The sequence below is a fragment of the Copadichromis virginalis genome, linkage group LG14 (genome assembly GCF_057382275.1).
Source record: "Copadichromis virginalis isolate Kocher_CV1m ecotype Utaka linkage group LG14, C_Virginalis_male_GT1.1, whole genome shotgun sequence".
NCBI lineage: Eukaryota > Metazoa > Chordata > Actinopteri > Cichliformes > Cichlidae > Copadichromis > Copadichromis virginalis.
The window spans coordinates 42,498,367-42,570,455 of record NC_140631.1 but is presented as its reverse complement, the minus strand read 5'-3'; the positions used below and the strand labels follow the sequence as shown (position 1 = coordinate 42,570,455).

Here is a 72,089-nt window from a genome sequence, read left to right as displayed (position 1 = left end):
GAACAGGAGCCATCTCCGTGCGTCCCAGAGGCCTCTGGGTAATGTAGTTTCCAGTTCCCTGATGTGCTCGTAGGCGCTCGTCTACCTTCACACAGTGTAATCACATCAGAGAGAGTCTTAAGTACATCCCTCATCATTAGTTCATTTTTCAGTTCATCGCAAACATTATTCAACAGGGTAATCATCAGTGCCGACTGCCCCCACCCGGTTTCTTCAGCCAACGTCCAAAACTCGACCGAGTACTCCGCCATACTCGACTTCCCCTGCTTTATGTTCAACAATCGGTGAGCGGCTGTCTCCGCCCTGGTGCCTTTTTCAAAAACACTTTTAAATTTAACAAGTAAGTCTTGGTACGTGATCTCAGGGTAAGTTCTTAAAACGGCTTGCACCCAGTTTAATGCCTGCCCACGTAGCAGCTGAACAGGCAATTTTGGCTCCATCAGTTTCATAGGTCCTCCGTAACTGTCTGGATTCCATTGTCACCTGGGTCAAAAATCCCGCACACCTGTGAAACTCACCCGAGAAAGACTCTGCCGCGGGTAATGATCGGTCCGCGGAGGAGATAGCTGGTGCAGGCGCCGGAGGTTCGGAAGCCGGTAAATGTGGAGAAGCAGACAGAGGAGGAGTGGATGGGCTCACCAAAGGTATTTGGTGAGCGTAGCCAGTTGCTGGTTAATGTGCCGCAGCATTTATTCGTGGCGTTCCAAGATTGCTTCTGGGGTTGAGTCCGCTGAGTCCATGCTGGCTGGATCGTTATTGTTACGGTTGTATGTAGAGGACTCACTTGCAGGACTCCAGGATCAGATTCACACGAGAGAGTTGTATTTACAAGTCCACCAAGTGTATATACAAAAAGGTGCAGGGGAGTGCTTTGTACAACAGAGTGAGGGACGGGGCTCCAGGGAAATCCAAGGGGAAGGCACGCGTTCTCCAAACAATCCACACACAGCAGGATCTCACTCCAACACTCGCCACTCGAGAATCACACGGGGAAGAATCCAGGAAGTCTGTAGACAGCGAGATGTGGTTAAATACAAAGTACAAAGAAACACTTAACTGAACTTGCTGTGGCTTGACTTTCACTAACGCGTGGCAGACAACGATCCAGCGAAGAACAGCAGTCACCTCCTGGCTTAAATGCTCATAACCTTGATTAGGCTCAGGTGTCTCCTTTCTCTGAGGGCGTGGGCCGAGGGCATGAATCTGTCCCACCAACAGAAAGAGAATGGAAGTGAGAGAGAAAGATAGAAACCGCTGATCAGCGTCCAGACCTGACAAACACAATGCACTGAATCTCTTGAATGTCCAGTATATTCTAATCAGTACAATTTAAGCATTCACTGAACCTACAGTATCTACACCTCTACACAATTATCACATGTAAATATAACAATCATCACTTCCCAACATCACACCAATATAATGAATTGTAACACAAATAATGCTCAGAGGTGAAGGCTCTGACACAAGAAAGTCCCACAATCCCATTTGAACAGGCAGGAAACAAGAATACCTGCATATGTGAGGCAACAGAAAGGACCTAATCCCCCAAAGTTAGGAAAAGTTGACAATTACATGGTCTTCAGTGCCCTCTAGTGGCTAAATAACCCAACTGCGGTGCACAGATCCAACCCGCAACAAAGGCTACCGTGGTAAGTCACATGCCTCTACCAATCTCGACAAATCTCCTAGCATAAACCCCCTGTAATTATTGTCAAAGTACAACCCGTGCTATAAGTAGAAATGGATTCGTAGAACTGGAGGGATTTTGTCTCACATTTGTGCAGGAACGCACACGGCTGGAGATCGCTATTCCCCCGCACTCATGGGTCGTGTCCAAATTCATGGGCTGCATCCTCTTGAGGACCCGGCCTTCGCGGTCAACGTGGGCTGGGTCCTCAGAAGGTCGGGTAGGCCGGAAGTAAACGGCTGGGGAAATTGGACGGTCCAGCCTTCTGATTTGCGTCACCGCTGTCTGGGTGGAGTTTAATAAACTCAGCCGTCTGCTCCTTGCTATCTAAAATATAACAGGACACTGGAGTAAATTCTCGACCGTCTCATACTTCTGTTCAATCAGTTTTCTGTTTGACTTTTATTCAGCTGTGTAAACACCAAGGAAGAACCCACCCGGGGGATTAATAAAGTTTTATTTTATCGAATCTAATAACTTTAATCTCAGCCAAACCGATTTACTCACGAACAAATAAAACACTGAAAAAAGCCCAACAATAACATTTTTAGGTTGTCTAAGTGAGTTATATATCACGTTTAACCTGAGTAGTGAAAGTCCGCAATGATCTGAACATGATGTGCCGGGAGTTGTGCCGTTCTCGGCGGCTCCAGTGACCCTCGAGCTCCCGGCTAGCTATCAAGCTGGTGGGTAACAGACGTCTCCGAAAACGTCGAAGCACTTTTGCAAATATGCGATATCTTGATAAACCGAGCAGATATTTGATGTTTACACAGCTACTTTCTCGCCTGAAAATATGTTAAAAGTTTATTTTGTGACCCAGAAAGATTAGTAAGAGTAATTTTAAAACTTAGTAGCGGCCGCCATCGTTGGAAACTGGAGTTTGGCTGGGCCGCGCTATGAATTCTGGGATATGGTGGGCCACGAAGGACACACCCGACCCATCCTTCAAATTCGGGGAAAATGAGGACGCATTTGTCGGCTGCATTCGGAGGAGTCTACGAATTTGGACAGCCTTTGGCGCGTCGCTGTGACGTAATCGGTCTACAAATGCGGCCTCAGGAGGAAGCAGCCCAGGAATTTGGACACGACCATGGAGAAAAACATGCCTAGTGCTCCCAGGACTCGTGATACGGCAGGACCGTCATAAAAGCATGTGAGGTCATCACCGCAGCAAACAGTAAGAACAAAGTGGAACTTATCGGCAGATATTTCCAGTGAGTGCACTTATAACTATGTGACTGAAATAGAAGGAGACTTTTGGACATGAATTTTTTGTTAAATGGGGTGTTCGTAAGTCAGGGTTCCACTTTATATATATAGCCAATCATTAGAGATAGGTTGATCGTATTTAAGATCGAAGCATTAATTAATGGCAGGACTTCTTTGAGCAGTTTTGTAGGAATGGGGTCTAAAAGACACGTTGATGGTTTGGAGGAAGTAATTATTGAAGCTAACTCAGAAAGATCAATTGGAGAAAAAGAGTCTAACTTAACATCAATGGTACTAAGAGTAGCTGTAGATAATATTACATCTGTGGGATGATTACTGGTAATTTTTCCTCTAATGATAAAAATGTTATTTGTGAAGAAGTTCATGAAGTCATTACTAGTTAACGTTAAAGGGATGGTTGGCTCAACAGAGCTCTGACTGTTTGTCAGCCTGGCTACAGAGCTGAAGAGAAACCTGGGGTTGTTCTTATTTACTTCAATCAGTGATGAATAGTAAGATGTTCTGGCTTTGTGGAGGGCTTTCTTATAAAGCAGCAAACTATTTCTCCAGGCTAAATGATGATCCTCTAAATTTGTGACACGCCATTTCCTCTCCAGATTACGAGTCATCTGCTTTAGGCTACGTGTCTGAGAATTATACCACGGAGTCAGGTACTTCTGATTTGAGATTTTCATAGGAGCTACAGTATCCAGAGTTAGTCTGTGTGGTATCACAGTACTGGATACTGAAGAGAAGTTGATGAGCAGCGTTCATACATAAGTGTCGCTGCCCTCTAGTGACGGCAGTATGAAGGGCAGCAGTCACACTAAAAGTGTGTGTGCTGCAGGGTGCCCAACGTGGCTGGGATGGTGCTTTTCATGTGGATTTCATAACATTTTTTCATCCAGTTTCATTGCAGCCGGTGTGAGTACAACGGTTTAAAGGTGGGAAGTAACAAGGAGTTTTAGCATTTACTAGAATCTAACCAATCTTTACACAGATTCCTTTAAACAAATGAAAGGAACAGAGTGATCATTCTTTGACCCTTCGAGCACAGGACACTAAAACAATGAAACATAAACTTTAACTTAAAGTACTAAGAACCAAAAGTGACATTTTAGGATTGGACTTTATTAGTTTTAACTGAATTCTATCCACATATTTTGGTTGACTTGAACAGAAGATTAGAAAATAACTTCATCTTCCTATGTTTTCTTCATGTTTGATTTCATTAACATGGCTTAGTTTTTCCTGAATGTCCCAGTCCGGTGGGTGAACCTGTGGACCATCCTGGACCTGATCTGCTGCAGGTTCAAGCCATAGATGATGGGATTGACGAGGGGTGGGACCACCAGGAACTGAGCAGCTAATGCATTCTGCAGGGCCTTCATTGTACTGCCGCCGCTGTAACGAGAGTACATGGTATCAAACATCAGTGAGGTGGTGAAGACCAGCAGTGTAATGAGGTGTGGCAGACACGTCTGCATGAATTTCCTGCGGTCGGCTTGAGATCTGATGGCAGCTCGTATCAGGTGGACGTACGACACCATGATTAGTGCAGTCTGTGACAGGTGTGAAAATATCAACATGAACGCATAGATATTGTTGAGGGTCGAGTCAGAGCATGACAGTTTGACCACCTCCCAGTTAGTGCAGAATATCTTGGGGATGTGGCGTCCGCAGAGCGGCAGCCTGGTGGTCAGGACGGTGCCCACGGCCGTTTCAAAAACTGAGAAGCACCAGGTGAGCATCAGAAGCTGGGCTACCTTCTGAGCTGTCATCAGCATCCGGTACTGCAGTGGTTTGCAGATGGCGATGTAGCGGTCATACGCCATGACAGTGAGACTGGTAAACTCAGAGAAAATATAACTATAAGTGACAAACATCTGCCCCAAACAGGCCGTGTACGTGATGACATAAGAGTTGGTCAGAAGGTCATGAAGCAGCTTTGGGTAGAAACTCGAAGCTCCACAGATCTCATTAAAACAAAGGCTGCACAAGAAGATGTAGATCGGCTCGTGGAGCGTTTTATCCAGGCTGATGGTGATGATGAGGGTCAGGTTTACAGACACGGTGAAGAGGTACGACATCAGAGCGAAGGCAAAGTAGATCTGACGGTTTGTCAGCGAGTCGTTCAGACCCTGAAGCACAAACACAATTTCAAAGTTATTCTCCATCCTGTAACGAGCTGCTAAAGGATCATCAACTCTTCATCATGTCAGAGTTTAAACACAAGCTGCACCGAGTCTGTATTCAGTTCAAAACTATTCTTTAAACAGAGTAACCATAGAAAAACATAAATTCAATCTTAAGGGAGGCAAGGAAAACAAAACTCAATGAATCGCACAGTGAAGGATGGGAACTTGTACTTGTTTCACTTCAGAAAGACTAAACAGAGTTCACATTGAGGAGCTCATCCTGTACAAAAGTGAACCACAGTGACATAAAAGAGATCAACATTTAACCTCCGTTCTTCATGTTTTCTGACATTTTCATTCAGATCTGCTTTAGACGCTTAAAGAAGCTCTTACATAAAGAAAAAAGGCTCGACAAAGAGAAGACATGATCTCAGGTGCCACCTTACCATCAGGCATAGAAACTTAAAGCACATGAGGACCTAATCTCAGTTTTTAATGTTTTCTTTTTCTAATCAAACAAACAAACAAAAAGATCCAGCTGAGGTGGAATACACAATTATCATTTTAACATCTGCAGAAAAAACTTATTTAATTGCTGTGATTTCAAAGGGAAAAAAACTACTTTTAATCCTATGAGTAATTTATATACAAAGTTCTTTCTATTTCAACTGTCGGGTTGCAAAACAGGGAATCAGCAATTAAAACTGCACACAGCATTTCTGTCTTTACCTCTCAACATAAAAAGTCATTAATTAAGACAATCAACAGTAAACAGATGAGTTTCTTTAAACATCATAAGCTTGCAGCATGAGGAAAAGAAGCACTTTACATCTGTGCAATGAAGCTGGACTCAGCAACTCATTTAATAAACAGCAGAAACCGTCTGAGGCTCTGTCAGTCTGCTCTCACTGAGGCAGACTCTGTTACACCCTTAACTGTGAAACAGTCAAACAGAGAGTGAGAGTGAGTGAGAAAAACAACTCCAGGTCATCAGCACAGATTCCTCATCAACAAGAGCAAGTCAAATGACAGCAGCAGTCATCCTGTAAGAGGGACAACAAACATCAGCTTCACAGAGCAGTGTGAAGGTGTCTGTGATCCACACGGGAAGCTGCTCTTCTACACCTGACAAAAGGACGGACAGGTGGAGAGAGAAATCTGCTGACGCCACGCCCTCCCCTCATGAACATGCCCAATAATAGAAAAACAGTATTGTTAAATTCTGGGCAGCCAACTGTTCAACTGGGGCCCAAAAACTTTTATAGTAAAAATGAAGTATTTAGAGTTTATTCTTGCAGATTCCAGGAAGGAATCAGTATAAGATTACTAGCAACCACCACAACTGGCTTCATTAAATGTGGACAAGTACTCTGATTCCCTCTCAAATGAAGGAACACCTTACCCTGTCTCTAAGGAAGAGGACAGCCCACAAGTTGCATCACCTGAACCCTGTTGTATGCCACGAGTGAACAAGACATCAATTCACTGATCCACACCACCAGGATACACAGCAATGACATCGGAAATGATAAAAAAGTGAGGGAAGGTAGTCAGAACTGAGGGAATCAAACTACTAGAAACACTTAGAAGGCAACGTTGCAGACATAGAGGACAGCTACAAGTAGCTGGGGCTCCCACAGGCAAATGGGAACCATGAAGAAGCTGCTAGAAAAGCTGCAACCACCAAGTACCTGCAGAGGGTCAGGCAAGTCATGAGGACTAGCAACACCTACGCCCTGCCCGTGATTAGGTACCCTGCAGGCAATGCATACATAATACATTGCCTGCTAGCTACCATAACCAAGTGGCCGGCATAGTATACAGAAACATCTGTGCCGAGTATGGAATACAAATAGTGTGAGACATCGTGGTGGTAGAGAAACAGAAGAAGATGGCCATAGTGATAGAGGTAGCGGTTCCCAATGACAGCAACATCAGAAAGAAGGAACACGAGAAGCTGGAGAAATACCAAGAATCGGAGCACTATTTTACTTTATTTATACAGCACATTTAATAACAACGAAATGTTGACCAAAGTGCTGTACAAAGATTAAAAAATAATAATAATTACACAGTAACAAATAACAACTAACATCAATCAAAAATACCTGGTAAGTGATGACTAGTTGGATAGATAGGTAACTCTCATGCGGTGTTGAAAGCCAGTGAGAGTAAATTTGTCTTAAGATGGGGTTTGAAAAGACTGACGCTCGGGGCCTTTCTAATGTGGAGAGGTAAATGGCCTGTATTTGTATAGCGCTTTACTTAGTGCCTAAGTGCTTTACACATCAAGTCATCCACACATTCACACACTGGTGATGGCAGCTACATCATAGCCACAGCCACCCTGGGGCGCACTGACAGAGGCGAGGCTGCCGGACACTGGCGCCACCGGACCCTCTGACCACCACCAGTAGGCAACGGGTGAAATGTCTTCCCCAAGGACACAACGACTGAGACTGTCCAACCCGGGTTTCGAACCGGCAACCTTCCAATTACAAGACAAACTGCTAACTCTTGAGCCACGATCGTAAATCATTCCACATTTTCAGCGCCACAACTGCGAATGCCTGATCTCCTCTGTGAACCAGCCTCGACTTAGAAGTGACCAGGAGCGAGAGAACATTTGATCTTAGAGCTCTATGGTAAATGGTAAATGGCCTGTATTTATATAGCGCTTTACTAGTCCCTAAGGACCCCAAAGCGCTTTACATATCCAGTCATCCACCCATTCACGCACACATTCACACACTGGTGATGGCAGCTACATTGTAGCCACAGCCACCCTGGGGCGCACTGACAGAGGCGAGGCTGCCGGACACTGGCGCCACCGGGCCCTCTGACCACCACCAGTAGGTATATACGGCTGCAGTCAATCAGACAGGTATTCTGGAGCCTGACCGTTCAGTGCACTAGGTGCGGTGACTCCCAAGCTAGGCGAGTGGCTCCAGCAGATCCCGGGAACAACATAGGAGATCTCTGTCCAGAAGAGCGCAGTCCTGGGAACAGCTAAGATACTGCACAGGACCCTCAAGCTCCCAGGCCTCTGGTAGAGGACCCGAGCTTGAAGGATAAACCGCCCGCAGGGGCGTGCTGGGTGTTTTTTTTATTTGTTTTTCATATATATACGCTTTTCCAATTTTGACTCTGGAGAGTGGCACTCTTTGGGGACCGGAAGGAAGAACAGGAACAGTGAAGGGAGGAATTGTGGATTTTTAGGATGACAGCAGGCAACCGACTCCCACCCGGCAAGCAGAGGGAGCCACCGCAGGGGGGACTCATCCACAACCAATGGCAGTTACACCAGGGGTGACTCAGCCTCAATCAGTGGCAGCTACACCACAGGTGACCCAGTCCCAACCAGCAGCAGGGACTTCAGGGGTGTCCACGTCCCAACTAGTAGCTGGGACATCAAAAGGCAGCATCACAACACAGAGTGTGACCTTGCTTCCTCTTTTACACTTCAGCCCAGAAGGAGCTCTGAACGAAGCTCAACCTGAGGCTTCTAAGAGTGCAGACCAGGCAACAGCAGAACGTGTCAGCCAGAAAGTGGCAGCCCAGGATTCATGGACCATAGAGGAGGATACGCCTGGACTGGAGCTTGACAGTCAAGGTGAGGCAAAAGGCCTGTCAGAGGCCAAACATCGTTGACCTTAAGGAAAACCAGTGGCAGGGGGCGGTTGTAGGAAAAGTGCACACCAACCGGGAAGCCATGACAAAGCTAAAGGAGAAGGTGAAGGAACTAGAGGAGAGGATAGTAGAAGAAGGGATAGAGAGGTTGGAGGAAGAGATTAAGATGTCAGCAGCGAAGCGACGGAAACCACGAGTAGCGTTAACCCTGGGGGCTGAAGGCACCTCAGCAAAGTCTGATGTTTACCTGGCCCCCAGGAAGCATCGCTCTTCACAAAACAGTGAAGAGGCGCTGCTGCGCCTTCTTCACTGTTTTGTTTGTGTGTACTGACCACGTAAGATCCTCAGCCAGATGTACACCAAGGAACCGGAAGCTGCTCACTCTCTCCACAGCAGCGCCGTTGATGGAGATGGGGGTGTGTACTTCTCTGCACCTCCGGAAGTCCACTATCAACTCCTTTGTCTTTGCGACGTTGAGGGTGGGATGGTTGTCTTGACACCAGTGGGTCAGGGCGCTGACCTCCTCCCTGTAAGCCGTCTCATCACCGTTGGTGATAAGACCCACCACTGTAGTGTCGTCTGCAAACTTCACAATGATGTTGGAGTTGTTAGTGGCTGTGCAGTCGTAGGTGTAGAGTGAGTACAGGAGAGGGCTCAGTACACACCCCTGTGGAGCACCAGTGTTCAGTGTGATGGGGGATGAGGTGATGCTGCCCAGTCTGACCACTTGGCGTCTGTCAGACAGGAAGCTAAGGATCCAGCTGCAGAGGGAGCTGCTCAGTCCTAGATCCTGCAGTTTCCTGTCCAGCTTCGAGGGAACGATGGTATTGAATGCTGAGCTGTAATCTACAAACAGCATCCTCACATACGTGTCTCTCTTCTCCAGGTGTGACAGTGTCAGGGCTATGGCATCATCAGTGGACCTGTTGTGGCGGTATGCAAACTGTAGAGGGTCCAGTGAGTCGGGTAGTGCAGAGCAGATGAAGTCCCTGACCAGCTTCTCGAAGCATTTGCTTACGATGGGGGTCAGGGCTACAGGTCGCCAGTCGTTCAATGAGGAGATGGTGGAGGATTTGGGTACAGGGACGATGGTGGCCATTTTGAAGCAGGCTGGGACTACAGACAGAGAGAGGGAAAGGTTGAAGATGTGCGTGAACACTCCAGCCAGCTGAGCCGCGCATGACCTGAGGACGCGGCCGGGAATCCCGTCCGGACCAGTAGCTTTGCGTGCGTTCACCTTCCTGAAGCACTTCCGCACATCCTCCTCAGACACAGTGTGCGCACTGACGTCATCCGCGGTGCGCACACTGTCCGGTCTCATGGTGTTCGCTGTGTCGAATCTAGCGTAGAATACGTTTAGATCCTCACACAGAGAGGCCGTGGTCTGCGGTGTGCTGGTTTTCCCTCTAAAGTCTGTGATCGTGTTTAGTCCCTGCCACATACTCCGAGGGTTGTCAAACTGTTGCTCCACCCTGTCCCTGTACTCACGTTTGGCTGCTTTGATCGTCTTCCGGAGTTGGTAATGTGCGTGTTTGTAGTCCGATGTGTTCGCGGAGGCAAAGGCGGTGCTCCGTGCCGCGCGAACATCTCCGTTAATCCAGGGTTTTTGATTTGGGAAGGATTTGACTGTTCTGGATGGGACGACATCTTCCACGCATTTCCTGATAAATCCACAGACTGAGTCTGTGTATTCATCAATGTCTCTGGCGGCCACGTGAAACATTTCCCAGTCCGCGTGATCAAAACAGTCCCGCAGCGCAGACTCCGATTGGTCCGTCCAACAGTGCACCGCCCTCCGGGTTGGAGCTTCCTGTTTCAGCTTCTGCCTGTAGGCGGGCAGGAGCAGGATGGAGCAGTGATCTGATTGGCCGAATGGGGCGCGGGGGAGGGCTTTGTACGCATCCCGGAAAGAGGTGTAACAGTGGTCGAGTTGCCGGTTTCCACGTGTGTTAAAAAGGATGTGTTGATGGAGTTTTGGTGAGACTTTCTTCAGGTTTCCCTTATTAAAGTCTCCGGCTGTGATAAACGCTGCCTCTGGGTGTGCGGTTTCCTCGCTGCTGATCGCGCTGTACAGTTCCCTGAGTGCACGGTCAGTGTCGGCTTGTGGGGGAATGTAAACAGCCGTAATAATCACTGCTGTAAATTCCCTCGGTAGCCAGAATGGCCGGCACTTAATCATCAGGTACTCCAGGTCCGGTGAGCAGAAGGATTTGACCGGGTGCACGTTCGCATAATCACACCAGCTGTTGTTGATCATGAAACACACACCACCGCCTCTGCTTTTCCCAGTAAGATCCTGTGACCTGTCCACGCGATGCACGGAGAACCCCGGCAGTTGTATTGCGGAGTCCGGTACTTTGTCCGATAGCCAGGTTTCTGTGAGGCAGATCACGCAGCAGTCCCGCATCTCTCGCTGGAATGAGATCCGTGCCCGAAGCTCGCACAGCTTGTTCTCCAGAGACTGCACATTAGCCAGTAATAAACTGGGTAACGGTGGTCTGTAAGTGCGCCGTCTCAGTCGAACTAGAACGCCAGATCTTCTCCCTCTGCGTCGGCGTTTGCGGCCTCCAGGGCCAGAGAACAAAGGCGTCTCAGGTGAGATGAATGGGGGGTCTGCAAACGGAGCGTCCGTGTTGCAAAACTTGAACTCCGGAAAGTTATAAGAAAGACCGTCTTTTATGTCCAGTAAGGTTTGTCGGTCGTACACAAGGAGACAAGTGCTGCTCGTGAAAAAATAAAGGAAAAGTAAAATTAAACACAGAAGAAAGCCGTTGCTTCGGGGAGCTCGCGACGAGGCTGCCATACTCGGCGCCATCTTGTACTTTGTACGAGTCGGATTGTGGATGGAATCCAATAGAATGATGCTCCTGGCTGTAATACATGTTCCTGCTCTGTATTCCAGCCCTGACCCTAACATTAAACCTAATCCCAACCATTTCCAAAGTGTTTTCCAAAGCGATTCATGATGACACAGTAAAATAAATGTACATGTGTGGATTGATTTCAAACGGTTCTCATGTTTTCGAAAGCGTAACATAAAGACGGGTTGGGTGGCTGAAAGTGTAACATACCAACGATAGTGTCGGTATGTTACACTTTGGGATGAGAATGTGTTGCAGAACCCCAACAAAGACGATTTGATATATAAATCTAAACTATAAAAATAGGCTTTCAACAGCAGCAGGTTCTTCATGATGGAATAACTCATTGGTGCTTTGGACAAAGATGTCAAATACAATTTAGCATGCTCCAATGTCAGCTTTTCTATTAACTCAAACAACATAGAGTTTTGCCTTTTGAACCTTTTTGATATATATGAAAATATATAAAATAGAAAAGAAGGGAAAACTTTCGCAGTAAGATTTTTGGTTTGTATTTTTAAGCTCCATGTAGACTGGAAAAAGTTCTACCCAGCCTTATTCATTTAGACCAGATGGGATTTATCTGACAAACAATGGCTAATATAAGACCAATATTGCATATTGTCACAGTCCTGGGTTGGTGACCCAGTGTTTTGTGTATTATTATTGTTGTTATTCTATGATTTCTCCTTTGTATATGACTTATAGTGTTCTGAGTTCTGTTTTTGTATTCTAGTTTGAGGTTTTGTTCTAGTGCCCCTGTGTCTAGTTCTTAGGTTTAGTTCTGTCCCCAGTCTGTTTCCTGTTTTACTTTGAAGGTCAGCTGTTTGGTTCCTCCCAATCTCGTCTTTGTAATTAGTGTCAGCCGTGGGTGAAAAAAAGGATGAAAGGTATTGAGATGGCAGGAACTGAACAGAAGATGGCATTGTTTGCTGATGATGTTTTGGTCTTCTTGGAGGAGCCAATTAAATCATTTTGAGCTTTAACTAATATACTAAATCATTTTGGGAAACTGTCAGCTTACAAAATTAAGGTGATAATTTTAAACTTTGCTGTCCCTAGATCTGTCAGACAGGTATAATCTCCAATGTGGAGCCAAATTACTCAAGTACTTGAGAATAAATGTTTAAAAAGACCTTTTAAAACTCTCACAAGCAAATTATAGCCTCTTGTCCTTCATTTGCATTTTCAAATGAAAAGTGCAACACACGCACAATGCAACATTTGCGAGACAGTTTTGTCTTTTCGAGGGGGAAGTACATCAAATATGAGAAGACATCTCAGTAGCAAGCACCCCACAGTTATGCTACAACAACAGCACAGTCAAAACCCAGCTACTAGCATTGGACAACCTAGCGGCCAGCAGCAGGAGCAACAATCTTCAACAGCAGCATTATCAACAGCGGTCACATCACCTGCCCGATTTGTTTCAGAAGATAAGAGCTGATGTTCAGGAAAAAATCAAGACAGCACCTGCTGTGTGCTTAACAACTGACTGCTGGACCTCCAGCACATCAACAAGTTACATGTCTGTTACATGCCACTATGTGTCATGGTCTGGGTGGGTACCTGCAGGTCTCCAACAGCGGCTCCTCCTCCTTTAGGCGGAGTTCGGTTGCTCCTCCCTGGCTGACCACCTGTGAGTAATTATTCCGGCAGTATATCAGACCTGCGCACTCAACCGTTCATCGCCTGAGTATCTGCTATCCCCATGTTAGTCAAGTGGAGCATCATTGCTCTGTCCAGAATCTGTGTGATGACTTACCTGTTCTTCTTGTTCTCAGAGGTAGCACCTGGAGTGGAGGTCTTGTCTCCCTCATTCCCGCCTTCCTGGACCTGGGCCGCTCGCTGCTGATACGACGTTGCCTGCCTCCCCACGTCTCGACCGCTTCCAGGCCTTCCGCCCCACCTGTCCCCTCCACCTGAAACCAAGTAAGGCAACTCAATTCAACTGTGGAGGTTGAGTCATTTGAGTCATTTGAGTCATTTGAGTCACTGAGTCAAATCACCAAATCACAACAAAAGTCGCCTCAAGGCGCTTCATAGATACAGAGAAAAACCCAACAATCATATGACCCCCTATGAGCAGCACTTTGGCAACAGTGGGAAGGAAAAACTCCCTTTTAACAGGAAGAAACCTCCGGCAGAACCAGGCTCAGGGAGGGGCGGGGCCATCTGCTGCGACCGGTTGGGGTGAGAGAAGGAAGACAGGATAAAGACATGCTGTGGAAGAGAGACAGAGGTTAATAACAGATATGATTCAATGCAGAGAGGTCTGTTAACACATAGTGAGTGAGAAAGGTGACTGGAAAGGAAAAACTCAATGCATCATGGGAATCCACGGCAGCCTACGTCTATTGCAGCATAACTAAGGGAGGATTCAGGGTCACCTGGTCCAGCCCTAACTATATGCTTTAGCAAAAAGGAAAGTTTGAAGCCTAATCTTGAAAGTAGAGATAGTGTCTGTCTCCTGAATCCAAACTGGAAGCTGGTTCCACAGAAGAGGGGCCTGAAAACTGAAGGCTCTGCCTCCCATTCTACTTTTAAATACTCTAGGAACAACAAGTAGGCCTGCAGAGCGAGAGCGAAGTGCTCTAATAGGGTGATATGGTACTACAAGGTCATTAAGATAAGATGGGGCCTGATTATTTGAGACCTTGTATGTGAGGAGCAGGATTTTGAATTCTGGATTTAACAGGAAGCCAAAACAGGAGAAATCTGCTCTCTCTTTCTAGTCCCTGTCAGGACTCTTGCTGCAGCATTTTGGATCAGCTGAAGGCTTTTCAGTGAGTTTTTTGGACATCCTGATAATAATGAATTACAGTCGTCCAGCCTGGAAGTAATAAAAGCATGAACTAGTTTTTCAGCGTCACTCTGAGACAGGATATTTCTAACTTTAGAGATGTTGCACAAATGGAAGAAAGCAGTCTGACATATTTGTAAGACCTCCATCGTCCCGATACCCAAAAACTCCAACTCATCAAGCCTCAATGACTACCGCCCAGTAGCACTCACCCCCATCATCACAAAGTGCTTAGAGCAGCTGGTCCTAGCACACTTCAAATCCTTTCTCCCCCCCACTCTGGACCCCCACCAATTCGCATACCGTCAGAACAGGAGCACAGAGGATGCAGTCTCCATCGCACTGCACTCTGTCCTCTCACACCTGGACAACAACAACACCTACACCAGAATGCTGTTTATAGACTTCAGTTCAGCATTCAATACAATCCACCCCTCACAACTCATCAGGACACTGACACACCTGGGCATCAGTTCCCTCATCTGCAAATGGTTACTGGACTTCCTGACCAACCGCCCCCAACATGTCCGGCTGGATAACCGCTGCTCATCTACAATCACAATGAACACCGGTGTACCACAAGGCTGTGTGATGAGCCCTTTCCTCTACTCCTTCTTCACCCACGACTGCAGACCTGCTGATGGTTCCAACACCATCATTAAGTTTGCAGATGACACCACGGTGATTGGCCTCATCAGTGACAACGATGAGGCCGCCTACAGGGAGGAGGTGGATCGTCTGGCTGAGTGGTGCGACAGAAACAACCTGCTGCTTAACACCGAGAAGACCAAGGAGCTCATCGTGGACTACAGGAGGAATGCTGACCCACATCCACCCATCCACATTAAGGGGACGGCTGTGGAGCATGTGAGCAGCTTCAAGTTCCTGGGAGTCCACATCTCCGAGGATCTCACCTGGACGACCAACTGCTCCAAGCTGGTCAAGAAGGCTCACCAGCGCCTCTTCTTCTTGAGGACTCTGAGGAAGAACCACCTGTCCTCAGACATCCTGGTGAACTTCTATCGCTGCACCATCGAGAGCATCCTGACTAACTGTATAACAGTCTGGTACAGGAACTGCTCTGCCTCGGACCGGAAGGCGTTGCAGAGGGTCGTGAAAACTGCCCAGCGCATCACCGGAGCACCACTTCCTGCCATAAAAGACATCTACAGCAAGCGGTGTCTGAAAAGGGCTGGGAAAATTACCAAAGACCCCAGTCACCCATCACATGAAGGTGAAAAAAAAGGTTGGGGACCGCTGCTGTACAGCATGAAGGTTAATAGAACCGCAGTCATATGAATATGATGTGTAAATTGATTTATTATTTATTCTTGTACATTCACGCCGTAGCGGCCCAATTCTTCACCCCAGTGAAGAGGTGATTGTTTCCTCGTTTTAATAAATTAAGCTGTTTGGTCTTTGTTCCCCACAACATATCACCAATTTGAAAAAATCTAAATTAGCTGTATGTAAGCGGCAATACATGGAAAACCGCGGGTCACACCATACAAGCTGGTTTACGGTTATTTAAATAAAATAAAAAAACGTGTCTATGCAGATGCTCGAAGCTTAACAACACAACCGCTATAACAATTTAATTTTTGTACAACCAGATTTTCATATACTTACATTTGAAAGTGTTTTCCTCTCCCACTTCGACCACCACCGTTATCAGAAACAAATCTCCTCCAAGACCCGCAGTGAATCCTGGGATATAGTAGGACACGAAGGATACATCGGACCCATCCTTAAAATTCGGGGCAAAGTAGGACGCATTTGTCGCCACATTTTGAGTACTCTTTGAATTCAGACAGCCTTCGTTGCGTCGCTGTGATGTCATTGCATCCAAATATGGCATTTTAAGCATCCTTCCTCTGAATTCGGACACACCTATCGTTGCCACCTGCCCAGCACAAGCAAAAGGGCACGCCCACCAGTAAGGGTAGGAGTACTGGTGGACGTAACTTCAGGGAAAGATTCTCCTCCACGTCTGATGTTGTCTGCAAAAAATCACATCCAGCACAAATACTTACACCCTGTCTGCCCTGTTTGATTCTGGTGCCAAACAGAGTTTTATGAACACCAATTTAGCGGCCCAGCATTGCTCCATGCACTCCGCGTCTCAGCTTTGTCCAGTCAGCTGCTCCCAGACATAACACACATCACTGAACCTGTAACTCTTACTGTCATGGTCCTGGGTCATGCGACCCAGTTTTTTTTTAGTTTCATGTTATTTTGTTATTTCATCTGTATTCCAGTTTCTTTTCAGTTATCTAGTTATTTGGTCAGGCTTAGTTTGCAGTCTAGTTCATGGTTTATCAGGTTCCCCTTGTGTCATGTCTAGTTTCCTTGTTTCCTGTTTTATTTTGTAAAACGTCTTGTGTTTTGTGTTCTGTGTTCTGTGATCATGTGCTTAGTTGTACTCTCCCCTGTCCTGTCATTAGGTTCATGTATGTCAGCTGTTTGCCCTCGTGTGTTTCCTCTTCCCCTAATCACCTCCTGTGTAGTTAAGTCCTCTGTTTTCATTGTGTCATTGTCAGGTCATCTGTTTTCCTCACCATAGTCACGGTCACTGTCATAGTTAGCTTTCATAGTTTGTTCCTAGTTTAGGTTTCTGTTTAGTTATTGCTCTTGTGCTGCTCTCGTTCTCGTTTGTTTTATTCGTGTTCATCAGCCACAATAAAAGGCTCGCTTTTTGTTTAAGTTCTCTCCCGTCTCCTCACTTGTGTTCGCACCTGGGTCCACCACACACACACCTCTGCACGGTCTGTCTCCACAAACTGTGACACTTACTCTCTCAGGTAATCATTTGGAGAACATTACCTTTTTTGTGTTTAACGCACCTCAGACACCCCATGTTTGGGCACTCCTGGTTAATGCAACACAACCCCTTGATCAATTGGAAGAGATGGGGTGTGTCAGAATGGGGGGAGGAGTGTCACATCTTGTCTGAAATCCACCACACCATCTATATCAGGTGACTCTCTGCCCTCCTCTTCTGAGCCACCCGATTTAACTTCTGTTCCACCAGTCTATCATGATTTATCAGAGGTTTTTCGCAAAGAGAGGGCTGCATCTCTCCCACCACATCGACCCTATGGTTGTGCAATAGACCTGCTCCCTGGAGCTAAGCTACCTACCAGCCGCCTCTACAGCCTCTCCCAGCCCGAGCGAGAAGCCATGGAAACATACATTAACGATTCACTCGCAGGAGGGATTATCAGACCCTCTTCATCCCCGGTTGCTGCTGGTTTCTTCTTTGTGGAAAAGAAAGACAAATCACTGAGACCGTGTATAGATTTCCATGGGCTAAACGACATTACAATAGAAAACAAATACCCACTACCCTTATTCACCTCTGCCTTTGAGCTCCTCCAGGGGGCCACAATCTTCAGCAAACTGGACCTGCGGAATGCCTACCACCAGGTAAGAATCCGTGAAGGCGATGAGTGGAAGACGGCATTCAAAACCCACCTGGGCCATTTTGAGTACCTGGTGATGCCTATCGGCCTGAGTAATGTGCCGGCTGTCTTCCAGGCTTTGGTCAACGACGTGCTACGAGATTTTATCAACCGGTTTATGTTTGTTTACCTGTCCTACAGCGCCTCCTGGAGAACAGACTGTTTGTTAAGGGTGAAAAATGTGAATTCCATGTCCAGACTGTCTCTTTTCTCGGTTATACCATTGAACAGGGCAACCTTCAGCCAGACCCAGCCAAAGTGAAAGCAGTGGTAGAGTGGCCTGAACCCTCCAACCGGTGCCAGTTGCAGCGTTTCCTGGGGTTTGCAAATTTCTACCGCCGCTTCATTCAAGACCACAGTAAGATTGCTTTACCATTAACCCACCTTAATTACCCTAAAGTTCCGTGCCTGTGGGCTGACGCTGCACAATCAGCGTTCATGGATCTTAAGGAACAGTTCGCCTCTGCACCCATCCTCACCCAGCCAGATCTTTCTCTCCAGTTTGTGGTCGAAGTGGATGCTTCTGACTCTGGGGTGGGGGCTGTGCTGTCACAACAGAAGGAGGGTAAGCTTCACCCGTGTGCTTTTTTTTCTCATTGGCTCTCACCCGCAGAAAGAAACTACGACGCTGGGGATTGGGAGTTGCTACCTATCAAGCTAGCTTTGGAGGAGTGGAGACACTGGCTGGAGGGCTCTGCTCAACCATTCGTCGTGTGGACCAACCACAAGAATGGGCACTGTTTTTCTCCTGCTTCCGTTTCTCTATCACCTACAGGCCCGGATCTGGCAATGTGAAACCAGACGCATTATCTCACCAGTTCACTATCTCTGAGAGCAACTCTGACTCTGAACCAGGGCTGCCGCCCTCCCATCCTAGGGGTCGGGTGCATTGTGTGCCGGGCAGCGGTCAGGAGCGGAGGCCCTGGCGGACTAACCCCCAGCTACCAAGACTGGCAATTGGGACATGGAATGTCACCCATCTGGTGGGGAAGGAGCCTGAGTTAGTCCGTGAGGTTGAGAGGTACCGGCTAGATATAGTCGGGCTCACCTCTACGCATGGCTTGGGCCCTGGAACCAGTCTCCTGGAGAGGGGCTGGACTCTGTCTCAGTCTGGAGTTGCCCCTGGTGACAGGAGGCGGGCTGGGGTGGGTATTCTAATATCCCCTCGGCTTGCTGCTGGTACGTTGGGGTTCATCCCGGTGGATGAGAGGGTTTGTTCCCTGTGCCTTAGGGTCGGGGAACGGGTCCGAGTGGAAGTTCAGAGTACCCACCCTTCTTAGAGTCCCTGGGTGGGGTGCTGGAAGGTCCTCCACCTGGAGACTCTGTTGTCCTACTGGGAGACTTCAATGCTCACGTGGGTAACGACAGCGAGACCTGGAGGGGCGTGACTGGGAGGAACGGCATCCCTGATCTAAACCCGAGCAGTGTTTTGTTATTGGACCTCTGTGCAAATCACAGTTTGGCCATAACGAACACCTTGTTTGAACATAACATAACAGTTTCCATAAGTTCATGTGGCACCAGGACGCTCTAGGCCGCAGGTCGATGATCGATTTTGTAATCGTATCACTAGACCTGCTACCATATGTTCTGGACACTCGGGTAAAGAGAGGGGCTGAGCTGTCAACTGATCACCACCTGGTGGTGAGTTGGATCAGGTGGCGGGGAAGAATGCCAGACAGACCCGGTGCACCTAAACGCGTAGTGAGGGTGTGCTGGGAACGCTTAGCAGAGGCCCCGGTCCGCGAGATGTTCAACGCACACCTCCAGCAGCGCTTCAACAGCATTCCGAGGGAGACTGGGGACATTGAGTCCGAATGGACCATGTTCAACATCTCCATTGCCGAAGCTGCTGCATTGAGCTGCGGCCGCAAGGTGGTTGGTGCCTGTCGTGGTGGTAATCCCCAAACCAAATGGTGGACACCAGAGGTGAGGGGAGCCACCAGGCTGAAGAAGGAGTCCTATCGGGCTTGGTTAGCCTGTGGGACTCCGGAGGCAGCCGACAAGACTTTCGGACTGCCTCGAAGAGATTTTGGCAAACCGTCAGGCATCTCAGGAGGGGAAAGCGGTGCTCTACCTGCACTGTGTATAGTGCTGGCGGAGTGCTGCTGACTTCGACTGAGAAAAATTGTCGGGCGATGGAAGGAATACTTTGAGGATCTCCTTAATCCCACTGACACGTCTTCCGAGGAGGAAGCAGAGTCTGGGGATGATGGGGATGACCCGCCAATCTCTGGGGGCGAGGTCACTGAGGCAGTTAAACAACTCCTTGGTGGCAGAGCCCCTGGTGTGGATGAGGTCCGCCCTGAGTTCCTGAAGGCTCTGGATGTTGTAGGGCTGTCCTGGTTGACACGCCTCTGCAATGTTGCGTGGAGATCAGGGGCAGTACCCCTGGACTGGCAGACTGGGGTGGTTGTCCCCATTTTTAAGAAGGGGGACCGGAGGGTGTGTTCCAGCTACAGGGGGATCACACTCCTCAGCCTCCCTGGGAAAGTCTATGCCAGGGTGCTGGAAAGGAGAGTTTGTCTGCTAGTCGAACCTCGGATACAGGAGGAACAATGCGGTTTTCGTCCTGGTCGCGGAACACTGGACCAGCTCTTTAGTTAAACAACTCCTTGGTGGCAGAGCCCCTGGTGTGGATGAGGTCCGCCAGGGGCTCAGAGTAGAGCCCCTGCTGCGCCACATCGAAAGGAGCCAGCTGAGGTGGTTCGGGCATCTGACAAGGATGCCCCCTGGGCGCCTCCTGGGTGAGGTGTTCCAGGCATGTCCCACCGGGAGGAGGCCCCGGGGCAGACCCAGGACACGCTGGAGAGATTATATCTCTCGGCTGGCCTGGGAACGCCTTGGTGTTCCCCTGGATAAGCTGGAGGAGGTGGCTAGGGAGAGGGAGGTCTGGGCCTCTTTGCTTAGGCTGCTGTCCCCGCGACCTGGCCTCGGATAAAGCGGATGAAGATGGATGGATGGATGGATGGATGGATGGATGGATGGATTTCTAGGTGCAGCCAAGTGGCGGAGGGCTTTCACTTCGGTGGCCTCAGAATTTCATCTCTGCTTTTTGCGGATGATGTGGTTCTGTTGGCTTCATCGAGTGATGGCCTACAGGTCGCACTGGAACGGTTTGCAGCCGAGTGTGAAGCAGCGGGAATGAGGATCAGCACCTCCAAATCTGAGGCCATGGTTCTGAGCCGGAAAAGGGTTGCGTGCTGTGGTGGCAGATTTCTTTTCTCATGTATTAATCACATATTCAATCATATCACATTAGTTATAGTAATATCACTTTCTCACTATACTATAGTAAGAGCACTCCTGTCACCTGTTTACATGCATGTGGAATGTTAACACATTGAGGCCGTTGTAATGGGAGACGTTAAACAGATAGTGGTACTCCTTCTGCTTATCAGAGATGTAAATCCTTAGGTGACGGCCAAGCAGGAAACAAGGTCATAATTCTCTCTGTGAGCGAGAAGGTATAGCCCCCCCGTGAGAGGGGCCAATGTGTAAGAGTTTGTGGAATGTTCTTTGTCTGTGTCTCTGTATATAAGATGTAAGGGTGGTGGCCACAATTCAGGAATGGTCCTGGCGTTTCACTGGGATGCTCTCTCCACATTGCGGTGACTGGCCATCCTGAGGTAAAATTGCCTCAGTCCCACCGTTGTTTTCAAAAAGGGGGAACCACGGGGTGTGCTTCAGCGACTCACACATGCAGGTTATTGTTAAATTTTCCACAACAATGCCCACTCCGGGTCGGGGATGAGCTGATGCCCCTAGTGGAGGAGTTCAAGTATCTCGGGGTCTTGTTCACGAGTGATGGGAGAAGGGATCCGGAGATCGACAGACGGATTGGTACTGCGGCCGCAGTGATGTGGACGCTGACGTGTAAAAGCGAAGCTCTCACCTATGGCCACGAGCTGTGGGTAGTGACCGAAAGAACGAGATTGCGGATACAAGCGGTGGAAATGAGCTTCCTCCGAAGGGTGGCTGGCCTCTCCCTTAGAGATAGGGTGAGAAGTTCAGCCAGGGGCTCAGAGTAAAGCCGCTGCTCCTCCACATCGAAAGGAGCCAGCTGAGGTGGTTCGGGCATCTGACAAGGCTGCCTCCTGGGCGCCTCCTGGGTGAGGTGTTCGAGACATGTCCCACCGGGAGGAGGCCCCGGGGCAGACCCAGGACACGCTGGCCTGGGAACGCCTTGGTGTTCCCCCAGGTAAGCTGGAGGAGGTGGCTGGAGAGAGGGAGGTCTGGGCTTCTCTGCTTAGGCTGCTGCCCCCGCGACCTGGCCCCGGATAAAGCGGAAGAAGATGGATGGATAAAAGAAAAGAAAAGAATCGTGACAACAACGGTCGATCAAATAGACCAATATTCAATTCAATTCAATTCAATTTTATTTATATAGCGCCAAATCACAACATAAGTCGCCTCAAGGCGCTTCATAGATACAGAGAAAAACCCAACAATCATATGACCCCCTATGAGCAAGCACTTTGGCGACAGTGGGAAGGAAAAACTCCCTTTTAACAGGAAGAAACCTCCGGCAGAACCAGGCTCAGGGAGGGGCGGGGCCATCTGCTGTGATTGGTTGGTGTGAGAGAAGGAAGACAAGATAAAAGACATGCTGTGGAATATGGCAAGGCTGTGATGATCCACTTGATAAAGTAAATCTGTTGGGTGTCTTTCTTGGCCTTCAGACAACAATTTTGATGGCTAAAGAACCAAATGGGACAGGCAAAATAACAATAAAAAACGGAGCAGGTAACTGAGCTGTGTAGTACTGTACTGTGTAGATAGCAGAGAGCAGCAGTAAACTGGAAGAGAATGGAGGATTCAGAAAAGTGCAAGTGTTCACAACCAGATAATGGGATTTACAGGGAGAGGTTAGAAAAATAAGATCATCTTTGTAAAGACAAGAACATAACCCTGATTGGGGATTTTCTTGGCCTCTTTGCTGGGATTTCCTGAATCCCCTTTGTCCTTTTAAAAACAGTAATAGGCAGTCTTAAACATGAGTGTTAGATAATGAGCTCTGCCTCCTGCGGTGGGTGTCAGCTGAGATTAGAAGATGCATCAAATTTTCAGGTCAATGACAGCAGAAGATCAGCTCATGTAAGGATTTCATCCAAGACTTTGTTGTAATCATTAGAATGCTTTTGATAAAGGAACGATAAGTTTGGCTTATGTTTGACTTTTATTGTCTTTATTTATTATAAGCATATGGTCAGTGATGACACATTAAACCAACCCTTGCTCTTTGCTCCTGTAACAGATTTATGTTTCATCTAGGTCCAGCTTCTCATTGAAAATTTATATACAATAAGTTTAGAGCTCGTTTCTTCTGAACTTATTTATTATCATTAGGTTTGATGAGCCATTTGTACAGCCAGCAGATCTGTGAGATGTTGGAAAGATAAACAAAACAACATATTTTTAGGTGACCCATTCAGTTATCGTGAATCCAAAGAACAATGATGATAAACACCACACAGCTCTCCTTTTTCACCCTTGCTGGCTATTTTGACACAGGACGTGTCACTTACTTGTGCTTCATTGTTATTCTTGCTTTGTATATTTTCATTGTAGGTTCCAATGTCCTGCTGATTGTGGTTATCTGTGTGAACAGAAGCTTACATGAACCTATGTACATGTTTCTGTGCAGCCTGTTTGTGAATGAGCTGTATGGTAGCACAGGGCTGTTTCCGCTCCTCCTGGTTCAGATCCTCTCTGATGTTCACACTGTTTCTGCTTCATTTTGTTTCTTGCAGATCTTCTGTGTCTATGCATATGGAAGTATTGAGTTTAGTAACTTGGCTGTTATTTCTTATGACAGATATCTTGCCATCTGCTGTCCTCTGCGATATCACACATGTATGAGTTCTAGTAAGGTATCCGTGCTCATTGCACTAACATGGTTGTTGACTTTTTTTGCAATAAGTGTTTTAATTTCTCTGAGTGCTCCTCTGCAGCTGTGTGGGAACATCATTAACAAAGTGTACTGTGACAACTACTCCATTGTTAAACTGGCCTGTTCTGACACCACAGCCAATAACATCTATGGAATACTCTACACGTTCACTTTAGTTCTTCTGGTAACTTTAATTTTTTACACCTACATGAGGATCCTTAAAGTCTGTTTTTCTGGATCCAAACAGATGCGACACAAAGCCATCAGCACCTGCACGCCTCACCTCGCCTCACTGCTCAATTTTTCATGTGGTGCTTTTTTTGAAATTATACAAAACAGATTTGATATGAGACAGCTCCCAAATATGTTGCGTATTTTTTTATCATTATATTGGCTGACGTGCCAACCACTCTTCAATCCTGTAATCTATGGGCTAAATCTGACCAAAATCCGAGTCTCATGTAAAAATGTAATTTGTAGAATGAAGGTTTTTACACTTTGTCACAAATCAAACTTTAAAATATAATATCCAGTTAAAACTATGTGTTTGTGCTTTATTCAGCAAATATTTGGCAGTTAAATTTCTCCACAGTTAATTCTGGAGAAGATTAAATACGTCTTCATGTCAGAATCAAGATCCATCCATTTTGTCCTTTTTGTTTTCCTGATCCGTCTCTTTTCTGATTTGAATTCAGCCTCAAGCTGACAGGTTTACAAGGACTGTTGCAGTGCCTTATTATAATGAAATCTTATGAGAAATGATATAATAAACTAAACACAGAATTGTCTGAACTGGTATTGTTTTTGGTCTTAATGTCTGAAATCAGAAGTCGTGCCATCACTTAGTTCATTATTTAATATATTTAGAAGTGTTAAGTTAGCCTAAAGGCTACAAGATCATTTTTGGCAGTCAGGTTGGGGCTAATGGTACCGCTGATTTGGTGCACAGATGAAGTTTCAATGCCAGTTTCTTTGCCTTTTAGATTTAATAAATGTAAGTTAGTAAACAGGTTTTTCTCTTTATCCCGATACAGATGTGATTTCTTCCATTTTATAAATGCCTGCTTGTGCCTGAAATTTCTGCAAACCAACAGATTAAAGAGTCATTGACTTTGTTGCAGTAACCAGTGAAAATGGAAGTGAGAAAACATCCATCTACTCTGTTCTGGTTATCCTTATCAGGGTCGCTGGAACCTGTCACAGCTGCCATGGGGTGTGGGGTGCTACTTTGTTGTCAGACCCAAAAGACACAGCATTTATGCTGGATATGAAAAATATGTATGCGTGTGTGTGTGTGTGTGTGTGTGTGTGTGTGTGTGTGTGTGTGTGTGTGTGTGTGTGTGTGTGTGTGTGTGTGTGTGTGTGTGTTTAACCAAATAATAAGTTCAGTGTAGGGCTTTGAGTTATAATTTTCCTCAGTACTGTTTTTTCATTTTCATTCATTTCATTTCATTTATTTGTTCATTTCCAGGCACAACAAATACCTATATTGAACATAAAATGCACAAAACAAAAAACAAAAATTGCCTGAAAAAGGAGTGGGACGAAGAAAACTTATTAAATCCCACCCCTATACTCACTCATCAACAAAAAAAACAAACTTCCCGCAGCTACGCCCATCATTGCATACAGACCCATCAACAGCCCCGGGCACATACAAGCATCTAAACTGCAGCTCGCACACAACAATTAGAGCCTTCATAACTGAATACAGAATATATAAATTATAAATTGCATTACCACAGGTAACAGGCAGTAATAACTACAAGTAACAGACACACATACATATACATACATATATATCTACACACACATGTACATATATGTACATACATGCGCACACTCTTTTTTTTTTTTTTTTTTTGAATCCATACCAGCAATGGTAAGAGGACAGACATTACAGAGCACACTAAAAGCATCATTCAGTATACTGTGACCAGACCAACTGTTTGTAGAGAAATTTAAATCTATGAATATTTTTGCATTGTTTCAATTGTAAACTCAGACTGTTCCAGATTCTCACACCACATACAGACACACAAAAGCCTTTACGGGTTGTTCGAGTTCTGGGTAATTTGAATTCTCCAAAGCCTCTCACATTATAAACCTTTTCTCGAATTTCAAATCTAGTTTGTAAATTTGCCGGTAAAAGTTTAGTAAAAGCTTTATACAAAATTATGGATGTATTGTAATTAACCAGATCCTGGAATTTAAGTAACTTTGCCTGAAGAAAGAATTTGTGAGTATGATCTAGATAACCAGCCTTGTGAATAATATGCAGTGCTCGTTTCTGTACTGTGACTCATGGATAGTGTTTCCCCACACTTCCACACAATATGTAAGATATGGAAGAACCAGAGTACAGTACAGAGTACGAAGTGCATCTTTATCAAGGTATGGTTTCACTTTGTTCAAAACTGCGAGGCTTCTAGAAATTTTGGTTTTTATGTGTCTGACGTGGGGTTTCCATGAAATTTTATTATCAATTACGACTCCCAAAAATTTGTTTTCACTCACATTATCAATTGGTACACCTTCAATGATAATTGGTAATTCTATATTATATTTTAAATTACCAAAAAACATTGCTTTAGTTTTATTTATATTTAATGATAATTTATTTATGTCCATCCATTTTTTTATTAATTTTAGCTCCCTGTTTACAGTCATTACAAGATCAGTATAATCATCGCTACTGAAAAATATGTTGGTGTCATCTGCGAACAGTATGAGTTTAAGTACTTGAGAAACATCAAAAATATCATTTATGTATACATTGAAAAGTTTTGGTCCCAACACTGACCCTTGGGGAACACCACATGTAATACCAAGTTTCTCTGAATGGTAATGCCCTATGCTAACATATTGTTCCCGACCTGTTAGGTAACTTTTTAACCAGTTACCAGCTTTCCCTCGAATACCATATCTTTCCAATTTATCCAGTAAAATTGAGTGATTGATTGTGTCGAAGGCCTTTTTGAGGTCAACAAAAATACCAACTGCATATTTATTTTTATCCAGTGTATCAGTAATTTCTTCTACTGCCTCAATTATCGCCATTGAAGTGGTTCTTTGTGTTCTGAAACCATACTGACCAACATTTATTATTTGATGTTTTTCAAGGAATTTTTCTAATCTTGAATTAAAAAGTTTTTCTAGAATTTTTGAGAATTGAGGCAGTAGAGAAATAGGCCTATAATTGGTAAAACTGTGTTTGTCATTACTTTTATATAGTGGTATTACTTTCGCAATTTTCATTTTTTTTGGAAAACAACCGGACTGAAATGATAAATTACAGATATATGTTAAGGGACTAGCAATATTCAGAATAACCTGTTTAACTACAGACATATTTATGTCATGATAATCCATTGAAGACTTACTTTTACATTTTAATGTGATATTTATTACTTCTTGCTCATTTGTAGCTGAGAGGAACAGTGAAAAGGGATTTGATTTTATATTACTGATATTTTCATTTCAGCAGTGCGACCTTGTTCTTCCGATTGACAAATCTCATAATGATGGCCGGCAGTCTGTCACTCCTCCTGGGCAGTGAGTGACATGCTTCTATGTGCTCCAGGTCCATCTCTATCCCCTTGCTTTGGAGGAAGGACGCCACCTGTTGCTCCACCGAGCGGGTCTCCTCGTCGCTGGGCTCCCCGACGTTCCCGGCCACCGCGCGCGCGTACGAGCGCGGCTTGATTTTAATACCGCTGATGACCACGTCGTTCGTACGGGTGTACTGCTCCAGCTCATCCACCCGCCGCTCGAGATCCATGATCCGTCTGTCCTTCTCGGCATTTTGGAGGCGTAGCTGTTTTACCTCCTCCAGAAGCCCCAGAAGCAGCTCCTGCTGCGCCCTGACTGCGGCCACGTCTCCGCACAGCGCTCCGAGGGAGGTTTTAATGTCCTCAACCTCCTCTGGTGTTGGGCCTTTCTTGGGTGGCATACTGAAGCGAGAGCACGAGGCGGCCACCACGAGGGACCCGGAAGCGGAATTTCTGATGATGGCGCCTGGCTAGGCCTGCTGGCTGATGGTGGAGCCTGGCTGTGGCCTGCTGGCTGATGGTGGAGCCTGGCTGGGCCTGCTGGCTGATGGAGGAGCCTGGCTGTGGCCTGCTGGCTGATGGTGGAGCCTGGCTGTGGCCTGCTGACTGATGGAGGAGCCTGGCTGTGGCCTGCTGGCTGATGGTGGATCCTGGCTGTGGCCTGCTGGCTGATGGTGGAGCCTGGCTGTGGCCTGCTGACTGATGGAGGAGCCTGGCTGTGGCCTGCTGGCTGATGGTGGATCCTGGCTGTGGCCTGCTGGCTGATGGAGGAGCCTGGCTGTGGCCTGCTGGCTGATGGTGGAGCCTGGCTGTGGCCTGCCGGCTGATGGAGGAGCCTGGCTGTGGCCTGCTGGCTGATGGTGGATCCTGGCTGTGGCCTGCTGGCTGATGGTGGATCCTGGCTGTGGCTGTGGCCTGCAGAGCTATGGCTGTTGGATGCCTGTTGCCTGTTATCATCCAGATATGATACAAACCACTGCAGCACAGTACCTGTAATACCTACAGCATGTTCTAATCGCTCTAATAGGATATTATGGTCGACAGTATCGAATGCTGCACTGTGCTTTTCTCTTCAGTTTCGATCATTGCATGTGAAAAATAAAAAAACATTTTTTAAGTTTCAATTTTAATGTTGTTTATATAGAATTAAATCACAAAGACAGGTGCTTCAAGGCATTTCATATAAAGACCATACAAAAATACATATGCAGAGCATATCCTAGCAGCACATATTGTTAATTTACTGAGGAGGTGTCATAACTAAGGAGAGCTGCAGGACTCAAAATGCAGTCTTGGGAGGTTAAGTTCAGTGTGTTTTGTTTATAGTCAGTGTTCAACAATCATCCAAAGTGCCCTTAATAGAAGTCTGATAATTCATTGGCTCCAGTTCAGGCAAATCCAGAGTCTGTTCCCACAGCTAGGTCTCTCTCTAGGCTTAAATATCATGCACTTAGCTCCTACTTTACCTACCAATTGGATCATCTGTGGTGACAGATGAAGTGCAGGCCTGTGGCTGGCACATGATCAGTTATGCAACTGTTTCTGTTTGGTTTTGATGTTTATCTCATGCAACAGTACATGAGTGGAAACAAATTGAAAGCTGTCTGAAGAAAAAGATTATTATATCTATTTCAGTTCAATTCTATTGTATTTATACAGTGCAAAATCACAGTAACAGTCATTTATTGTAAGGAAGAAGGAAGAAACCTCCAGCAGAACCAGGCTCAGGGAGGGGCGGGGCTATCTGCTGCGACCAGTTGGGATGTGAGAAGGAAAACAAAGACATGATGTGGAAGAGAGACAGAGGTTAATAACAAGCATGATTCAATGCAGAGAGGTCTGTTAACACTGGCCTCATAGGCCAGGTGTTCCGTTCACAGGCTGCATGTGCTGCCTGGGCAATGGGTGGCCACAGTCCACTATATTTGGACTATATTTGGGGTACCACATGGTAAGTGGGCAGGTGCGCCTGCAGGTGGATAAAACAATGGCTATCACAGCCTGCCCCCATCTTAAGACTAAAACAGGGGTGTGACAGCTCTTGGCGCTTGCTGGTTTTTATCCATGGTTCGTCCTGAACTTAGTGGAGCTGACCAGCCCCTTAACTTATCTCATCCAAAAGGATGTCCCTGATTGGACCAGATCTGGTCAATTGGACAGAACAGTGCCAGGCAGCTTTTGCACAGGTGAAGAAGGTTTTCTGTGGGGAACCCCTGCACCATTTCTAACTTTTCCCTACCTTTCATCCTGCAGACTGATGCAGACTGACGTATGCCTGGGGGCTGTTTTTTCCTAGCAGTTAAGAAAGGTTGTGTACATCAGCAGGAAACCTTTGGAGTGGGAGTCCAGGTACAGCATCGTGGAGACAGAGTGCTTGGCAATCTGGTGGGTGGTCAACTTCCTCCATTATTACCTCCTGGGCCACCCTTTCACCTTCAGTTTGGATAATGCCCCCCTGCACTGGCTCCACTGCATGAAAGATCCCAATGCACGGATCTCACGGTGGGTTCTTGCTCTTCAGCCTTTTAAGTTCAAAGTGGTCCATAGGCTGGAGGCACAAATGGTCGTGGCTGATTTCCTCTCCCACCCAACTGGCAAAGTGTGGTTTGTGGCTCAGCTGCAGGGCAGTGGTGCACCAGCAGGTTCAGGGTGTCAGGGGAGGCTGGTTGTCACGGCCGGTGAGCATTACCTAATCCACCTTCTCTACTTCAGAAGCCACCGGGGCCAAAGGAGGAGGGCAGTAAGTCCGAGCTGCCAAGAAACACCCGAATCTGTGCAGAGTGTGTGATGTGGAACAATGGAGGTAGCTGGAAAGCTGCTCTGATAAGGGCGAAAGAAAACACTGCAAATAAATATTGCTTGACTCGCAACACTGTATGCTTTGGCTCCTTTTTGTCACACATGACTTTCCTCTGATAGCAGTACCAAGTGCTGCACCATTCAGAGCTCTCTGTGTTCAGCAGAGTATCTTGAAAAATGTCCTTCATTTTTGGCAAGCAGCAACAAATACCTCTCTCTACGTCTCAAGGCACATACTGGTACCCTACTGTTGTCACTCGTAATTACATTAGGAAATTAACAGTAAAAAGTATGTGGAAAATGGGAAACCAGTAACTTTAGAATGTTAAGTGTTTGACTGGGAAAACTGGGACAATCTGGGCAAAAAAAACATTGTGTCCATTACACAAAAGCAACCCATGATAGTGTGTAGCTTTTTCCTTATTACTGACCTTGTTGGTCATGGAATCATAATCTAAAATATCTAAAATACGGACACATACAAAAGCAAACATACAAACACATCCCACAAATAAAAAAAACCCTCTTGCGTCTGTGGATTCTTTATTAAAGTGCAAAATATGATTATAGTTGTTTGTGTAGATAGAACAAACTTCCAACGTTACCAAGAGACACTTCCTGTGGGATGTTGGGTAATAGGGTCAGTCTCTTGCCGTGGGCTGAACTGAACTGAAATAGTTAAAAGGGAATGCAGAGTTTCACTCAGTTAGGAGGGGCTGACTGTGACCAGTGTTAAGATTCAAAGTTGAGGAGGGAGAGTACACACCACCCATGGTCCAGAAGGTCTTTGGTCAAACAATGATTTTAATGAACACACGTGTGGGAAGACAACTCTGTACGCAGACAGGAAGTAGTCTTCGACTTAATCAAAGCATGAACAGATATTTTATAGCATCAGGGTTTGTTTACTGACGCCCCTTCATGCGTCACCGGTACATTTTATACATAGATCAGATCAACATCATCATGACTTTTCACCTAGAAAATCATCTTCTATTTTCATGGCTTGGTACTTTCCGTTCTTATCTTAAAATGAATTGTTCCTCTTTCTTGCCGAGACAACAAGGACGGTTCCTCTAAATAAATTTAACTCTATGTGTGTGTGTCACGACCTCACATGCTCTTTGTGTCACCTCTTCACCTACTGTCTGTGTCTCGTCCTCAAATGCTCTTTCTCAATTCACCTGTTGCACTTCTGACCTTTTACCAGACCAGAAGCTCACTGAGACTATGTGTATGTCTTCTACTAAATAAATGTTTTAACCAAGAACCTCTACTAAAACCTTAATATAAAATGATCTGATATATAAATGTTTTGTAAGCATGTATTGCAATTCCTTCTATGGCTCCAAGTCACTTGCACAATAGATTGTCCGAACATCGCGCCGAACAAAGCTTCCGACCCCCAATTAATTGACCGAGCTCCAACTCTTTAATAAGCACAGATATGCATTGTGTATAAAATAGTCATAACTGCTTAAGGCCTTCTTAAAGCTATCTGTTACATTGTTAAAGCCTCGTCTTAGCCTGCGGCTCAAAATAACTATCTGCTTTCACTTCTGCATACAACTTCCTGTCAGCCTGCAACTCAGTCTTTCTGAAAGAGACACTGTTTAACCCCTGAATGCAATATAAACTCCAGATTATATTATTAATGCAATGGTAATGATGACAATTATTTAACAATAGCAGTAAAATAATTTCCCTGCTCCACACTCCCTCTCACGACCTCTGGAACACCAGAGGTCGCAATACATTGTGGTTCAGCAGGCCTCGAGATCTCCAGGATCCTCGCCCCTCCTGTGGTCGCCGAGATCTTCTGCAAAGGAAACAAAACACCTTTTCTTGCATCTCCCTAACTTATCCTTTTTGGGACTCTTTAATCAAAAGCATGATCCTAATTATGCTCTTAATTTATTGACTTGTATTTATGTATATTCTTCAACGTTCCTCATCACTTTAAACTCTTTAAGCCCTGCTTTCACGTCCAGTTGCTCGCTCTACTTTCCCTATCTGATCATCAACATCCTGTATACATTTCATCATAACTAAATGCTGCCTTGAAACAACTCCTATGTGTTAACACTAACTTCATTTTAAAACCTCACATTTCCTATGTTATCACCTGTTTTTGGTATAGCCTTTTTATTTCACTTTGCTCCTTTTAATGTAACAATACCTTCTAATTCTAGTTTATCAGACCTAACCAAAATATATGCTTTCCTTCCTCTTTGGTCCTTCTTTAAGTTCAGTTAAAAGCTAAATGAATTTAAGGCCTTTTGCCTGGAATCAATACTGTCATGTGTGTTTATGGACTCTGTGTCTGTAAGCGTGCAATCCTTCAATAACTTCAATAACTCATATCAAAAAATGCAATATGTATAAAAATCATTTCTATTTATAAGCTCCCCCTTTATCCTAAAAATACCTCCTATGTAATATCTGTATGTATAAGCCTACATTATAACCACTTCTTCTAAAGATCAAAAAATCAAACCTGTTCTACTCCTTCAACCCTCACTAATTTTCCCTCTAAGACTTATTCACAGCTTTGAAAAACCGGCATTGTATCTTCTAAACAGGATTCAGTTCTGTCTTGGTCCTGGGCCATGCTGGCCCAGTATTCTTGGTTCCTTGTATTTTCGTTCCTTATTTAGGCCAGGTTTTCTCAGGTGTCCTATTGTGGTGTTCCCTAAGTGTTTTTTCCCTTTGTGACTCTTACCCCCTTGTGCCCCTCTGTGTATTTATGAGCTCTCGTCTCTCTTTGTGTTTATTCCATGTTTTCCCCAGCCTGTTATGTCTGTGTTCTCCCCGTGCTCTCTGGGTGTATTTAAGTTGTGTCTTCTGATATTGTAGTTGCTGGTTCGTCTGTGTTGTTTCCCCTCGGTCTCCCTGCGTCTCGTTTCTGGTTTGTGTTATTAGCTTACCCAGTTTAGGTTTCCGGTTTCTTGTTTTTCCACCAGTGCTGTTTTGTGCCCACCGTTGTAAATAAATATTCACCTGCACCAGAGCTGCCGCCTTTTGGGTCCTTTTCTACAACTCCACACGGCTTGCCTCGCAAACCGTGACAAATTCACTTTTAATCCTTTAACCTTAACTTAAAAATAACAGTTTCAGTTTTACCATATCCAAATGATCAAAAACCCAAAAGGTCCTAAAATGATCCTAAATTATTAAACAATTAAATTATTAAACCCTAAACCCCCCTTTATCTTGATACATTTCATGTGTCAAGATACTATACAAAACTTAAAAATGCTCAGTTTTCCTCACTCATGATCCAATGTATGTCATAAAATAAACTTAAAACAGAACAGTTATCAGTCATGTGTTTCTACAATTAATGGTAACTGAGTTACATCAAAAAATATTTCCCCTTTAGCATTTGGCATTCTCCCAACAATATACTATAATCCCATAATCTAACCCCAGTCAACAAAACAAAACAGAAATTTTCTCTGGTAAAAACAAATTGTTTGTCCACATTAATTCATCCTCACTCACATGCAGCCACACATTCACTCACATGCAGTCACACCATGTATTTGCTGATAGTGGAGCTTCCCGCACGATCAGGGACTCCAACCTCAGCAAAATGAGCTCAGTCATTTTTTATTTTCCATAGGAAAATATTTCTTTATGCTTTTGGACTGGATTGACTCGCATAAAATCCTTTTTACAGGGACTTACGACCTGAATTGTCCCCAGGTAGCTCTCCTCAGCCAATTGTAATCTGGAAAGCCCCCCTTGTATTTGCTCTCCCCGAGAATTTTCAGCGCTGTTGCAGGCCTGCTTAAAACAAAAATGGAAAAAATAGAGCTGATTGTTAGCTCATAAAAACAAAGCAAAATCACCTGACAGGTTTTCTTTAAGTGCACTGTTACAAAATAATGGGCCCAATTTTTTAGACATGTCCATGTTTCCTAAAAATCCCTCTATTAAAAACAAAAACAACAACAACCCGAACCCAACTGACAAAATCAACCCATCACCACAACAACCTCAACAACCTTAAACACACAAAAGTTTTGCCACCACATAATTTCACCTCCTCAATACACCGAAAGTCTCATTAAAACCACTCAATTTGCACACAAAAATCACCCCCTTAGACTCTTAAATTCAGCATAAAACCCCCTACGACATCATATAATCACTAAACTATAAATTCCCCACCCCAATCTGCACTTCTCGTCTCTGCTATGCTTCCTCTTCCTGAAAGTCACAGTCACACACACACTCAGGAAGTTCCTTCGTCATATGGCTTCTTCTATTCCTCAATTACAAACTCAAATATATTTTATTAAACATTCACACCATTGTATCATTCATACAAAATAGCAAGCTGTTCTTCATTGCATATGTTTGTGTTCTTAGCCAGGTTTAATCTGTATCTATGCATTAATCTCCATGAGCTTGTCTTGTCTTCATAAGGTTAATGCATTTTCTGTTTGTGTGTGTGAATTTGCATATGATGCTTTTGCAGTGTGTCAGACTCCTTCATAATTTTGCCTTTAAACAGTCAATTTTCTCCTCCCAAATTTACTAACCCAAATTCTGATTTCCTACCTTAAATAGCAGCATTCCTTGTCCTCAGCCAGAAGGTAGGGCTCCACTTGCCACTTTCCACCTCCACCCTAGCCCAGCGGCTTTACCCCTTGAGGTCCCATCCTCTTCACTTCATCTCACCAGTGAGTCGGAGCTCACCGGGACTGAGTGAGGCGAATAATCGTGACTGTGCCTGCCTTAGGTTGTCCCAGGGTTTCGAGGTGGGATCTTACCCGTCATGGGCTATCCAGCCTTCCATACTCGCCTGATACGGGGCCCAAGTGGGCAGGGGAGGGAACACACTGGCTCTGGGAATTAAAGGAATGTAAGCTGCTTCCTTCATTGCATCTTATATTAAACTATCTCACTTCTGACTCCTTCCTAGAATAATTTCACATATGGCACTTTGTGTATGTGTGTTTTCTATTCATTAATGTAATTGTCAGTTATTTTCTCTCTTCATTTTACTTTTATTTATCTGTTTGTTTATAACGTTCTACTTTAGTTCTGCTAAACCTTGATGTAAAAACAATACTCCCTTATTTCACACACACACTCTGCATTTTGCCTACGCACACACTTCTCTCTCAGACTTCCTCTGTTCACACATCACCTTGCACTCACTCTACTATCAACTTTCATAGTGTTATTATTATTTAGTATTTTGTACACCTCACACAGAATCATTCAAATCGAGGACTCACAGCATTCACATCACAACCTTCAACTTTCACTTTCGATCCTGCAAGACGCAGAGATGGACATCTCCTTCACCTAACATAAAACTAAATTACCATATCAACATACAATTACTGAAATTCAAACTCAAATACACCGTTTGTTTTAATAAAGTCAAAGAGTAAACAGGTGTACCAAGTGTATGTACTTATGTGTTTTAAACTGAAAGAAAAAGAAACTCAAACTCTTATAACATCACTCATGCCTCTCTCAAATTAGAAACACTTTCAAACTTTAAAACATCCTACTTTACATCACCAAAGAAATACCTCTCACACCTTTATTCATCATGTCAAAACCTTCTAGTCACCGCATTCACACAAGAAATTGAAAAAATAAAACACACCAGCAACTATTGCTGGAGAGAAGTTACTACTGAAAGTAATATGTTAATCTTAAGTATACACAGTGCACTCAATATATTTATATATCTACATCCAACTTCAGTCAATTACTATACATCCACTACGGCAACTCAAAACGTTATTTATAGTCCTCTAATAAACATAAATGGCAGTTTAAACACACACTCAACAATGTTTGCAGCAGTATTTGTAAAACCAACTGTGGCTTAAACAGTTCACTGCTTACTAATTTGCATTTTCACTCACACACACACCGTCTAAAAATAGCTCCAGCATTGCCTCAGACTCCTTTCACACAGAGATCTCTTAAAGTTTTTATATTACAAAGACATCTTATATTTACAACCACTGTCAGATCTGTCAGCTTTAGCGCCTACACAATTTAGACAAATTTGAAATAACCGCCCAGCGGATGAACTCCCTGAGTTTTTTGCGACCAATTAACCAGTATCAAGACTTTAACTGTTTCTGGCCTCATCTCTAAAATCCCTAACTCAATTTAAAAGCGTCAACCAACCCAAACTTTGCCTGAAGCTCTATTTTTGGCATTTCACAGCCAAGGCTTACCTCGAAGTGTTAAGTTAAAGTTACACGCCCGAAGACCAACTTCTCCTGTCCAAAAAAGCGCAGACTACCGTTCCAAACGGTAAGGAGACTCTAACTCCTAGTTATTCTGGAGTGCCCCAAGCTCCACAGTGACCAACTGACTATCCCTCTTCGAGGACAATGTCTAAGCGTCCTTGACATTGGCAAGCGTTACCTCTGAGCACTGCGCTTCCTAGCAGACTCGAACTGCCGTTCTAGAATAATTTATAATACTTTGAAACAACCATCAACACCCAAAACAAGTGTATAACTGAGGCAGGTGCAACCTAGTGGTCAATGGAGACTCCAACTCACAAAATGACCGCTCAGGTCCACTCTTATGACCAAATTTGGACTCTAACCAACACAATAACCAATTCCCTACCAACTACTTGAGACTCTAACTCAATTTCTTTGGGACTTCAACCCAGTATTTAAACTTTTCCTGGCAGACTCTAACTGCTTTAGCAGACTTTACTGCTTTCATTTCTTCTTAGCAGAACTCTAACTGCATCAACTCATGAGATTTTCATCAAAATCAAAACAGACATCCACCAGTAACTTCAGTGAGTAGACTTAAATTTTATCATGTCCAACTTGGCACACTTTGGAAATAATTCAACAGGTAGTGCCTTACCTTTTGGATAAGCCGGCTTATGCCCACTCACTTAGACCACTGGAATTCATGTCTGCCCGTCAGACCACCTAAGACCCCGGATTTCTCCGTCTAAACCTCCAATCCTCCCTCCTCAACCACCGGACGAAGCCCCCAAATGTTAAGATTCAAAGTTGAGGAGGGAGAGTACACACCACCCATGGTCCAGAAGGTCTTTGGTCAAACAATGATTTTAATGAACACACGTGTGGGAAGACAACTCTGTACGCAGACAGGAAGTAGTCTTCGACTTAATCAAAGCATGAACAGATATTTTATAGCATCAGGGTTTGTTTACTGACGCCCCTTCATGCGTCACCGGTACATTTTATACATAGATCAGATCAACATCATCATGACTTTTCACCTAGAAAATCATCTTCTATTTTCATGGCTTGGTACTTTCCGTTCTTATCTTAAAATGAATTGTTCCTCTTTCTTGCCGAGACAACAAGGACGGTTCCTCTAAATAAATTTAACTCTATGTGTGTGTGTCACGACCTCACATGCTCTTTGTGTCACCTCTTCACCTACTGTCTGTGTCTCGTCCTCAAATGCTCTTTCTCAATTCACCTGTTGCACTTCTGACCTTTTACCAGACCAGAAGCTCACTGAGACTATATGTATGTCTTCTACTAAATAAATGTTTTAACCAAGGACCTCTACTAAAACCTTAATATAAAATGATCTGATATATAAATGTTTTGTAAGCATGTATTGCAATTCCTTCTATGGCTCCAAGTCACTTGCACAATAGATTGTCCGAACATCGCGCCGAACAAAGCTTCCGACCCCCAATTAATTGACCGAGCTCCAACTCTTTAATAAGCACAGATATGCATTGTGTATAAAATAGTCATAACTGCTTAAGGCCTTCTTAAAGCTATCTGTTACATTGTTAAAGCCTCGTCTTAGCCTGCGGCTCAAAATAACTATCTGCTTTCACTTCTGCATACAACTTCCTGTCAGCCTGCAACTCAGTCTTTCTGAAAGAGACACTGTTTAACCCCTGAATGCAATATAAACTCCAGATTATATTATTAATGCAATGGTAATGATGACAATTATTTAACAATAGCAGTAAAATAATTTCCCTGCTCCACACCAGGTAAGGACAGCAGGTAGACACTGGGATTTACACAGTGGTCTAAAACCAAGCTGATGTTGATTTCACATTGAGTAATTTCATCTGACCACAGACAAACTGACCACAGTTTCAGTCTGTTAAAATCACATCATCCAGTGGGCACTGTCAATAAGCTTTATCAACTGAAGTGGTAATCATGACAAACTCTACACAGTTCTCACATTTCAGACTTGCATTCTTGAATATTGGGATTTTCAAGTATTTATTTTTTATGCTTGTCATGTGTTTCTTTGTTTCAGTAGTTTGCACCAATGTTCTGCTGATTGTGGTTATCTGTGTGAACAGAAGCTTACATGAACCTATGTACATGTTTCTGTGCAGCCTGTTTGTGAATGCACTGTATGGTAGCACATCTCTGTTTCCACTGCTCCTGCTTCACATCATCTGTGATATTAATATCATTTCTGCATCTTTATGTTACTTGCAGATTTATTGTATTCACTGCTATGGGAGTGCTGAATATCTTAATCTGGCTGTTATGTCTTATGACAGATATCTCGCTATCTGTTTTCCATTGCAATACAACACATACATGACACCCAAGAGGATTGCTATACTAATTGCTATAACATGGTTATATGCTATTCTTGCATGTGCTCTCATGATTTCATTGAGCTCCACTTTACCACTTTGTGGGAACATTATTGACAAAGTGTACTGTGACAACTACTCTGTCATAAAGCTGGCTTGTTCTGACACTAAAGCACTTAATATATATGGAATTATTATTGTTTTATGCACAGTATGTTGTCCTCTGATATTCATGCTTTACACTTACATAAAAATCCTTAGAGTTTGTTCTTCTGGTTCCAAACAGATGAGGCAGAAAGCTGTCACTACCTGCAGTCCTCATCTTGCCTGTGTGTTAAACTTTTCATGTGGAGCTTGCTTTGAAATATTACAGAGTAGGTTCAATATGAGCGGTGTACCTATTTTGTTACGTATATTTCTCTCATTATATTGGCTAATAAGCCAACCACTATTAAATCCTTTAGTTTATGGCCTGAACATGACTAAGATCCGCATTTTATGTAAAAATCTGCTGACACTTAGACCTTTAAATTGAAGTAAAGTTTTGCACGATGATCCTAGACATACATTTTCTAAGGAGTTTCTTGGCTTTGGCTACACCTTAAGTCAACCTTAAGAAAAAATAGAAATTAAACCTTATTTCCAGGCAGCCATGGGTCATTTAAATGCCTTAGGATGTTTGAATGTTACTATTTTATTCTCGACTTCGAGATTTTGGGTTAGAGTTACATTTTTTGTATTACTATGTATATTTTTTAATTACTATGTCTGCTTGATGGTTGTGTAATTTCTGCTGACTACACAATAAATTGCCTAAAATAAAGAAATACTTGATCCATGAACAGTGTTGGGAAGGTTACTTTTCAAATCAAATCAAATCACTTTTTTTTTTTTTTTTATTGTCACATCACATGTGCAGGCACACTGGCACAGCACATGCGAGTGAAATTCTTGTGTGCGAGCCCCACAAGCAACAGAGATGTGCAAACACAACAACACAAACGAGCAAAATACAAGAATGGCCAACCTGAAACTAATAAATATATGTACAATATATAATAGTGTATGCATTTCTGGATGTGTATACTAAATATTTTCCTACGTGTGTGTGTGTGTGTGTGTGTGTGTGTGTGTGTGTGTGTGTGTGTGTGTGTGTGTGTGTGTATACACATTTTTACAAATTAAATAGTAAAAAAATAAAATAAAATAATAAAATATATAAAATATACAGAGTTGAATATGTGCAAAACAAGTGGCATTTATATACAGTGTGGAGTGCATAATGTTGAAGTTCCAGTAGTGAAGCTGAGGTGTCTACGAAGTGTTCAGCAGTCTGATGGCCTGATGGAAGAAGCTGTCTCTCAGTCTGCTGGTATTTTAAAATGTATTCCATTACAGAATACAGAATACATGCCCCAAAATGTATTCTGTAACGTATTCCGTTACGTTACTCAATGAGAGTAACGTATTCTGAATACTTTGGATTACTTAATATATTATCATGCTTTTTACAACAACGTGAATGTACTATTGCTGTGTGATTTATTACTGTTACTGAAGGTCCGCGACTCCGAACTGTAGTAAAGGGACCTCTGACTAATAGGCGGGGTCCCTGTCGGCTCGTAGCCGAAAAATAGCTTTACTTTGTTGTGTGGGTCAACTTTTCTTGCGAGAGACAGAGAGAGGAGTTGAAAGGCTGCTCCAACGGAACTTATTGTTTTCGGAGGAAAACAGGAACACGGTGTAGAGTCGAGTCTTAATAGCTTACTTACAGCTGGGCTCGTCAGGCACTCTTCTTGGCTGCAGTGGTTATTATTATATTTACATGCTTCCAGCTCCCGTTTTTCCTCGATGTCAACTCGTACCTTTCCACTCCCCTTTTTCTCCCTCCTCGCGCTCACAGACACATAACGTGTATGGCAGTCCATTCTCCCTGCAACACGGACTACACTGCCCATGATGCTACGTTCTTTAGAGCTATGCTTGTAGCATTCTGCCTGTTAGCTTAGCACAACAACAACAAAAAGGCGCTCTCTCACCCAGGAAACACACAGTCGCAGAGAGAGAGAGAGCGTCGCCCTGTAACCATGGCAACCGTAACGCTGCCGCCTGGAACAACAGAACGTAGCTGTCAAACAAACCCAAACAGTCCTGACCCGCGACAATATGAAACAGGAAAGTACCGCAGTGTAATCCATTTATTTCAACAAAGTAACTGTATTCTGAATACCACCTTTTTAAACGGTAACTGTAACAGAATACAGTTACTCATATTTTGTATTTTAAATACGTAACGGCGGTACATGTATTCCGTTACTCCCCAACGCTGTCCATCAATGAAGTGAAAAACATCATTACTGAAATGTTCCCGTCACTTTAAAGTGCTGTATTTTAAAAATATTTAGCGTGTTTGCAATCAACCCTCTGCACTCTACATCATTTCAACAATATATCTGGACAGTCACACTGAACAAAGCTTTCGACCTTCAAAAGACGGAGTGCCAATTCATATGAGCACACTTGCAGTGTTTATATGAAAATGATTGAAACCAGCTTTCTTTAGTAGGAAAATAAAATATTTTCAACCCTAACAGTGGATTGCTTGAGGGCGCTCCACCTGGGTCGTCATTCTGGGAGACTTCAACACTCATGTGGGCAACTACAGTGAAACTTGGGGGGAAGGGTCTGATTGACCTAAAACTGAGAAGTGTTCTGTTACTGGACTTCTGTGCAAGAGTAACAACCTAGGCCACATCGATGATCAATCTTATAATCGTATCATTGATCTGGGTTTGGTTAACATATTGGACTTTGCAGACAGCCTATGCATACCAGCAGTCCAAGCAGAACGTGACTCGGGTCTGGGAGGACTTCAGAGAGGCATTGGAAAAATATTTTTGGACTGCCTTGAAGTTATTCTCTCGGTGGCATCCGTGCCACTGTCCTGGGAAGAACTGAGGAGAGCCCCAGACGAGGGGTCACCCAGTAGCCACAGAGCAGAAGCCAGAGGGGGCTGCACTGGCGTGCCCCCCGGCTCTGCCGGCGGCCAGCTGTGCCGGAGTGAACCGAGCCGCAGGCCCAGAGGCCGGAGGCTCGAGGGCCCCCTACGCACTGGAAGAGGCCTGACCGAGCAACAGGCGCCAGGCCCTGCCAAGTAGCCACCGGGAGTGAGCTGGTACATACTTGAGCACCCAGCCCCGGACACCAAGAACCACCAACACACCGACCCCTGAGGGCATCAGTTACCGGCAGGGAGTGTGATGAGGGGAGATAGGCCTCCATACTTCGGAGGGCCTGGGAGTTCCCAGAGAGGTGGAGTCAAGATCAAGGTCAAGGTAACTTTATTTATACCCATAGGCAAGGTAAATTTGCTTTACAGAAAAAATGCTGTCATTTTTTCTGTAAAGCAAATTCACAGAAATCTAAGACCCAACATAGACACAGACAAACAGGCACACACAGACACAAACATGCATTCCACCCTCATGCACACATATACAAATACTCAGCACTCACCCAGTGTAAGGATAGACATAAATGGACATGTTCACACAATCACACTCCCCAAACATACTCTATACCACGGGTCCAGGTACCCTCGCCCCCAGAGGGGGAAACGGCAGCTAGACCCAGGAGATGTTACTCTTTCCCCCGGGGTGGAGGCAAGCAGACCGCCCCAGGCTCCGCAGCAGCAGGGAGGCCCCGCATCCCAGATCCCAATCGGACGGCCAACACCTCCTCCAAGCCCCCCCGCCCCGATGGTGCTGCTGCCAGAGAGCAGCAGGTGTTAGCACGGCCCCTCCCAAGAACCCTCAATGTCTACATGGATTTAAAATTGAGAGGTGGGCACCAGCGCCAGAGGTGGGGTTGAATAGGCAAGGCAAGGCAAATTTATTTGTATAGCACAATTCAACAACAAGGTGATTCAAAGTGCTTTACAGAGACATTAGAAACAAAAGCAAATAAAAAGCATGATTTAAAATTGATTAAAACAAGCAAACAAACAAACTAACTAAACACACACATTTCACACCTGTTCGCGCGATCTGAACCCTTATCGTAAGGGGAGCTACCAGTCCTTCTGTGGACGAGCTACGAATACACAGACCGTCAAGGCCCTATATGTATGTGTTATGTGATTGTGAGTAATGTGGATGTCTAAGTTGTGGAATAAAATTGAGGCACAGGTGGCCAGAAGGGGGCGGGGGGGGGGGGGATGCCTCCCCTGCACCCTGGTGACACACCTGCACCCCAAGGCCCTTGGGGTGGCAGCCGGTGATGGGCAGGAAAAGTAGGCACCCCTGTCCTTCGGCACCCAACAAGGCAAGGGAGCCCAAGCCCATCCAGACCGGGGCCTACGGCAGCAGCACCACCAAGCCCCACAGGACCTGGGGCAGCCTACCCGACCCCATCGCAGAGGAAACTGTACCCACCCAACATTCAATCATCTCCCAGACTACACAACAGTAGACACCCAGGTTAAGTTTATTCTCCACCTCTCCTATGTCTCTCCCTCTCCTGCAGAGTGGACTCCTGCAAGGATGGAACAACCTCCCTGCCAGTTAAAGAGCCCCCCAGTTAGGCCGATGCACCAGAGGCCCCCTGCGCCAGGGCTGAGCCCCCGTGCACCCACCCGCCCACAACCTCGGCGACACACCAACGAGGACCGAAGCCCCCAAGGCCCAGCCAGAGCCCTAGCACGGAGGCGAAGCACCCCCGAACCCCCACGCCTGCTGGATCCACTCAGGGGCAGCCAGGCTACCAGGTCAGTAACCTACGTCCGCCAGCACAGACCCTCCCCCAGCCCTGCTGCACGTGGAGTAGAGGAGAACACCCTCTAAGAGCAACCAGAGCCACTAACCAGGTTATGACCACAACCCCCGGATTAAGCCCTCCAGGGATAACGTCCCTAGGGATTCTCCAGATGCCCTAAGCCCGTCCCAACCTCCGCATCAACCACAATAGCTAAGGCGGGACCAAACCACGCCTCCCCACCCCTGCTAGGTGATGTAGCCGATCAAAGGGGCTCAGAGGGATTGATCTAATGTGGTGGGAGAGGCTGTCTCGAGACTAATGTGATCTGTTAGATGGTTTCTATATTGGTTAGAATTAAGATTATTTTTATTTTTCCAGTTCATGAGGACCGTTTTCTTGGCTATGCATAGGGCAGTAAAAACCATGTGGACTGTATTAGTTTCTGTAGTGACATCATCCAATTTGCCCAACAAACACGCTAAAGGGGAGGTTGGAATTTTACATTTCAGACACTTTGATAAGTCTTCACATATCTCGTGCCAAAACTTTTGCACTGATGGACAGAACCAAAGAGCGTGGATGTAATTGTCTGGTGTATTGCCTTGACAGTGTGAGCAGTTGTTGGAAGATGTAAAGCCCATCTTGAACATCCGATGACCTGTATAGTGCACTCTATGTAGTATTTTGTATTGTATTAATTGCAGACTGGGATTTTTAATCAATTTAAAGGTTTTTAAGCATACCTGATAAATCTGCTTCCCACTTTGCAATAGGAAGTGATATTGATTCATCTAATTTAGAAAGTGTTCTGTATATTTTAGACAATAATTTGGGGGATTTAAGAGTAAGAAAATGTAGCACACTTGGTGGAGTTTGTAATTCAACTTGACTGAGGTTAAATTTCTTTTTTACTATGGATTTAATTTGTTGATATTCTAAAAAAAAAGTCCTATCGGGCTTGGTTAGCCTGTGGGACTCCGGAGGCAGCCGACAGGTATCGACAGGCCAAGCGGAATGCGGCTCGGGCAGTGGCTGAAGCAAAAACTCGGGTGTGGGAGGAGTTCGGAGAGGCCATGGAAAAAGACTTTCGGGCTGCCTCGAAGAGATTCTGGCAAACCGTCAGACGTCTCAGGAGGGGAAAGCGGTGCTCTACCTGCACTGTGTATAGTGCTGGCGGAGCGCTGCTGACGTCGACTGAGAAAATTGTCGGGCGGTGGAAGGAATACTTCGAGGACCTCCTTAATCCCACTGACACGTCTTCCGAGGAGGAAGCAGAGTCTGGGGATGAGGGGAATGACCCGCCAATTTCCGGGGGCGAGGTCACTGAGGCAGTTAAACAACTCCTTGGTGGCAGAGCCCCTGGTGTTGATGAGGTCCGCCCCGAGTTCCTGAAGGCTCTGGACGTTGTAGGGCTGTCCTGGTTGACACGCCTCTGCAATGTTGCGTGGAGATCAGGGGCAGTACCTGTGGACTGGCAGACCGGGGTGGTGGTCCCCATCTTCAAGAAAGGGGACCGGAGGGTGTGTTCCAACTACAGGGGGATCACACTCCTCAGCCTCCCTGGGAAAGTCTATGCCAGGGTGCTGGAAAGGAGAGTTCGTCCGTTAGTCGAACCTCGGATACAGGAGGAACAATGCGGTTTTCGTCCTGGTCGCGGAACACTGGACCAGCTCTTTATCCTCTCCAGGATACTTGAGGGTGCATGGGAGTTTGCCCAACCAGTCTACATGTGTTTTGTGGACTTGGAGAAGGCATTCGACCGTGTCCCTCGGGGTGTCCTGTGGGAGGTGTTGCGGGAATATGGGGTGTCTGGCCCATTGCTACGGGCCATTCGATCCCTATACAACCGTTGCAAGAGCTTGGTTCGCATTGCCGGCAATAAGTCGGACTCGTTCACGGTGGGTGATGGGCTCCGCCAGGGCTGCCCTTTGTCTCCGGTTCTGTTCATAATTTTTATGGACAGGATTTCTAGGCGCAGCCAAGTGGCGGAGGGCTTTCGCTTTGGTGGCCTCAGAATCTCATCTCTGATTTTTGCAGATGATGTGGTTCTGTTGGCTTCATCGGGTGAGGGCCTCCAGCTCGCACTGGAACGGTTCGCAGCCGAGTGTGAAGCAGCGGGAATGAGGATCAGCACCTCCAAATCTGAGGCCATGGTTCTCAGCCGGAAAAGGGTGGAGTGCCCACTCCGGGTCGGGGATGAGTTCCTGCCCCAAGTGGAGGAGTTCAAGTATCTCGGGGTCTTGTTCGCGAGTGATGGGAGAAGGGAGCCGGAGATCGACAGACGGATTGGGGCTGCAGCTGCAGTAATGCGAACGCTGCACCGGTCCGTCATGGTGAAGAGGGAGCTGAGTGTAACAGCGAAGCTCTCAATTTACCGGTCGATCTACGTCCCTACCCTCACCTATGGCCACGAGCTGTGGGTAGTGACCGAAAGAACGAGATCGCGGATACAAGCGGCAGAAATGAGCTTCCTCCGAAGGGTGGCTGGCCTCTCCCTTAGAGATAGGGTGAGAAGTTCGGCCATCCGGGAGGGGCTCAGAGTAGAGCAGCTGCTGCTCCACATCGAAAGGAGCCAGCTGAGGTGGTTCGGGCATCTGACAAGGATGCCCCCTGGGCGCCTCCTGGGTGAGGTGTTCCAGGCATGTCCCACCGGGAGGAGGCCCCGGGGCAGACCCAGGACACGCTGGAGAGATTATATCTCTCGGCTGGCCTGGGAACGCCTTGGTATTCCCCCGGATAAGCTGGAGGAGGTGGCTGGGGAGAGGGAGGTCTGTGCCTCTTTGCTTAGGCTGCTGCCCCCGCGACCCGGCCTCGGATAAAGCGGATGAAAATGGATGGATGGATGGATGGATATTCTAAAAATCTTTTCTTGTTGATCCCATATTGTGTAACTAGTCCGTCAAACGATATAAAGTCTGTTCCTTCCAATATATGTTCTAAGTATTTAATTCCTTTAAAACTCCAATCTGGAAAATTAATCTAATCTTAATTAACATACATTTTTAACATACATTGGAGATACTGTATTTTGGAAATTCTGTTCCCCATGTAGGTATTTCTAGATTCAGTCGTGTGATGGATTTGATTATATTCAGTAAATTTACTGTTTCTGATTAAATATTTTGATATAAGCTGAAATAAAGTTTCCACAGTATTTTCTACATTTTTTTAAATCGCTTTCTCATGAATGACAAAAATAAATGTAGTATTTTCTTTTCAATGCAAATTTCTGGATTGTTCCAAATGGCTGTTAGTTGACATGGGATAAATGAAGAGGTGAAGTTCTTTTTAAAAATTTCCACCAGACTGTAAGAGGTGTTTATGTGAAGGCTTTGAAAGCAGTCATGATTCTTAATACTGGAGCTGATGAGTGCGAGATTAGAAATTTTTCTAGGTCCAGCCAAGGGACCTAGAAGGTCCATTTTGAAAGATATGACAATCTATTGCATGAGATAAAATGTAGTAATAAAAAGATCACCATTGTGTTTGGGCTTTTGCAGAGTTTTTATATTTATCCGTAACAGTTTATTTTTCCTTAAAACTTCCAAAAGTTTGAATCTAGTGATGTAAACCAAGCACTACAAGGGTTATTTGTGACCAGTTCAAAACTTGTTTATTTTAGGCAAAATCGTCACTTTATTGGCAACTACTCTTCCCATGAGATATATAGGTAAAAGTTTTCCTATATGTGAGATCATCCTCTAACATTTTCAGTAGGGGAATGTAATTCAAGTCTGAGAGCCTGGTGGAAAATGTATACCTAAATGTCTAATATTACCCAACTGTAGTGGATTGGTGGAGGTGTTCTGAAAATTACAATTCAGAGGCAGAATTTGTAAGAGAAGAAAAGTAATACACCATACACATATAGGCTTAAAAATGGTCAATAACTGTTATTTCAGAGGTGTGTGTTTGTTATCAGACTTTTACAGATGTTGCGGATTTTGGTCATTTTCAGGCCGTACATCACAGGATTGAAGAGCGGCTGGCATGTAAGAAAATATAATGATAAAAATATGCGCAGCATGTTTGGCACATTTTTCATATTAAATCTGCTCTGTAAAATTTCAAAGCTGGCTCCAAAGGAAAAGTTCAATATGGAAGCCAGGTGAGGCGTGCAGGTACTGATAGCCTTCTGTCTCGTCTGATCAGAACCAGAAAAACAAACCAGCAGAATCTTCATGTAGGTGTAAAGAATGAAAAGCAAAGCGCCAAAGATTGTGCTAAAAGTAGCAAGGAGGCCATACAAGTTGATCACAGTGGTGTCTGAGCATGCCAACTTCACAACAGAGTGTGTGTCACAGTATACTTTATAAATTGTGTTTCCACAGAACTGCAAAGGTGAAGTTAAAGATAGCAAGACAACCATTGCAAAACAAGGATAGAACCACGTTGCAGCTATAAGTATGGCGATTTTTTTTGATGTCATATGTGTGTTGTATTGCAGAGGACAGCAGATAGCAAGGTACCTGTCGTAAGACATGATGGCTAAATTTAAATATTCTACAGCCCCATATGAATGTACACAGAAAACCTGCAGGAAACAGATACTGGTAGAAACAGTGTGAACATCAGAGAGGATCTGAACCAGGAGGGACGGAAACAGCCCTGTACTACCATACAGCTCATTCACAAACAGGCTGCACAGAAACATGTACATAGGTTCATGTAAGCTTCTGTTCACACAGATAACCACAATCAGCAGGACATTGGAACCTACAATGAAAAAATATAAAGCAAGAATAACAAAGAAGCACAAGTTAGTTACATGTCCTGTGTCAAAATAGCCAGTAAGGGTGAAAAAGGAGACCTGTGTGGTGTTTATCATGATTGTTCTTTGGATTTAGAACAATTGACTGGTTCACATCAATAAATAATTTACCTTTTCTTGAAACTGGACTGCACTGACACCACATGCACCTTACACATTAAGCTCACCTGAGGATGAGTGAGTGTTATAATACTAAAGCAATTCATTGTCAGGGAAAGAACATAACAATGTCAATTAAAGGTTTAGTTTAGAAATAACTAACAAAATGTCCCGTAGCCCTGTCCCCACTGAGCTGAAACACTGCTTCAGCTTCTTATAAATCTTCCTAGAGAGAGAGAGAGAGAGAGAGAGAGAGAGAGAGAGATTAGTTCAGAAGTTTTTTTTACTCTAAATTTGGTAAATATTCAACCTCAAATTAATTGTATTTCCTCTATCCCACAGCAGCACAGTTCAGCACTGCCACGTACCTAGAGGAAGACAGAGGGGAGAGATAAATGTAGGCCTACCGGATTGTTCTTTGCTATTTATTTTACTGAGAGTATTAAATTAACCACAAACTTACAACATCAAGGAAATGTATGTAGAAGTAAAATGCTCTATTCACATCCCAACCTATTGTTTCCTTCAGATTAAAGTTATGGGAGAATACCCAGAACTTCACACAGTGGCACTGAAGGTAGTGTTGCTATTCTCATACTTTTGTGAGCCCGGATTTTCTGCTCTAACAGCTGGTGCTAGGCTGTTCTGGAGGATCTGAGGGATAATGGCCCTGTCCTGCTCATGCAGGGATGACCCACCACTGCCAGTTGCCCGTTGGCTCTGGTCCTTTGGGCCTCTTGACCTTTGGCTATGAAGGCTCCACCGTGTGCCTCCCTCTTCCTTCTTCTGGGGATGACACATAGTTATCCTCAGGGCGTGTGGCCTCTGGTGTTCAGTTCTCTTCAGGGTCAGGGGGTTGTGCATGGCCTCGTCATATTCTAACTGTGGTGTTCTTGTGTGCCCAGTTTGTTTTTCCTGGAACAGTACTCAACTCACCTGCAACTTGCTTCACTGTTCATCTGCAATCACTCATCACCTCATGGGCTTACTAACTACTAACTATCAAATAAGGGAGACTTTGGAGACACTCAATGCACACTCAGCTGTGCTGATGGTGGTCAAGGTCAAGGTCAAGTTTATTTCTATAGCACATTTCAAACAGCTGATGCTGCACAAAGTGGTTAACAATATAAAAATGGCATTAAAAAGCAAAAATGTAATACAATACTAACAGTATAAAACAATAATAGGACAATAAAAGAATTAAAACAATAACTAAAACTATTTCAAATGCTTGGGTCATAGTGTGTTAAAAGCCAGGGCATAAAAATGTGTCTTTAGTAATGATTTAAATTGCTCAAGTGTTTGTGCAGATCTAATATTTAAGGGGAGACTATTCCAAAGTCTGGGACCTGCCACAGAGAAGGATCTATCACCACGGGATTTGAGATTAGTCCGTGGGATGGACAGCATTAGTTTTGAGCTGGACCTCGTGGTTTTTCCTGGAGCATAGGCAGAGAGGAGCTCAGACAGGTAAGGAGGGGCTCGGGCATTAAGTGACTTAAAAACAATAAGTAAAAGTTTAAATTGGATCCTGTAGGCGACAGGAAGCCAGTGTAAAGAAGCTAAAACTGGAGTTATAAGCGCTCTCCGTTTGGTACCAGTTAGCAGGCGAGCAGCTGCATTTTGAACCATCTGAAGACGATGGATGGTGGCCTGATCTAGACCATAATACAATGAATTGCAGTAGTCCAATCTGCAAGTAAGAAAAAGGTGAATAACACATTCAAAGACGTTAGCCGGGAGGGATGGCTTTACCTTGGCTAGCTGTCTTAACTGAAACAAGCAGGACTGAACTACTGCACTCACCTGCTTATTCAATTTAAAAGAACCATCAATGTAGACACCGGGGTTTTTTACATGTGATTTACAATACGAGTAAAGGGGCCCAGAGTGCTGTCGATATGATTAAAGTTGCCAAAAATGACAACCTCAGTTTTATTTTCATTTAGCTTTAAAAAATTAAATGACCACCACTGTTTGACATCGTCAGCGTAATGAGAGCTGTGGATGGTCTGACCCTGCTTTTAAAGATAGATAAATCTGCAAATCATCAGCAAAACAGTGAAATGAAATGCTGCATCGCGAGAAGATGGAGCCCAATGGAGTGCAAATAGAGTGCGAACAGGGCAGGACCCAAAATAGAGCCTTGAGGTACACCGTATTTAAGAGGGGCTATTTTGGAGTTATGGGGGCCCATATTGACATGAAAAGACCTTTCTGACAAGTAGGACTGAAACCACTGTAGGGAAGATCCTTTTAGGCCAGCATGAAATTCTAGCCGTGATAACAGGATGTCATGGTCGACCGTGTCAAAAGCTGCTGACAAGTCCAACAACAAAAGGGCAGCAGGGCTGCCAGAGTCCAGAGTTAAAAGAATATAGTATTCAATTTAATCAGTTCCTCATCTAAAACATTATTAAACAATACAGTAAATGATAACAGAAATTACACGGGCATTTCCTTTTAAAAATAAGCAAAAAAGAAAAAATATATACTGTAATAATATACTGTAAATACAGACTTCACTTACCCAGTTTATTATGCTATGCAGACCAAATGACACCTTATTTTTATTAATCACATATTACTCCTCACATCTGGTGTGCGTCTGATACAATTGCAGTCAAGATTGCTGGTCAGAAACTGACAGTGCAGGTAAACGTCAATATACGGGACATTTAAGGTAGCTGTATGTCCCGGCTAAAACAAGACAGTTGGATACCCTATCCACTCAGGCTACACGCTTCGGCCGTGTCTGCCTCACCTGCATCACCTGCCTGCCCGCCGCTTCACTCTGGATCTCTGGAAATAAAGGATGGGATTAACCATCTGTCTCATCCTGCTGCTCAACTAGACACTATTTTTGCCTGCAAAGTAAGACATTGCTCCTAACTCACTGCCTTTGATTTAGGAATTAATTACACTCTCCCTCTCTTTCAGTAATCCCCACATCAGAGGCTCCTGCTACATTTTCCACATTTCCAGTTTTGCACACTGGCAGGGTCTCGCATGGCAAATTGGTCCTGGGTGAGGGACCAGACAAAGAGCGATTCATGGGGGCCAACCAGGCACAGTTCGAATAAGGGGACCTGGGCCCATCCTCTTGTAGATCCAACAGCTGCAGGAGGTGCCATAGCAGTTGGGTGCGATGTGTGTTGGGCGGTGGCCAGGAACAGAGGCCCTGGCGGATGGATCCCTGGCTACCAAGACTAGCAATTGCAAAGAAAAGCGTCTGGACTTCTTTAAGTTGCTTGAAGACGTTTCACCTCTCATGCGAGAAGCTTCTTCAGTTCTAAGGTCAAATGGTGGAGAGTCCCAGATATAAACCTAGTGGGAGTTTCCCCCCACAGAGGGACAAAGGACCACCTGATGATCCTCTAATCGCCTGAGCCAAGGTGTGAAACTGGGTGTGGGTCACAATCAGCCAGAGTTTCGGGTGTGTTCATTGTGAAACCTGGCCCCACCTTATCATGTGAATTCCTGAGGTCAGATGGTCCAGGATGTGAGTGGGCGTTAAGGCGTCTGGGAAGGATCTCAAAACTGGATTATAGATGGCAGAGAGTTGGTGTCGTAAACCCCGCCTCTGTTCAAAGATGGTCGCTCACAGTGGACATAGATGCTTCTTTCACTCCAATTTCGAACCATCTGTCCTCTCTGTCCAACATGTGAACATTGGCATCCTCAAAGAGTGACCTTTGACCTTTAGATGCAGATGGACTGCTGAGTCTTGTCCTGTGGAGGTGGCTCTTCTGTGTTGTGCCATGCGCTTGTGAAGTGGCTGTTTGGTCTCTCCGATGTAGAGGTCTGGGCATTCCTCGCTGCACTGTACAGCATACACCACATTGTTAAGTTTGTGTTTTGGAGTTTTGTCTTTCGGGTGAACCAGTTTTTGTCTGAGTGTGTTGCTGGGTCTGAAATGCACCGGGATGTCGTGCTTGGAGAAAACTCTCCTGAGTTTCTCTGATACACCGGCTACATAGGGGATGACAATGTTGTTGCGTCTGTCCTTCTTATCCTCCTCGCTGGTGTCTGATCTTCTTTTCTGTGCCTCTTTGCTGACTTTAAGAACGCCCATTTAGGATAGCCGCATGTTTTGAGTGCTTCCTTTACATGTGTGTGTTCCTTCTTTTTCCCTTCAGGCTTAGAGGGAACATGTTCTGCCCGGTGGTGTAGGGTCCTGATTACTTCAAGTTTGTGTTCCAGAGGGTGATGGGAGTCAAAGAGGAGGTACTGGTCCGTGTGTGTGGGCTTCTGGTAAACTTTGATGTTGAGGTTGCCGTTCTCTTCAATGTGCACGGCGCAGTCCAGGAAAGGCAGACAGTTGTCCTTTGTGTCTTCCCTGGTGAACTTGATGTTTTTATCCACAGCGTTAATGTGCGCAGTGAAGGATTCCACTTCTTGTGTCTTGATTTTGACCCAGGTGTCGTCCACATATCTGTACCAGTGGCTGGGTACTCTTCCTTTGAAAGAGCCAAGAGCCTTCCTTTCCACTTCCTCCATGTAAAGGTTGGCTACAATAGGTGACACGGGGGAGCCCATGGCACAGCCATGTTTTTGTCTGTAAAAGCCTTCATTGTACTTGAAATATGTAGTGGTGAGGCAGAGGTCTAACAGTGTGCAGATCTGATCGGGTGTGAAGTTGGTCCTGTCCTCCAAGGAGCTGTCTTCTTGTAGTCGTTTTCTGACAGTCTCCACGGCCTCCGTGGTGGGTATGCAAGTGAAGAGAGAGACTAGAGAAAAGGACACCATGGTTTCATCTGGATCCAGGGGAAGTTTCTGGACCTTGTCGGTGAAGTCGGTGGAGTTCTTGATGTGGTGTGGGGTGTTCCCCACGAGAGGAGCAAGGATGGTAGCAAGGTGTTTTGAAATGTTATAACATTGCAAAACACCTTGCTACCATAGATTTAAATCTGGGACTCCCCACCATTTGACCTTAGAACTGAAGAAGCTTCTCGGATGAGAGGTGAAACGTTTTCAAGCAACTTAAAGAAGTCCAGACGCTTTTCTTTGCAAGCTCCTTTGACTACGATGACCTGGATGACTGAGAACCTTTACAGACAAGACTAGCAATTGGTACATTGAATGCCAACCCTCTGGTGGGGATGGAGTCTGAGTTAGTGCATGAGGTTTACAGGTCGGGGTCCCGTCAACACATCGCTTGGTGTCAGGAACCAATCTCCTGGAGAGGGGCTGGAAGTCATGATCCTGTGTCTTCTGACCCAACGTTTTGAGTTTATGTTTAAGTCCTTTAGGTTTTCTAAGTTCATTTCTGTTTTGCCTAGGTTGCCTTGTTGTAGTTTAATCTTTCAGATCACCTTGGGTCTTCAACCCCAGTGTTTAAGTTTCCTTTGCTTTCATGTGCATCTTATGTTGTCAAGCTCTTGTTGTTATGTCTGCGTCTCATTAAGTTTCCTGTTTTATTTTGAAGAGGTATTGTGCTTCTGCGATCCATGTGTTTAGTTTTACTCTCCTCCTGTGATGTTATGTTCATTCATATCAGCTGTTTCCCCATGTGTTTCCACTTCCCCATATCACCTCATGTGTGCATTTAGTCTGTTTCCAGTCATTCATCATCAGATCGTCTGCTAAGTTCACGTCATGTTTCCAGGTCTTTCTATGTATCCATGCCAGGTCTCCATGTTTAAGGTTTTTCATGTTTTAATTTTAGTCCACCAAAGTTTAGGTTATTGTTCAGTTTCACCAATGCCCTTTGTTTGCATTTATTTTGTCAGGCTTAATGAACAGCTTGTTTTCTGTTAAGATTACGTTTTGTTCTTGCGTGTCTGCACTTGGGTCCTCTTCCTCACTCAACAGTCTGCTTTGTAGCCAGACTGTGACACTGGACTCTGTCTCAGTCTGGAATTGCCCTTGGTGAGAGGGGGCGAGCTGTGGTGGGTATCCTAGTGTCCCTTCGGCTTGCAGGGTTTCTCCCTGTGGATGAGAAGGTTTGTTCTCTGTGGGTTGGGGAATGGGTCCTGACTGTTGTCCTCGCATATGCACCAAACAACAGTTCAGAGTACCCAGCCTTCTTGGGGTCCCTGGGGTGCTTGAGGGCACTCCACCTGGGGACTGTTCTCCTACTGGGAGATTTTCAGGGAGAGTGAGACCTGGAGGGGCTCGATTGGGAGGAACAGCATCCTGGATCTGAACCCAAGGGGTTTTTTGTTACTGGACTGTACAAACCACAGTTTGTCCATAACGAACACCATGTTCGAACATACGGGTGTCCATAAGTGCACAGGGCACTGGGACAGTGATGGGTCTGTCTAGCACAGACCCACCGCTGGAACAAGACAATTCTACTACAACAGCAAAAAGCATGGCACACCAAGCAGAGCTCTTTGATTTCATGCACGAGGGAGAGAACTGTGACAAGCGTGTTCCTGTCGCTCACCCCAGTCGCTCTCGTCTGCTCCCTCGTAACACTGCTCTTTATTGTGGTTACATGAATAAGTTCATTAACATATGATGTCTTACATAGGCATACATGTAAACAAAGAGTACCTTGTCTGTGTGTACGTATAGGCATGCATGTGTGTGTGTGTGTGTGTGTGTGTGTGTGTGTGTGTGTGTGTGTGTGTGTGTGTGTGTGTGTGTGAGAGAGAGAGAGAGGGGGGTCAAAATGTGACCCTGTGAAGACTCCCAAAGCTGGTGCCAGGAGTCCAGCGGTCCACCTAAACAACAGGCACTTGAACTTAAGCAGATACAGAGTAGGTGTCCTCCCATACCATAAATCAGTAAGAGAAGGCACGACCTCTCTCATGACCTTAAGATGTGTGTGCATGCCAGAGTGCTCTGGGAGACACACAGAGTCTTTGCAGACTGCTAAGGATCAGACATCCTATCATTATGCAATCGATTATAAAACTCTAAGCATATATGAGTAAATATTTCTAAGCATAAATGACAATCCACAATGTAAACCTGACACACATCCGCATGTCAATGATTGATTTTGTAATCGTATTACCATAAATTCTGGACACTTGGTTGAAGAGAGGGGCTGAGCTGTCAACTGATCACCACCTGGTGGTGAGTTGAATCAGATGCCGGGGGAGGATGCTGGAGAGACCTGGTGTACTTAAATGTATAGTGAGGGTGCACTGGGAACACCTAGCACAGACCCTGGTTCGTGAGCTCTTTAACACACACCTTCAGCAGAGCTTTACGAGCATTCCCAATGAGACAGGGGACACTGAGTCGGAATGGACCATGTTGAGCATCTCCATTGCTGAAGCTGCTACACTGAGCTCTACACCACAAGGCGGTTGGTCTCTGTCATGGTGGTAACGAATGGTGGACACCAGAGATGAAGGGAGCCACCAGGCTGAAGAAGAAATCCAGCCGGGCTTAGCCTGTGGGACTTTAGATGCAGCTGCAGCATGACAGGCCAAGCTGAACATGGCTTGGGCAGTGGCTGAAGCAAAAACTTGGGTGTAGGAGAAGGTCGGAGAGGCCATGGAAAAAGACTTTTGGACTGCCTTGAAGTGATTCTGGCAAAACATCAGGCGACTCAGGACGGGAAAGCTGTGGTCTACCTGTACTGTGTATAGCGCAGGTGGTGAGCTGCAGACTTGAATGGCCGACTGTGGTGGTGGATGTGTTCCAACTATAGGGGTGTTCACACTCCTCACCTCTCTGGAAAAGTCTATGCCAGGGTGCTGGAAAGGAGAGTTTGTTCGGTAGTCAGACCTCGGATACAGGACGAACAATGGCGAGCGGTGGGCGACCAGGACAGAGAGACTGAGTCCAAAACAAAAAATCCACAAGAAACGCAGGAGCTCAGCAACAGTTCACAGATAGTTCAGGGGGTCGACCCAGAGGCCGACAGCACAGGAGCCAAGGGGAAAAGGGGGGCCGGCCGCACGGATGGCAGCGACGACAGAGTTCAGGCCCAAAACAACAATGATGTCCAGCCAACTGCTTGGAAAGTGGCCGGCAGGGTTGACGTGGCGAACATGGATGAGACGGCTATGCAATACGTGCCGTCCGAACAGGACATGTACCTGATGGTGGCGTGGCAGTCGCAGGACCGGGTGAGGCAGGATCAGATGAGGCAGGGCCAGGTGACGGTGTGGAAACCATAGATGGAGGATGTGGTGGCACTGAAGCAGTTCCTCTGACCCTCCAGCAGAAACTGATGACGGCTGAACGGGCCCCTCGGACCCTCCACCGGGAACAGCAGACGGCTGAATGGGCCCCTCAGACCCTCCAGTGGAGGCAGAAGACCGCTGGCTGGGCTCTCCAGAACCCTTGGCGGACACCAGGACACAGGCTGCACTAATGGTTGAGCTGCACACTGAGCAGGTAACTGAAATGCAGACAATGGAGTATGTACCTGAGCTCCAGGTTGGGCAGCTGACTGGGCTAACAGTAGTAGTGGTGGTGGTAGTGAAAGAGGGGTTGGAGCACTGATAGGCAGAGGAGCAGGCTAAAAAATAAAAAAAACAGTCCTTGTGAGTTTAGCTCTCTGTTTAGAGTGAGCAGATGCAGATGAACAGCAGTCTTTAACAATCTTAGAGCCAGAGTGAACAGTCTCAACATCCAAAAAAGTCTCTCTTTTACTCACCACAGCCATCTTTTCTGAAATCCTGGGGTCCGGCTATGGAGAGGGCGTCAGCAGTGTGAGCGCCACTTCCTTCCCAAAGGCTGAACTGACAGGCCGGGCAAAACATCCTCCGTCGTACCGGGCAACGAATCCTCCACCGGGCTGGGAAGGCAAGCGGCTGTGTCTGGGTGGAGATGGAACTCGTTGAGGAGGAAATCCTGTACGAGGGGATGAAGTGAGCTCATGGAAGACCAGAAATAAGTCGCTGTAGCCAGGCCTCCACAGTGCGGTGAAGCTCCTTCCCGGACTGGTTCAGCCACAGGTTTACCAACTTCTCAACGAAGTAAATAATGTCCTCACAAAGCTCCTCCAACGGGACGAATTGCAGTGGGTCTGTACCAGAACACTGGGCTGGTCCATATTGTCACGGCTGCAGCGGCACATGTGTGGGGTTGTGATAGAGCACCCAAAATGCAGGCACATCTTGTGATGTAAGTGCTTTATTTAAGGTGAGCAGGATACAGCAGGAGCAGAGAATGGCATACACAGAAACTAAAGGGGAGCTAAATTGAGAAAACGAACAAAACCGACCTGGAATCTGTAAACATACTGCAGAAACACCAGGAGATTCGGGGAGACAACGCAGATGGACCAGCAACAAGCAGAGGAAAACACAGGGCTTATCAGAATCAGAATACTTTATTAATCCCAAAGGAAATTAGGGAGGTATATACATACAGGAGCAATCAGAGAATGGGAGACAGGAGGGAAACACAGCTGGGAGAAATCAGAGCTGACGAGACAAGGGGAAGCAAAGCCAGACACACTACACACGGGACAGGGACTATCAAAGTAAGACAGGAAATACAACAGGTATGCACAGACACGAGCTGACACACAGACATACACAAAACAGACGAAACACGGAACCAAACCGAATTAAAACGTCTAAACCCAAATACATAGACAGAATACAGTAGAACAGCGGTCTCCAACCTTTTTTGTGCCACGGACCGGTTTATGCCCGACAATATTTTCACGGACCGGCCTTTAAGGTGTCGCGGATAAATACAACAAAATAAAACTAGTACCGGAACCGAAAAAAATAAGTTTTTTTCATAACACACATGAAAAGACCCAGGAAAACCGTGTTAACGATAAAAACAATAACAAAATGACGCTGAAAACCGATAAAAACCTTGAAAACCAGACATTTCACACCTGAGCCTCAACTCTCGCGGCCCGGTACCAAACGACTCACGGACCGGTACCGGCCCGGGGGTTGGGGACTGCTGTAGTAGAACACAATATCATAATAATAAACACAAAACACCAGGCCAAATGGCCCAGGACCGTGACAGTTACACATTGTGTTTGTAATTTTTATGGACAGACTTTCTAGGCATAGCCAAGTGGTGAAGGACCTCTACTTGGGTCATCTCAGATAATCCCATATCTCTGCTTTTTCCAGCTTCATCAGGTGATGGCCTCAAGCTGGCACTGGAACTGTTCACAGCGCAGTGTGAAGTGGTGGGAATGAGAATCAGCATTGCAATTCTGAGGCCATGGTCCTCAGCCAGAAAATGGTGGAGTGCCCACTGAGGGTCAGGGACAAGTTCTTGCCCCAAGCGGAAGGGTTTAAGTATCTCTGGGTCTTGTTTACGAGTAACAGGAGAAGGGAGCGGGAGATCGACAGATGGATTGGTGCTGCGGCTGCAGTGATGCGGATATGCTGGGTCTCTGCTAGAGTAGTGCAGGAGTCGGACATGGCAGAAACACAATAGACCCATTTCTGTAATATACTCACATATCTATATTATTGCTAATATATATTGTAATATAGCTATATCACTAAAGCACTTCTGGATGGATGCAAACTGCATTTCGTTGCCCTGTACCTGTGCATGTGCAATGACAATAAAGTTGAATTCTATTCTATTCTATTCTAAGTATCATCCTCGGTCAATTCAAAATAAATTTGAATGTCATCCGCGTAGCAATGATAAAAAAGTTTGTACTTTTCAATAATACGACCAAGGGGTAACATATATAGAGAAAACAGCATAGGACCCAGCACAGACCTCTGAGGGACACCACAGATAACGGGGGCAATGGAAGAGGAGTAGGTACCCGCATGGCAGGGAAGGACCTCTGCATTAATTACATTAAATCCCTCCTTAATAATGCGAGATGGGAGAATGTCGTGAACAGAATTTGAGTTTTTTAGATGATCAATAATTCCCTTAAGGGTAGGAAGTGACACTGGTTCAAACTGAGCAAGTGTCATAGAGCAGCGTAAAGCGGGGGCTTGGCACATCCCCGAAGCTTTTAAGGCTCTTAAGGTGGAGATTTTATCAGTGAAGTGATTTAAAAACTGCTCACAAAGAGCCGAAGAAGCCAGCCACAATGCTTCAGGATAAGGGTTAACCAAGGAGTTAAAAATATTGAATAAAACGCATGGATTATGACTATTATTAGTAACGATGGCTGACAGAAAAGCCGCTTTAGCCATCTTAGCAGCTGGGACAAGGGACACCTGGAGCCTATCCTTTTTCCACCGCCTCTCAGCTTGGTGGCAGGTATGGCGTAGGGCACGTGTAGAGTCATTTAATCAAGGTCGGGAACAGCATATAGGACATTTCAGTTTTGAAGGGGCCACAGAGTCCAGTATGGAGGTGCATATAGCAAGTAGGGAGTTGGCAAAGTCATCAAATAAAGACTGTGTGATGCCATCCGTATCAGGGAGAACAGATTCAGAGAAAGACACATTCAGCCACAGTCCCAGGATCACTGAAACGGCCAAGGCGTCGAGGGCCCCCAGGGTTCAGATCAGTTTCGTATAGATCAGCATGAAAAATGACTGGAAAGTGGTCAGAAATCCCAAAGTTGCTAGTGTCCCTGACACAAATGTCCAATCCATGAGAGAAAACCAAATCAAGTGTGTGACCTTTAGAGTGTTTTGGAGCATTTACCCTCGGAGTAAGATTAAAAGAATCAGCTAAAACCAGAAAGTCTTTGGCAAGCCTGTCGTCTTTACAACAGATATGAATGTTAACCAGCAATAAGAAGACGGTCATAATTTAAGCAAATAGATCCTAAAAAGTCAGCAAAATCATTGATAAAAGTCTTGTTGTATTTCGGAGGACGGTAGACCACAACACAAAGAGCCAGTGGGGGGACCAGCAAGTTCCAATAATTGTGCTTCAAAGCTAGCAAACATTGGCGAGGGCAGCTGGCGTATCCGGAATTTATTCCTAAAGACCACCGCAAGTCCTCCACCCCTACCCGAAAGCCTCGGTGAGCTGAAAAAAGCACCGTCTACGGGAAGGAGCTCAGAAAAGGGAAAGGACTCACCAGGACGAATCCAGGTTTCTGTCAGGAGCAGTAAATCCAGACCCGTAGTGGTAAAAAAGTCATTCATGATAAAAGTCGAGCCGACGAGCAGGTCACTGGAAGGGCTGGGTATGCTTGACTTTCAGCAGGTTAAATCCATCGATGATTGAGCAGTCTAAAAGTAAACAGCGTGAACCAGATCGAGAATCCATCTATGTTGAGATGGTATCACTGACGCTCCAACACGGTTCCGGCCTGTAGGGGTCCGGCCCATAAGTATGGAGTGGGCGAAGACTTAAAAGAGTCAGCCGGTCATAGGAAATCGAAGCAAAGCCACCAGAATAGCATATGAGCAGAAGGACAAAAAACAACAGAAGACAAGGACGTAGACAGAGACGGCAAACCGAACACACTGGCGCCATCTTGGGTGATAGTGGCAAGTCCTTTCTTTACATCAGCAAGAACTCTGGCAACCGGAATGTCTTGGGTGAGCTGCAGGGAGGGGTGACCTTCATTTAGGTCTGTATAAGTCTTTCTTTGCGGTCCGGCTTTTATTTTGCACATTAAATCCATCTCTTTCCCTGCTGGAATGTGTACCTTACGGCCAGTGTAAACAACGGGGCCCACTGTGTCATCCATATCACACTGTTCAGTGCTCCCAATCTCTAGCAGGGAGGTGTACCACTCCGGATGAGTCTCCTTGACCTTGAGAAGGAACTGCTGGCCGTAGGTTGCCTGGAGGTGGCTTCTGGAGGCACGGAGGACATTAGTTCCCACCAGAGATGGGCAGTAACGCGTTACTTGTAACGCGTTACTGTAATCTGATTACTTTTTTCAAGTAACGAGTAAAGTAAGGGATTACTATTGCAAAAACGGTAATTAGATTACCGTTACTTTCCCGTAGTAACGCTGCATTACTGCGTTACTAAAACCGTGATTTTTTGCGAGAATGTCTCACGACAGTGACGTAAGCGAGTGCGACGTTCGTGACAACAGCTGTGTGCAGATCAACAGTGGATCATATATCGAGTGCAGAGAGAGTATGAGCGTGCAGCGTTTAAAGCGTGGAAGTACTGACCTTACTTTGAGTTTGATTCCATAAAAAGTGACAAAAACATTAGTGTCCGCTGTGCGTGGGAAGAAAACTTCTTTTTACAGCGAAAACAACCCCTAAACTTCCAACAAGCACCGAGTAGCTACGACGTAATGGGAAACTCACAGAGAAACTCGCGGATTCTTCAACTGACCGCGGCACACCTGCACCAGGGTAAACCTCCGCCTACCCCACTCCTGCTTTACAGGTGAAAATAGAGCAACAGGACCGCTGAGTCTTTGACTTTATTTATTTTCTGCTGTGTTTTACTTGCATCTATTTGAAAGACTGAGTGTAAACACAAAAAATATTTTATTTTATGAGCTGGAATGTGCAGAAAATAGGTTTAAATGTTAAACTAATTTCTTCCAGTCAGAGAATGTTGCAGATAATTAAATGTTTGCTTGATGCATAAAGTTAAAAGATTAAAACTAATAAAACAAGTTTTAAAAAGAGACTTTTCCATTTGATTACATTTTGTATGATGGATTATGCAGAAAAAGTAGAATTGGGCTGAAAGATCTATCACTTTATCACCTCTTCAGGTTGTACATCGTGTTTTTAAAAAGTAACTAAGTAACTAATTAATTAATTACTTTTGAAAATAAGTAATCAGTAAAGTAACGGGATTACTTTTTTGGGGAAGTAATCAGTAATTAGTTACTGATTACTTTTTTCAAGTAACTTGACCAACACTGGTTCCCACAAGCAGGGGAACAGAGGAGCGGTACTCTGAGTTAGTGACAACAAAAGCAGGCACACCCTTAAACTCTCTCCCCATCAATTTCAGGTTGATGTGTAGCACACCATGGTAGGTGACACTCTGGCCACTTGCATCTTCCATGGGTACTTTTGAGGGCTGTAGCTTTTGTTTATGGAGGGTGGTGTGGCTACGCCAGTACTGATGTGTAATACTGGTTATCTGGGAGCCAGAGTTGATGAGTGCCCTGCACTTCATTCCATTGACTCCCACCTCCCCCTCATTCCTGGGACCCACTAGGGGAGTGCTCTCTCCTTCATCACTTTTGTTCACCTGCAGTATGGTGACTTGCTGCTCGCCCATGGTTGCCCCGGTGACCATGGGCTTTACCTGTTTAAAGGCTGAGCTGAATGAGTGTAAATCAATCAATCAATCAATCAATCAATCAATCAATCAGAACTTTATTTGTCACATGCAAGTTGCCCTGCAGTGAAATGGGACACCCCCCGACCTTACATACACAACAAAGACATCACATGGGGAGACAGGTCGGAGATCAGTAGTATTACGGAAAAACACTGAAATGTACACTACAATGGGAAAGTCCAAGAGTGAAAAAAAGAGACCTCTACTCATGCTGGGCTCCTGGAAGGACAGCATGAGAACAGAAAACAAAAAAACTCCTCTGCACAAAAAGCACATAAATGTCCACAGCACAACATTATGGAGCACGTGACAAGCAACAGGGGTGGGTAGGGGGTGAGGAGTAATCCGAAGCAAACACAGCAGCCATCCTGCCCTGTGCTATTATTCCAGCGCTGGGCCCAGACCCGCCGTGTTCTCCAGGAGGGAATAAGCATCGAAGGCGTTTGGAAAGGGAGGGGGGATGAGTGAATGTGTATCAGTGTAAGTGTATGTGTGTTTCCAGAGTTCAGCTGAGACAGTGTCCTTCGCCCTGCCAGGCTAAGTAAACATTCTTCCAGCCAACCCAGCTTGCATAAAATGGGAAGAACAGTCTAACTACAGTTTGTTATCAGGGTGTTTTTGTTCAGCTCCAGCCTTGAGACCGCAGCTGGGGCTGAAGGGGTAGCCGCATCAAGTGATGGCAGTTTTTACTTTAGTGCAAACAGCTCATGAGAATTTCAAAGCTGTTCTAACAGTCCGACACTGGTCTCTCAATCTCCCGTTGGAGAGCCGTGAGCTTCTCCATGATGTAATCAAACTTACACTCCGTGATGTTGTCATTCTTGTGCTCAAAGAGCCGATTCTGAGAACTCACGACCACAGTGAGCTTCTCCAAGATGTATCCAGTTTGCGCTCAGAGGTGTTATTCTGAGTATTCACAGCAGCCGTAAGCTTCTCCAAGATCTTATCCGTGCTGCACTCAATGAGCCCATTTTGAGAACTCACGCCTCGTCCCATCGTTTCAATCCCACCGGGCAGCCTTGTGGGGGTTTTAACAGCCGGTTCCACTTTCTTAATACTTCGATAAGCCAGGGCCAAGCCAGCTCAGAAGAACCAGCAAGAACTCAGCAAGAACCCTGTTATCATGGTTCCAAATAGATAGATATCTTCAGCGTCTTCGATCGACAGTCCCGCCAGGCACGCGACCCTCCAGTTCTGCCACCCGTCCATCGTGTATCCGGCAGGGAAAGTCCCTCCAGGACACTCAGGCTCACCCGAGCCCAGACTTCTCGTTGAGAAAAGGGTGTCACAATTGCATTCAGGGACCAGTTGATCAAATCCATAATTCCTCTTTTAGGTTTTAGAGAACAGACTGTGAGAGACTGTTCCAGGGAAAAAGTAATTTAAAAAATCACGAGACAAGACAAGCACATAAGAGGCTAAGCAGGGAAGATAAGGGAAAGGAGAGGAGAAAAGTGTGACCACCTTCGCCGAGAGGATCGTGTGTCCATGTCTGATCAGGCCCTGGGAGCACTGCTCTGCAAACCCAGGCTATATGTTCTTGCTTCCCACACTGGTAGCATGTGACCACTGACATTGGGGTTGTAGCCCCAGGAGGTGGTCGGACTCTCAGCGGGGTGGCAGAGGATGGAGCAGCAATTCTCAATTCAAGGTGGTTCAGCTCGGCCATCTGCTCCTCCTGGCTCAATGCTAATTTCTTTGACTTGTTTTGAGGCTGGAATCTTTTTGTTTCTTTCGCTAGATTTCGGAGCTCAGCCTGTAGCTCACGGAAACTCAACAGCCGGGGCTTCATGGGTGAGATCCTCGCGTACACATCCTCATCATTAAGTCCCCATATGACCTGCCAGGTGAGTTTACTGTCATGGTCAGGGAAAGGCTTGCCTCCTCTTTGGTTTTCTTCCAGTGTTGCCTCCAGTGCTATCGCATATGAACAGGCAGACTCCCCCGACCTCTGAGCACGCTCGTAGAAGTCAAGCAATAGATCTGAGGAGCTCTGTGTGTCACCGTACTCTGCCCTCAGTTCTTTGAATGCCCTTTCAGGTGTTTGGTCATGGAGACGTAGATTCAGGACCAGGTTTTTATGGCTTCACCAGTTAGGTGACGCACCACGGTGGAAAAGCAGAGGTGAATGGGGGCAGATATTTCAAAATGAAACATGTACACATACTCCTCACACTCTCATCAGACAGTACAAGAACCTCTTAATAAACATAATATATGCTTAGCTTAAATGACAATCCGCTATTTTACACAGTGGAACACTTATTTTTAAACAAAACCAATGCGGTACGCCACTGAAAGTGCTTACTTTTGCAAATCACAGTAAACACTGAACCAAGATGGCACCCGCACAAACGAGAAACCTGAACTACGGTAACCTACAGAGGACAAATGGTCAAAATTACTTAAATCTACAATGTATATGCAGCTCAACAGAAAAACTGGAACGCGGTGGTAGAAGCTTGCCGATGCGTCTTGGGAATGACGGATATGGAAGGTACCTGCTACAAGGATTTGCTGCTGCTTTTGCCATGATAGATCAGAATCAGAATCAGAAAGGGTTTTATTGCCAAATGTTGAGCAGGTTTACAACATTAGGAAATTGCTGCGGTGCTTCAGTGCAAACATACTGTCATAAAAATATAAAAATAAGAATAAGAATTAAAAGTGCTAAGTAGATAGATATATACATGATATATACATGAGTGCAGGTGGTGATCAGTGCCAAACATGGAATGATGCAGTGAACACAGCGTAGGGTCATGTGTTAGTGGTGGGAACAGTCATACGGTTATTGTTCATGTGTCCGACAGCAGAGGGGAAGAAACTGTTCTTATGGCGAGAGGTTCTGGTGCGAATGGACCGGAGCCTCCTGCCTGAGGGGAGCAGGTCAAACAGATTGTGTCCAGGGTGAGAAGGGTCAGCTGAGATCCGAGCTGCACGCCGCAGTGTCCTGGAGGTGTACAGGTCCTGCAGAGATGGGAGTCTGCAGCCAATCACCTTCTCAGCAGAGCGCACAACACGCTGCAGTCTCTGTTTGTCCCTGATAGTGGCTCCAGCGTACCACACGGTGATGGAGGAGGTGAGGATGGACTCAATGATTGCAGTGTAGAACTGCATCATCGTCCGTGTTGGCAGGTTGAATTTCTTCAGCTGCCTCAGGAAGTACATCCTCTGCTGGGCTTTCTTAATGACGGAGGTGATGGTGGGCTCCCACTTCAGGTCCTGGGTGATGGTGGTACCCAGGAAGCGGAATGAGTCCACAGAGGTGATGGGGGTGTCAGTCAGGATGATGGGGGGGAGTGGGGCTGTGTGCTTCCTGAAGTTCACAATAATCTCCACTGTCTTCTGGGCATTTAGCACCAGGTTGTTGTGGCTGCACCAGGACACCAGACGTTCAACCTCCCTCCTGTAGGCAGACTCGTCCCCGTCCGAGATGAGCCCAATAACGGTGGTATCATCTGCAAACTTGATTAGCTTGACAGACTGGTGGGTGGAGGTGCAGCAGTTGGTGTACAGAAGAGCAGAGGAGAAAGAACACAGCCCTGAGGGGAGCCGGTGCTGATGGTCCGGGAGTCCGAGACATTCTTTCCCAGCCTCACGTGCTGCTTCCTGTCCGTCAGGAACTCAGTGATCCACCGGCAGATGGGATCAGGCACATTCATCTGGGAAAGCTTGCCTCGGAGATGGTCTGGAAGGATGGTGTTGAAGGCAGAGCTGAAGTCCACAAACAGGATCCTGGCGTAGGTTCCTGGGGAGTCCAGATGCTGCAGGATGAAGTGTAGGGCCATGTTGATGGCGTCGTCTACAGACCTGTTGGCTCTATATGCAAACTGCAGGGGGTCCAGGAGGGGGGCCGTGAGGGTCTTGAGATGGGAGAGAACTAGGCGCTCAAAAGACTTCATGACCACAGATGTCAGAGCCACGGGTCTGTAGTCATTTAGTCCAGTGATCCTAGGTTTCTTGGGGACAGGGATTATGGTGGAGGACTTGAAGCAGGCAGGCACATGACATGCCTGCAGTGAGGAGTTGAAGATGCCAGAAAACACTGGGGCCAGCTCGTTTGCAGTGTCTGAGGGTGGCAGGAGACACACCGTCTGGGCCGGGAGCTTTCCGAGCATTCAGGTTCTTAAACTGCTTCCTCACATCTGCTTCATGAATATGAAGAGTTGTGGTGGGAGGAGGTGGTGTGAAATCCTCTTTTGTGTGGGGTGAGGAGGGGGGTGTTGTAGGTGAACGGTTTGAAGGTGGTGATGGCTCTATGGAGGGGGGAGAGGTGGGGGAATGAGTGTCCAAAGTGTCTCTATTGTTGGGGCCGTTGGAGGTGTGAAGGCTGCCTGATGGCTCGTCTAAACGGCAGTAAAAGTCGTTTAGGGTGTTGGCTAAGAGCAAGTCGTCAGTGGAGTGGGGGGTTTTAGGCTTGTAGTTGGTGATATTCCTAAAACCTTTCCACACAGAGGCCGAGTCATTCTCTGAGATCTGCTGCTGCATCTTCTCAGAGTGCTGATGTTTAGCAATGTCCACTTCTTTAGTGAACCTGTACTTGGCCTCTCTGTAGCAGTCCCTGTCTCCGCTTCTGAACGCCTTACTCTTTTCCAGCCACAGCTTTTTGAGTTTAGGAGTAAACCAGGGTTTGTCATTGTTATAACTCACCCTGGTGCGTGATGGCACGATGCTGTCCTCACAGAAGTGGATATAGGAGGTGACAGTGTCCGTAAACTCGTCCAAGCTGTTAGAAGCAGCCTTCATTGTGTCCCAGTCTGTAGACTCCAAACACGTGCGAAGCTCCTCCACAGCCTCGTTGCTCCACAGTTTTTTGGTCCTCACGACAGGTTTGGAGAGCTTCAGCCTCTGTCTGTACGCGGGGATTAGGTGGATCATGACGTGGTCAGAAAGTCCATGCACAGGAACTGGCAACTCAGTGGTAAAAAGCTTGCTGCTGCATTTTGCAAGTGACGGATATTGCAAGAGCCTGGCACCACAGTGCTAGAAGGGTTTGCTGCTGCTTTTGCACCAATAGATGCGGAGAAACTTTCAACTTGTTGGTAGGAAAACTTGATGCTGTGTTTGCAAATGAGTGATAAATGAGAACCTGGCAATCCAATGCCTATTTTGTTTTAGTCTATGCAGAGAAACTGGGAGCCAAGAGCATGCTGGTTTTTGCTATGGAGGGATGGAGGGGAAAGGAACTGGCAACCCAGTGTTTTTTGGTTTTTTTGCCTCCCCCAGTCTATGCAGAGAAACTGGCAGTTTGATGGTAGGAAGTTTGCTGCTGCATTTGTGAGTGACAGTGACAGAACCTGGCATCCCCATGCCAACTTGCTTGTGCACTTAGTGAAAGGCGGGATGGAAAACATCAAAACTGGCATCCCATGGCTAGCAGAGATAAACAACGATGGAGGAGCAGTAGAGCATGGAACTAGTGTTAGCTTTCCAGCTTGCATTAATTTAACTGTGATTAATATGTTTTGAAGCTGAACTTTAATCTCAGCCAAACGGATTTACTCAGGAACAAATACAACACTGAAATAAACCAAACATTAACATTTAGAAGTTATCTAAGTGACTTATATATCATGTTTAACCTGAGTAGCGATATCTTTCTATTAATAAAAAATAGTATACCTATATGCCTGAATAAAAACACACAGGTGAGATGTTAAAAGGCTTATATTTTTTATTTTAATATTTTAAAATTACAACAGACAGTCACTGGGGTTTGGAAGAGAACTGAACAAATATTTAAAATATAATCTGATCATTTTTGGAGCAGGATTCTGAAACTCTAGGATTTACCTTGCTGTTTTTGTTCCAGGTGAAAATGTTAAAATATTTTTAAGGTTAGATTTAATTCAGAGTCAGCTAATCTCAGCCAAACCAATTCACTCACGAACAAATAAAACACAAAATAAACCAAACATTAACATTTAAAAGTTATCTAAGAGACTTATAGATCATGTTCAACCTGAGTAGTGAAAGACCGTGGGAGGTTTGAAAAAGATGTGCCGGGAGTTCGCTGTTCTCACCGGGCTCTAGTGTCCCTTGACCTCCCGGTCAACTATCAAGCTGGTGGGTAACAGACGTCTTGGAAAACGTCGGGGCACTTTTGCAGATATGTGATGTCTTGATAAACCGAGAAGATATTTGAAGTTTATGGTTGCTGTCGGATACTCGATGGTCGGTTGTGTCGTGTGTCTGGCGACACTCTCGATGGAGGACATTGAACGACATCTACCAATTCTGAACCACGGTAACAGAGTTCTGGCTGATTGGAGCTGGTTCGGACCTGGCTTATCAAAGAACAAGAAGCGTCTACAGCTGTTCAAAATCCCACAAGGTGGCCGACATGATAGACGATGGGCAGGGCTGTGAGTACTCAGACTGTGTTTATTGAACACAATATGGATAAGATCTTGGAGAAGAACAACGGGAATTGAGAGACCTGGTGACCAGTGACGGACATTAGACCAACTGTAAAATTGGAAGCTGTTTGTTCGCACTAACCAAACCAACTACCATATTCATATCATGCGGCCCTGGCGCCAACTGGATGCTCAAGGCAAAAGCTGACGGGAATAACAAAACTCTCCCTTAGATAATAAGACTGTTGTGACTTTCGTCCTCCTCATTCAAGGCCACCCGCGTCGACCTAAGATTGTTGACTTTTGCCTAACTGAGTGAAGGGACACTTTCTCTCGGCTGAACACGGAACAACCACACACTCACGCTTACACGCGCATGTACACTGACACATACCGACACTAACCGCCCCACCCCATCCAAACGCCTTCAAAGCTTATGTCTTCTATGTTGTGAGATGTGATGATTCATGAGCTCAGTCTGGGGGGAGTTCTTTTTTTTTTCCTCGTCTTTCCTCATGTTGTGCATTTTCTATGGTTTTGGTTTGGGTCGCTGCTCGTGTGGTCGACTGGCCAGTCAGTGTGGAAAAACTTTTCTAGCAGTCCTTCACAAACAGGGAACAGTCTGTCTATTCTCTCCATCTGTCAGCTGCTGCTGGCTCTTCCTCCTCCTCTTCCTCACACACTGCTGAGTTTGTCCTGGTGGATCATCAGGGGTGCAAAGCCTCACAGATGATGTGCAGCAGTGGGTCCCTCAGTCTGTCCTCACTCTGGACACTTGCAGTTGTCACACATGGAAATCAAATGTGTGATAAGCTGCAGGATTCAAACACAAGTGTAACTTATAAACACATGTTCATACTTTTATTCCACAATCAGAGAGAAAGAAACAGAGAGAGAGTGCAGGACAGACAGACAGGTGGCAGTCTCAGGTGTACACACTGCTACACAACAGCACAGAGAAGCAGGATTTAGTGTTTGTGTTATTACGAGTGTAAACAAGAAGAGTTCCAGATGGTGCAGTGGACACATGTGTGACTGCTGTGATTAAAGCATCTTTCTTTCAGCTTAACGAGTGAACCGTCAGCTCGTTCAAACACACGTTAAAGTCCGTTTGGCTCGACACCACCGAACAGAGGCAGCAATATAACACAGCTCACATTAACAGTGCAGTGAATCCTGCTTGTGCCGTGATGTTCAGGACTGCAAACCGAGCAGCATCACTGACTTTCAGCTTGTTGTGTTTGTGGATATATGACTGACTTTAATTATCCATGAAATCATCACAATCTCTGTAAGATTAAGGTCGACTATTGAACGGCGCATATTTAAAGGCTTTAAAACCAAGTTAGTACAAACATCACTAATGTCACATGACTTTGCCGACATGTGACCAACAGTAATGTTTTAATGTTCTTCATTATTAAACATTTGTACATAAATAAGTGACACAATATTCAGTACTTACTTTTAAAAGTTTACTCTTTGGCTGCCCCGCTTCAGCCATCTGCCGTTTTTTTCAAAAAAATTATCCACACCCACCGCGCTATGAATTGTAGGATGGGTAGGCGCAGGAAGGATACACCTCCAATCTTTCAAATTTGGGGAAGCACAGATTTTTGGCCACATTTGGAGCAGGCTTCGAATTGGGGCAGTCTTCGTCACGTCACTGTGATGTAATTGGGCTTTAAATGCAGCCTCCGAAGGATGCAGACCCTAAATTGGGACACAGCTATTGAGACAGGCCCTGTTTGTCTGCCTGCCCCTCTGTGTGTATGTTTCCATTACTTCCTGTTTTACTTTGGTAGTCTCCTGTCTGTGTGTACCATATTTTGCTTTGGTTCTCTTATTTTGAAGGTACCTTCGTTCTCTGTCTCACGTGTTATGTTTAGCTTTGCGTCCTCTGTCTCATTGTGTGTAATTTACCCAAGCTGAGTTTCCTGTTCAATTCAATTTTATTTATATAGCGCCAAATCACAACATAAGTCGCCTCAAGGCGCTTCATAGATACAGAGAAAAACCCAACAATCATATGACCCCCTATGAGCAGCACTTTGGCGACAGTGGGAAGGAAAAACTCCCTTTTAACAGGAAGAAACATCTGGCAGAACCAGGCTCAGGGAGGGGCGGGGCCATCTGCTGTGATTGGTTGGGGTGAGAGAAGGAAGACAGGATAAAGACATGCTGTGGAAGAGAGACAGAGGTTAATAACAGATATGATTCAATGCAGAGAGGTCTGTTAACACATAGTGAGTGAGAAAGGTGACTGGAAAGGAAAAACTCAATGCATCATGGGAATCCCCGGCAGCCTACGTCTATTGCAGCATAACTAAGGGAGGATCCAGGGTCACCTGGTCCAGCCCTCTCATGTCTCGTTATAGAAATGTTTCATGCCATTCATTTCTTATATTTCTTCTCTGGCAGGTATTTGCTGTTAAGCAGACAAGAAGTTATCTCACTGCATTGGCTGAGTTCATGTCTGCTTAAGGTTTGTCTCTCTTCGAGCTCAGCTCTCTTTTCACTATGATGTTGACAATATTTCATGTTAAGAATTTTCTTGAAAATGTTTTGAATGTTTTGAATGCTGCTGTTTTCAGGTTGTTTTCAAGTAAAACCACGGGGCGATCGTGGCTCAAGAGTTGGGAGTTCGCCTTGTAATCGGAAGGTTGCCGGTTCGAGCCCCGGCTCGGACAGTCTCGGTCGTTGTGTCCTTGGGCAAGACACTTCACCCGTTGCCTACTGGTGGTGGTCAGAGGGCCCAGTGGCGCCAGTGTCCGGCAGCCTCGCCTCTGTCAGTGCGCCCCAGGGTGGCTGTGGCTATAATGTAGCTTTCCATCACCAGTGTGTGAATGTGTGTGTGACTGGATATGTAAAGCGCTTTGGGGTCCTTAGGGACTAGTAAAGCGCTATATAAATACAGACCATTTACCATTTAAAAGTGAAGTAGGCCTCCGTGCTTCCCCTCGAATATTTCTGTTTTCCCTGTCAGTGGACAAAGCTCAGCAAGAGGAAATGATTCACTGCTACCATGTCTTACACAATGCATGTTACAGAGCAGACAACTGGACCTGGACATCACTTAGCACATGGAGCAACACAACATAACTAATGATTCATCTTAACAGCTTGAAGAGTTTCATACAGGATGTGTGTTGTAGTGTGGAGTATTAATAGATCATCATTGACATCATTTAATATCTCAGTGATGCTGTTTGCTCTTTAATGTTGTCTAAATACACTCAGTTCAGTTTTATTTGTATATCACCAAATGGAGGTTTAATTAAAGGTTAAAGGTTTCTTTCTCTTTGTTTTCAGGCTGGTTGAACGGAAAACCTTTTAGGAAAGAGGGAGCATGGAGAACGTCTCTTTGCACACACATTTTATCCTGGATGGCT

General features: G+C 45.4%; 4 protein-coding genes and 1 pseudogene across 4 annotated transcripts in view; 3 read left to right on the top strand and 2 right to left on the bottom strand.

The window, feature by feature from the left end:
- Positions 1-3,984: 3,984 nt before the first annotated feature.
- Positions 3,985-5,182, bottom strand: LOC146694744 (olfactory receptor 4S1-like). Its single transcript, XM_085431045.1, has one exon. The coding sequence runs from the start codon at positions 5,077-5,079 to the stop codon at positions 4,144-4,146; it is 936 nt and encodes a 311-aa protein (XP_085287171.1). The 5' UTR covers positions 5,080-5,182; the 3' UTR covers positions 3,985-4,143.
- An 18,069-nt stretch (positions 5,183-23,251) lies between these two features.
- On the top strand, positions 23,252-24,113 carry LOC146694743 (olfactory receptor 11A1-like; annotated as a pseudogene).
- A 14,099-nt stretch (positions 24,114-38,212) lies between these two features.
- Positions 38,213-39,142, top strand: LOC146694742 (olfactory receptor 11A1-like). The gene has a single exon (XM_085478756.1). The coding sequence runs from the start codon at positions 38,213-38,215 to the stop codon at positions 39,140-39,142; it is 930 nt and encodes a 309-aa protein (XP_085334882.1).
- An 8,118-nt stretch (positions 39,143-47,260) lies between these two features.
- On the bottom strand, positions 47,261-48,190 carry LOC146694741 (olfactory receptor 4B13-like). The gene has a single exon (XM_085478755.1). The coding sequence runs from the start codon at positions 48,188-48,190 to the stop codon at positions 47,261-47,263; it is 930 nt and encodes a 309-aa protein (XP_085334881.1).
- A 23,856-nt stretch (positions 48,191-72,046) lies between these two features.
- Positions 72,047-72,089, top strand: part of LOC146694740 (olfactory receptor 52K1-like) — a 6,784-nt gene continuing 6,741 nt past the window's right edge. Inside the window, exon 1 of the mRNA XM_085431046.1 lies at positions 72,047-72,089. This exon is cut by the window's right edge and continues 700 nt beyond it. Within this exon, the coding sequence (XP_085287172.1) occupies positions 72,047-72,089 (43 nt within the window).

Coding starts and splice junctions, on each gene's coding strand:
- LOC146694744 (XM_085431045.1), bottom strand. CDS start 5,079: ATGGAGAATAACTTTGAAATTGTGTTTGTGCTTCAGGGTCTGAACGAC.
- LOC146694742 (XM_085478756.1), top strand. CDS start 38,213: ATGACAAACTCTACACAGTTCTCACATTTCAGACTTGCATTCTTGAAT.
- LOC146694741 (XM_085478755.1), bottom strand. CDS start 48,190: ATGATAAACACCACACAGGTCTCCTTTTTCACCCTTACTGGCTATTTT.